The 72,089-nt window shown below is 42.0% G+C and overlaps 2 protein-coding genes and 2 long non-coding RNA genes across 6 annotated transcripts; 3 read left to right on the forward strand and 1 right to left on the reverse strand.

Annotated features, from left to right (window-relative positions):
* Positions 1–12,206: 12,206 nt before the first annotated feature.
* On the forward strand, positions 12,207–34,809 carry LOC115189415 (uncharacterized). Of its 2 annotated transcripts, none has more exons than XM_029748028.1 (2): positions 12,207–13,036; positions 31,054–34,809. In XM_029748028.1, exons 1-2 carry the CDS (start codon positions 12,448–12,450, stop codon positions 32,580–32,582), a joined length of 2,118 nt encoding a protein of 705 aa, XP_029603888.1. In that variant the 5' UTR covers positions 12,207–12,447; the 3' UTR covers positions 32,583–34,809. The 2 variants fall into 2 exon arrangements, with proteins under 2 accessions (XP_029603888.1, XP_029603889.1); XM_029748029.1 differs by lacking the exon at positions 31,054–34,809 and adding an exon at positions 13,037–16,912 and having other exon boundaries at positions 12,209–12,937.
* A 3,262-nt stretch (positions 34,810–38,071) lies between these two features.
* On the forward strand, positions 38,072–38,855 carry LOC115189446 (uncharacterized). The gene is made up of 2 exons (XR_003876906.1): positions 38,072–38,433; positions 38,477–38,855. It is a non-coding gene; the product is annotated as an uncharacterized LOC115189446 (long non-coding RNA).
* Positions 38,856–51,289: 12,434 nt separating this feature from the next.
* Positions 51,290–52,350, reverse strand: LOC115189447 (uncharacterized). The gene is made up of 2 exons (XR_003876907.1): positions 52,311–52,350; positions 51,290–52,237 (listed from the first exon to the last, which is right to left on the reverse strand). It is a non-coding gene; the product is annotated as an uncharacterized LOC115189447 (long non-coding RNA).
* LOC115189419 (nacht, lrr and pyd domains-containing protein 1b-like) lies at positions 52,229–66,127 on the forward strand. Of its 2 annotated transcripts, XM_029748037.1 has the most exons (11): positions 52,229–52,869; positions 52,968–53,116; positions 57,338–57,381; positions 59,457–59,494; positions 61,506–61,570; positions 61,703–61,917; positions 62,106–62,365; positions 62,617–62,751; positions 64,929–65,061; positions 65,141–65,170; positions 65,753–66,127. In XM_029748037.1, exons 1-11 carry the CDS (start codon positions 52,867–52,869, stop codon positions 66,085–66,087), a joined length of 1,407 nt encoding a protein of 468 aa, XP_029603897.1. In that variant the 5' UTR covers positions 52,229–52,866; the 3' UTR covers positions 66,088–66,127. The 2 variants fall into 2 exon arrangements, with proteins under 2 accessions (XP_029603897.1, XP_029603898.1); XM_029748038.1 differs by having other exon boundaries at positions 52,229–53,116.
* The last annotated feature ends 5,962 nt before the right edge of the window (positions 66,128–72,089 follow it).

Consider the following 72,089-nt stretch of genomic DNA (forward strand, 5'->3'; position numbering starts at 1 on the left):
CTTAGGTCAACAGGACAGGAGTATATGACATCTGTAGGTAATCCAGGATCATTGAGGGTATCGAGATACATTTAAGGAGCTATGGAATAAGACAGCAGACGGAGAAGTCCTCCCCTGCTGAGACCTTGATGGGTTGGAAGTAGAGGAGGAGAGCATAAGCCAGGGAGAGAAGATTAAAGGGGCCCAGAAGAATTAGATAACAGTTAGTGAGTGGAGACCAGCATAGTTAAATTATAAACAGGTGAGGACAGAAATAATACTGGGACAGACAGAAAATACATAATAAGAATAGAATAGGAAGAGAATTTAGTTTGGATCGCTTAACTTTAGGATATTAATTCACGGAGAGACTATCGGCTCCATAGGCATGTATTTTAGTTTTGATTTTAAGTTATGTTTGGTAAAATTCGCTAGGAAAGATATAATTTTGTTGAAAGTAGTTGTTAAATCTTAAAGCAATAAGACACTTGACAGAGAATTGTTACAGGGTAGCTAAGGATGAATGCCCCAGGGAGAATTGGACATGTGGAAAATGAAAGGGGCAATCCTACAAGAGAAGGGCGGACATAAGGATAATTTACTAACCTTACCAAAGACACTGTCTAGATATGCAGGAAAATTGATACATGGCTTGAGCCATGTATAAATAGGGGAGTATGGTAGAGCAGGCGATAGAACAGGTTAGGATAATTACTTAAACAAGAACATATTACTTAAACAAAAAAATGTTTTTTTGTAGAATATCCATTCCAACGTTTGGAAACGGACATATTGAACTATTCTGAATTGAGGGGAAGAAGTGGTGTTTAACAATAACAGATAAGTAAAATGGGTAGAGGCGTTCCACTTACTTGGTGGACATGATTATGGTAAAAAAAAGCAATGAGGGTCAAGATTTATCCCGGGAGTTGGTTTACTGGGATCTATCTCTTTAAATGATGGATACAGTTTAGCTAATCAGGTAGAGCCTATAGAATGCCAGAGTTAGAGATCCAGAACAGGTAGACATAGAAGTTGAAGATATACTAGCAGAGCACATGAGAAGACTGTTTGTTAACCAAACCCGTATGTCCAAGATTTTGTGTCCAATCAAGGTGAATTACAGGAGAAGGTGATTCACTCAGTACAAACCAGGAGACTGGGTGTGGATCCAGTCTCTGATGAGAAAAGACTGGAAGCAGCCCGTTGGGAAGGCCCATACCAGGTTCTGTTAAACCACTGCCTTTGCCATTAGAAAAGCTGAGAGAGTCACTGGGGTCCACGTTACCCACTGCAAGGAGGTATGTACACATATGAGCACTGCTGATTCACACAGAGGTTAGGAGAAGACCATACCATCAGGGTCCGGGGGTCACCTCCTTAAACGAGATTTCCTATCCCGACCGTTCTCACTGTGTGTGCTCCTAGAGGTGTGAGTATGGGGTGTGTACCTAGCAGAACACTAAGGGCAGGAGAGGGGTTGCGGTTGTTTGGGAAGAGTAGAGACTCTGAGCTGCATCATAGTCTAATCTTTCTGAGACATTCAGATCCACCACCTTCCGGTACTAATCAACGATACCGTTGTCATTGAGAAGAAGTAAAAGATAAACTATATATACACTGATGAGTAACTACAGAATAAGGAGTCAAAGAAGATCAAAGATGTAGGATTTAAGGTAACATAAACAACTTCCTGGAAAGCAGACAACTGTACAGGAATTGGGGTGGGTCAGATTGAAGTACTCAGCCAACACACCTAGGTTCACCTTAACTCCTGATGAGCACCAGTGTTATAGATACAGAATGGCACCGAGAACTTAGAAGATTTTAATGGCTGAAAGGTAATAGTTAATGTGACTGACTTAGGTTTGAAAGATGAATAGAACATGTTTAACCTCACAGCACCTATAACTGATGTAGGGTGGGCTAGTACCAGCAAAGGACGCATACGACAGAAATTACCACAAAGGGTGGTTAGGAGCTTGCGCCCTGGGGTTATTGGTCCAACCAAGTCAAGTTAGTCATCAGAGGCCAGTTAGGAGGCTGAAGTAGGCACAGGAGGAGTTTTGACCAGGATGGGTAGCTTTGTCTAGAATGATGCTATTGGCATCCACAGGGAAGTTCAAGATGAATACAAAGCTATGAATCAAATATGTGAAGGCTTTAACCTACATTATTATGGTAGTTGACAATAAATAAAATGTGGATTGGATTAATGACATCATTGGATTAATGACATCATTGGATTAATGACATCTTTTTAATCAACAGAGATTCATGAATGAAAACGGGGATGCAGTAAAGAGGTTCTCTGACCAATTATCCGCCACCTCCCTCATGACCTGGTAAAATAGACTGACTCTCGATATGTTATTGGCAGAAAAGGGGGGTATGTAGAAGGATTAGGTTCAGCGCTACACGTACATTCCTGATAACACAGCTCATGTTTGGGAAATGGAAAAGTGTAGTTATGGGCTGCTTTCACCTGTATGAGTGTGTTTGTGTTCTGTGGTTATTGTTTGGTCCCGTGTGCGAGAGGTCTCATTTCCAGGGTTCTGGAGAGATCGATAACGGAGCAGATGGGCAACCGGAATGATGCCTTTGATGGAAGTGACCCCAGAGGACACTGAATCCAGCTCTGGGCAATGATCCTTGGTTTGCTGTTAAGGAAGTGATTGAATAAAGCTTATCCAAAATGTTCTCATATGTATTGAATGTAGCGGCAGGTGGATGTGAAGGTTTTTAAGTTCTGGGACAAAGTGTCTGTCCCATACATGTTAGGTGTAGCCACTGTTGCAAGAAGGTCTTCTTTTTATACGTGTTGAATAATATGTTCTGAATATATTCTGTGTACGATTTGTCTTTCCTGATGTGAAGGTTTGAAGTTCCTGGGCTGGTAGTCAACCTAGTACAGGTTAGGTGTAGCCGGAAGGACTTGAGGGTTTTTTAAACTAATCATTTAATCATTAAATCGAACATTTACAATTGTGTTGAGTGACACCCTAGGGGGTGTCAAAAGGGGAATCTCAAAATTTCCCTGAAATTTTAAGAACTTATGTATTCACACCTATCAGGTGTGAAAAGGGGATTGTTAGTGTTTGACCAACTATTTGTTAGCATAACCTATATAAATAACAGAGCAGCTATGCTATAATATTAAGTATATAAACTATAATTGAATACTGCTATATGTTAAGAGGAAGTGGCTCATGTGATGGTGGGTCATGTGGACAGAATACTGATGCTTTAAAACGGGTTTTGCAAGAGCTTTTTGCTGAACAACAGCAATAACAGGATATGGGTGAAATGTATATGCAGGGGGTGTTAAGGGTTTTAGAGAACTGTGCATCTGTGCAGTCACAGATGAGACATCCGCACAGAGACAACAGCTACGCCAGGAAACAGGCTGCGTCTAGAGGTTGGGACCAACCTGCACGCCAACTAAGGCTGGAATAAGTCTAAAACCATATTCTAGCCTCTACTATGACAGCCCTCAGGGAGAGGGAACTAGTCTTCCAGTATTGAGGAGAACTTGTGATGTCATAACCAGTTCTCTGTCTGCCCTGCGTGGTGTTACAGGGAGCCCGTATATGCGAACCACATATTTACCATTCAAGTGTTTGCATTAATTAAAGTACAAAGAAATCAGAATTACTATTTGCTGACTATTATGTTCTGATACAAGATTCGAATTGACGCGACCTGACAGGATAAAAAAAAAATATCCAAATAATCTATATATTCATAACGTAAAATAAATAATAATGAAATACAGGACTATCGCTCTATGGTTGTTGCAAAATAGCGTGTGTGTCGCCTACGTGTATAAATTCATGTCTTTTCGCACGATTTGAACCACACAAAAATGCACAAAAACGCACGAAATCTGCTGTAATACATTTTGTACATATCGCGAATTGAATGTGAGGTTGGGCTGAAAGGAATCGGAGATGGGCGTTATTGAGCGTGAGGGAAGTAACTTTTACATATGGAACGTACTCCCATACTGTATGTGTAAAAAGCAGAGCCGATGCTCAGGAAAGGCAGTTGTTCCGCGGACCGGCTCGGCTTTGCTACTCTGTATTAAAGTCTATATTGAATTCACAAAGTTCTTGCAAGAGTATTGTATTCTTAAGACAATTTTCCACGACATCATCCCTACTGCCTTTGATCTGGAGGATCACTAAACAGAGAACATCCCCGGTCAACCCTACTGCCTTTGATCTGGAGGAGTCACTAAACAGAGAACATCCCCGGTCGTCCCTACTGCCTCTGATCTGGAGGACTCACTAAACGAGAACATCCCCGGTTGTCCCTACTGCCTCTGATCTGGAGGACTCACTAAACAGAGAACATCCCTGGTCATCCCTATTGCCTCTGATCTGGAGGACTCACTAAACAGAGAACATCCCTGGTCAACCCTACTGCCTCTGATCTGGAGGACTCACTAAACAGAGAACATCCCGGTCAACCCTACTGCCTCTGATCTGGAGGACTCACTAAACAGAGAACATCCCTGGTCAACCCTACTGCCTCTGATCTGGAGGACTCACTAAACAGAGAACATCCCGGTCAACCCTACTGCCTCTGATCTGGAGGACTCACTAAACAGAGAACATCCCTGGTCAACCCTACTGCCTCTGATATGGAGGACTCGCTAAACAGAGAACATCCCTGGTCAACCCTATTGCCTCTGATCTGGAGGACTCACTAAACAGAGAACATCCCCGGTCAACCCTACTGCCTCTGATCTGGTGGACTCACTAAACACAAATGCTTCATCTGTAAATGATGTTTGAGTGTGCCCCTGGCTAGGGTCCAAAGTATAGACTACACAGTTGTTTCAGGACACATTTAATCGCCTTCGTGTTACTGTTCACTAATGACAGCCTTCCAGATGAGCTAAATGCCTTCTATGCTCACGTTGAGGCTAGCAACACTGAACCATTTATGAGAGCACCAGCTGTTCCGGATGACTGTGTGATCACAGTCTGCGTAACTGATGTAACACCTTTTTTTAACAGGTTTACAACATTTACAAAGCCGCGGGGCCAGATGGATTACCAGGATGCGTACTTAGAGGCATGTGCAGACCAGAGTCTTCACTGACATGTATCAACCTCTCCCTGACCCAGTCTGTAATACCTACATGTTAACCTCTCCCTGACCCAGTCTGTAATACCTACATGTTTTAACCTCTCCCTGACCCAGTCTGTAATACCTACATGTTTAACCTCTCCCTGACCCAGTCTGTAATACCTACATGTTTAACCTCTCCCTTACCCAGTCTGTAATACCTACATGTTAACCTCTCCCTGACCCGAGGCAGTAGTACCCACATGTTTCAAAAGACCACCAGAAGAAGGTAGGAGTCTGCCAAGAATGTCAAGGTAACCTGTCTCAATGACTATTGCCCTGTAGCACTCAGCATCTGTAGCCATTAAATGCATTGAAAGGCTGGTCTTGGCTCACATCAACACCATTATCCCAGAGATCCTAGACCCACCCAATTCACATACTTCCCCAACCAGATCCCAGATTACGCAATCTCTATTGCACTTCAAGTTCCTCGGTGTCCACATCACTGAGGAATTATCATGGTCCAACACACCAACATAGTCGTCAACAACAACAACGCGACGTCACCCTCAGGAGGCGGAAAAAAGATTCCGCATTGGTCTACAGGTTCTACAGCTGCACCATCGAGAGCATCCTGACCGGCTGCATCACCGCCTGGTGTAGGAGCAACGATAGCTTAGCTTGAGTCTGTATTGTAGACACCTATCGCTCTAATGGTTGAATGTACAGACAACAGAAACAAAACTGTGTGTGTGTGTTGTGTCAGAGACTTTGACCTATAGTCTATATTATATATATATATATATATATATATATATATATATATATACACACACACACACACACACACACACATACATACATACATACATACATACATACATACATACATACATACACACACACACACACACCACACACAACACACATACATACATACATACATACACACACACACACACACTGTTTGTTTCTGTTGACATTCAACCATAGAATTCAAAATGTGTAGAAGGTTCCTTGTATAGTACAAGGTCCCTAGATTCAATCAGTGCTGCTTTACACCGACGATAAACAACAGCAGATTATTGTTTTTTTTGTTTAGGTTGAACGTCGACGGTGTTACTGCGTTGGAGCGGTCAAATCGCCAAGCGTCTCCTATGGCGGACAACAGTCTCACTCGTAAAAAAAGAAGAAATCCCTTGCAGACTTTTTTTTACCAGTTGGAAACCCTGTGTGTTTTTTATTCTACAACTCTATTAGGCTGATAGAAATGTAATGATTTACAATTTGAGAGTTATGATTTCTACTATATAGACTACACTTCCTCGTTCTGAACTTCTAACGAGGGTGGGGTGTGGCTTCATGACATGACCACAAGAGCAGACACCGACTTGACGGCTCCAACGCAGTACATCTCCGACGTTGTCTAAAGACAAAACATGAGAGGATAGATAGTAAGGTAAGAAATGGTATCACAAGGTAGGAGCATATGTCAATTATAACTTTGTACTTTTGTACCGATGCTATTTAAAGTGACATAACCTCATTCTGTTTGTCTTTAGATGAGTTCATCACTGACACACCCGTTCAACAAGTAAGTAAAACATGAGAGTTACAGTGCATTCAGAAGGTATTCAGACCTCTTGACTTTTTCCACTTTTTTTTTTTTTTTTACGTTACAGCCTTGTTCTAAAATTGATTAATATTTTTTTTCCCCCTCATCAATCTACACACAAACCCCATAATGACATCACAATACCCCATAATGACATCACAATACCCATGATGACATCACAATACCCCATAATGACATCACAACACCCCATAATGGACATCACAATACCCCATAATGACATCACAATACCACCACGATGACATCACAATACCCCATAATGACAAAACAAAAACAGGTCTTTAGACATTGATACAAATTTATAAAGAACTAAAAACTAGTATTCAGACCCTTTACTCAGTACTTTGTTGAAGCACCTTTGGCAGCGACTACAGCATCGAGTCTTCTTGGGTAAGACGCTACAAGCTTGGCACACCTGTATTTAGGGAGTTTCCCCCATTCTTCTCTACAGATCCTCTTAAGCTCTGTCAGGTTGGATGGGGAGCGTCGCTGCACAGCTATTTTCAGGTCTCTCCAGAGATGTAGATCGGGTTCAAGTCCGGACTCTGGCTGGGCCCTCTCATAGACATTCAGAGACTTGTCCCGAAGCCACTCCTGTGTGGCTTCGGTCTGGCCATCTCTACCATAAAGGCCTGATTGGTGGAGTGCTGCAGAGATGGTGGTCCTTCTGGAAGGTTCTCCCATCTCCACAGAGGAACTCTGAAGCTCTGTCAGAGTGACCATCGGGTTCTTGGTCACCTCCTTGACCAAGGCCCTTCTCCAACGATGGCTCAGTTTGGCCCGGACGCCAGCTCTAAGAGTCTTGGTGGTTCCAACTTCTTCCATTTTAGAATGATGAAGGCCACTTGGTTCTTGGGGACCTTCAATGCTGCAGACATTTTTTGGTACCTGTGGGAGAAAGGTAGACGTGCTGAAGGAAGAAAAAACATAGGTACATTAGCTAAGGGGAAGAGAGATTAACATCTGACCTTAAGTAATGATAACGAGGACGTTGGGGACCACGTGAGGGCCAGGCAACCTAAAGTACAGAGTCCAGACAATGTGTAGCCAGTGGATGAACCTATGTTAAGTAAACACGACCGGGTGCACTTAGAGAGAAACACACGAAGAGGATAACAGGAACAACCAAACGTAAACATGCAATGCATGCATTATTTTTATATCCACGTGAGGTGATTTTAGCCACCATTATGTTAGAAATAAGAGCAGATATGGCCGTTATCCATAGGGTTGAAAGATAATGGTGGCAGAAAGCATAGGAGCTTTACTTCATTAACATAAAGGATGGACCTATGTATTATAGGTGCATAAAAGCAGAGCCGGGGCCTGAGAAAGTCAGTTGTTTCCGCGGACCGGCTCGGCTTTGCTACTTTGTATTAAAGTCTATATTGAATTACAAGTTCTTGTAAGAGTGTTACTTTTAAGACAATTTTCCACGACATACCCTTCCCAGATCTATGCCTCGACACAATCGCTCTGGAAGACAGTAGTTTGTAGAACACTTCAACTGCTGTGGGAGAAAGGAAAATGTGCTGAGGGAAGGAAAAACAGAGATACATTAACAAGGGGAGGAGAAGATAAATATCTAACCTTAAGTAAAGATAACAAGGACGTGGGGACCACGTAAGGGCCAGGCAGCCTAACTACAGAGCCATGGCAAAGTGCAGTCAGGTGGATGAACCTATGTTAAGTACACACGGCCCGGGTACACTTAGAGAGAAACACACGAGAGAGGATAACAGGACAAACAACCAAGAGTAAACATGCGATGCATTATTTTTATATCCACGTGAGAAGATTTTGGCCACCATTATGTTAGAAATAAGAGCAGATATGGGCGTTATCCTCAGATATGGGCGTTATCCATAGGGTTGAAAGATAATGGTGGCAGAAAGCATAGGGAGCTTTACTTCATTAACATAAAGGATGGACCTATGTATTATATGTGCATAAAAGCAGGGCCGGAGCCTGAGAAAGTCAGTGTTCCTCGACCGGCTCGGCTTTGCCTACTTTGTATTAAAGTCTATATTGAATTTACAAGTTCTTGTAAGAGTGTTACTTTTAAGACAATTTTCCACGACATGATCTGGAGGACTCACTAAACAGAGAACATCCCTGGTCATCCCTACTGCCTCTGATCTGGAGGACTCACTAAACAGAGAACATCCCTGGTCATTGTGGGAGATAATGTAATATAAATAGGTATAGTTGCTATGCTGAAGTAGCCAGAACATAAGTACATTGGCCATAGGAAGAGAACATGAAACCAGTGCCATTGTGTGGGAGCAAAACCATGACTCTGATTCCATTTCCATTATTAGTGTAACCGATGTGAAATGGCTAGCTAGTTAGCGTGGTGTGAGCCGCTAATAGCGTTTCAATCGGTGACGTCACTCGCTCTGCGACCTGAAGTGGTCGCAGAGCGCGGCTTTTGTGGCGCGATGGGTAACGACGCTTCGTGGTGTGTCAGTTGTTGATGTGTGCAGAGGGTCCCTGGTTCGAGCCCGGGGTTGTGGCGAGGACAGGGACATTAGCAGCATTTACGCTGTCCACTTTGAAGAGCTGAGACAGAATGGAACATATAGGACCAGGCCCTGCTATCATTATAATCGAATCAGATATGAGCGTTATTCTCAGACTAGAAGATAATGGTAAAGAACGGTCAAGGGAAGCTATTTTCATATAGAGGGAAGGGACTCTATACGTTAAGCAAAGACAGAATCCTATAAAGGCAGGACTCTGTAATATGAGAATTTAGTATTTTCCATGGAAGGGCTCGGCTCTGTTACTCTGTATTAAAGTCTATATTGAATTCACAAAATTCTTGCAAGAGTATTATGTTCTGTCGGTCGCGTCAACTCGAATCTGGTATCAGAACATAATAGTCAGCACATAGTAACTTCTGATTTCTTTGTACTTTAATTAATGCAAACACTTGAATGGTAAATATGTGGTTCGTATATACGGGCTCCCTGTAACACCACGCAGGGCAGACAGAGAACTGGTGTGACATTACAAGTTCTTCCTTAAATACTGGACAGACTTAGTTCCCTCTCCCTGAGGGCCTGTCATAGTAGAGGCTAGAATATGGTTTAGACTTACTCCAGCCTATCGTTGGCGTGAAGGTTGGTCCCAACCTCTAGACGCACTCCTGTTTCCTGGTGTAGCTGTTGTCTCTGGCGGATGTCTCATCTTGTGGCTGCACAATGCACAGTTCTCTAAAACCCTTAACACCCCCCTGCATATACATTTCACCCATATCCTGTTATTGCTGTTGTTCAGCAAAAAGCTCTTGCAAAACCCCGTTTTAAAGCATCAGTATTCTGTCCACATGACCCACCATCACATGAGCCACTTCCTCTAACATACAGCAGTACTCAATTATCTATAGTTTATATACTCATTATTATAGCATCTGTGTTATATTATAAAGGATATGCACTCAAATTGTTGGTCAAACCCTAACAGTTCTTAAGACAATTTTCCACGACAATTGTTATTCTGGAAAGGGTAACATGCCAAAGTGTACATTAAGCAGACCGAACAAGCAGGAATAGCCAAGGTCACGAGTACATTTACAACAGCTAACATTCCAATGTCAGAACGACATAGGAAGGAGGACGGAGGCAAGGGGACCTAAAGGGGCTGAAACCTGAACATACAATGCATTTCTTTGTGTGTAACATGAAGAGGTCCTGCCACCATTATAACCTAAAAAGGAATCAGAGATGGGCGTTACTGGGCGTGAACAAGCGTTACTGGGCGTGAGGGAAGTAACTTTTACATATGGAACGTACTCCCATACTGTATGTGTATAAAAGCAGAGCCGATGCTCAGGAAAGGCAGTTGATCCATGGACCTTTGCTACTCTGTATTAAAGTCTATATTGAATTCACAAAGTTCTTGCAAGAGTATATATTCTTAAGACAATTTTCCACGACATATTTGGCGAACTTGCCAGGAGATCTAAGGGACCTCGGGACAGTGTCGTTCTTGGCTGGTGACGGTTTCTCTGGACATCTCACAAACGGGTGGCCACCCAACTATAAACAGGTAAGCTTGTTCTTACTATAGTTTGAAATGTTTGTGTAGATTGCTTCAGGGATTCTGTCTCAGCGGAGGGGACGTCACGTAGGTCTCTCTTTAAAAACTCCTAAAAACCCAGAAATACTAAGAGCTTTTGAATTCAATAGAACTGCATGCATGCATGAATTTTTGGGGGGTTGTTAAATGTAATTAAATATGTACATTTGTGAGGGCTAAAAAAAGTGTGGTAAACTGTGAACTTTGCTGGTGTCGGGTGTTTAGCGGAGGGGGCTTTGCGCCTGCGCTGATCGGACCGTTCTAACGGACCTACGTGTGTGGTTTGGTTGTGTGGGGTTATCCTGTCTGATTCCGCTTGGCCGAGCTCGACTGTTTCAGGATCTGTTTTGGGATGTGCGTAAACACACCCCAATCAACCTGATCAGGCGGACCGAGTTGGGTGTGTGTGATTCGGGCTACCCCTCCCCCCCTGAGCCATTCATCTGGAGACCTTGTGTGGCCCGTTTGGTGCGTTTGTTCGCTCTCTCTGGCTAGACTGCCTGCCTGGTGTGGGGCTGCTGCTGTCTGTCCACGTGGGCAAAACTAATAAATAAGTAAATTCACAATATCGCCCCAAGATGGGGGTCGGTCTGGTTGAATAGTTAGAGAGCAGGAAAACGTCGACCCGATTAGGTTCACCACCTACAGATAAAACGCTCCGTCTAGCTAACGGGGTCGGTACATCTGAATGAGTGAAAAAATAAAGGCCTTGAATGAGTGAAAGTTTCTCTGGAGTGGGAGTGAAACAGGGCAGGGAGAAATAAAGATTGTGTGTGTGTGTGTGTCGGTCGGTCCGGAGGAGGAATGCGCAAGCCTTTCTAGAGCATGCTGGGAAGAAAAAAATAAATGAAAGGATATTGATTAAAAGGTAGAACATTTACATAATAAATGTGTTAAATAACTATTCTGGAATGCATAGAACTTGTTGAATAAAGTATTAAATAAGCCACATATAGTATATACTGGTGTGTGAAGTTGAGAGATAAAACATAGGCATAAGATATACTATATGGTAAAAAAAATATAAAACTCAGGCTATTTAGAATAAATAGTAACAACAAATACATAGAGAACAGCATCATGGTATAGGTCTATAGAACCTACTAGAGATATTACTGCACCATAAAGGACAGTATGGGGGAAGCAGTGGCCAACTAAACACTTTGAAGCTGCAGGACCCTTAGAGAGCTGCATCCTGGGAAAGGACAAGAAGGGTCCGATTACAATAACTAGGAGAGAGAGAGAGAGAGGAGAGAGAGAGAGAGAGAGAGAGAGAGAGAGAGAGAGGAGAGAGAGAGAGAGAGAGAGAGAGAGAGAGAGAGAGAGAGGAGAGAGAGAGAGAGAGAGAGAGAGGAGAGAGAGAGAGAGAGAGAGAGAGAGAGAGAGAGAGAGAGAGAGAGAGAGAGAGAGAGAGAGAGAGAGAGAGAGAGAGAGAGAGAGAGAGAGAGAGAGAGAGAGAGAGAGAGAGAGAGAGAGAGAGAGAGAGGGGGGTCTGGTAAAATAGGAACTAGGACTGAGAATAGATAGAGTGAAACAGGAGGAAAACAATAAGGATAGGATAAAGTGAGTGAATAAATATAAATGAGAAGGATAGACTAGAATTAAAACAAAAGGAACAAAAATATCAAGGAGGATTTAACAAGTTAAGGCCAAACTATAGACCATCATTAAAAATGAATAGGACACCGGTAGAGATTTTGGGGACTAGATACCCCCTAAGTAAAAAAGAAATAATAAAAACGTCTATAAAATGGGAAAAACGCACCAGAAAATTAAACACCAAATGGCCCGCGGTGGGAACGTTGGATGTCTCTGTGTGTGAGGAAATGGAAACGCTGATAAAAAACTATAAACCCGAGGACAAGAAACAAAAAAGGACGAATAAACGAGAAAGAGAAAACGAAATACTAAAAATGTTTAAGGAAGAAAGAGCGGGTTTGTTACAAAGCATGAAGACGGCAAGAGAAGAACTAAAGAAGAACGATAACACAAGCAAAGAGAAAACGGAGTCGGGGGGACCAGCCCCCCCGCCGTATTCCAATGGACAGTTTCCCATGATAACTGGACACATGGAAATTAAAGGGGTAGTGGTGGTGACAGAAGAAAGGGAAGGGATCACCACACCTGGAGCAATGTGTGCACCTTCACATTCAACAGAAAGAGGCAAGGAAATAACTCCGAAGCCTATAGGAACGAAAGAAGAAGGTTTGAATCGCTATAGTGGCCTGAGGAAAGCCCTAACAGCAATGGAAACAGAAATAGGAGAAAGGGAGACGTCAGAGCTGCAAACAAGAAGAGCGAAAGACCAAACGGAGGGGAACTCCAGGAAAAGCCAAAACACACTAGCAGAACGGGCATCGGGTAATAGTCCGAGCGAGGAAGAGGAGGAAGAGGAAGAGGATGATACATCCTGTAGGGGACAAATAGAGAGAGAAGGACAAATAGTGGCACAAAGAATAGAAGAGAAACTGGGACGGTCAAAATCAACACACGGAGAAAACGTAAGATTGCAAGAAAGACAGGATGAGGCCTTGGCCCGTAGTATGAATGAGAGCCTGAGAAATGAGCCTGCAGGGAAATATTGCAGGGCTCGTAGGGAAGGGTCTAGGAAAGAATCGGGTTATTATGAAAAACAGCGGCAGATCCTGATAAAAGGAGAGCAAGGACACTATATACCAGGGGCTGCACAGGGTCTGGAGGGGTTGGTTTTCCGCTTGCCAGATCTCCATGAGGGAGCAGGGAAGTGGATCAGAACCTTTGAAGAATACACCATGGGGAAATTGCTGGCGGTGGGTGACATAAAGGCATTGCTAGCGAGGGTGACGAGCGTGCAGAAAATGAGAGAAATCATGCAGGATGGTGCGATCAACGGCACAGATTGGGAGGTGACGAAGGATGAACTGATGTTCGACAGGTATAGACCTGCCGTCTGGCGTGCATTAAGGGCAGCATACCCAACGAAGGTTGACCTCAACGCTCTGAGAGGTGAAGCTATTGGAGCTACAGAAAACCCGGCCACGTACTTACATGGACATTTGGAAAGATGGAGAATGGAAACACAACAAGATCCAGAAGGAAATGAACTAATGACAGCAATGTTCCGAACTTCTGTGATGGAAGCCATGCCCCAGCCGGTAAGGAACCGACTGGAGGATGTGGTGGGGCTTACTTCAAAACCTTACAAAGAGTTCTGTGACTATGTGATTCATGCCGTGGAAAAACACAGGAAGGACGAACAGAGACAGATTGAACAAGGAAAAGACATTCAGAGAAGGCTGGCCCAGTTGCAGCTGGACGAATTAACCAACAAAGGAAAGAAGAAAGTCCATGCCTCAGTAACCACCCCTGTGCCCGAGATAGGAACAATGTCTGCCGTTTCCCCAGGAGGGCCGCAACCGTCAACCCCCAGGCGGGCCCAAATGCCTACCGTACTGCTAGTAGTAAATGTATACACACAGCCCCCTAATTGGAATGGTGGAAATAAACAACAGAAAAATACACAGGCAGATCAGAGAAAGGGACCCAGGAACCTTAGGGGGGCACCTGGTGTCTGTTGGGGTTGCCACCAATCAGGACACTCCAGACGAGAATGCCCTACGAACCCCTGGCAGGATCGGACTGGAGGAAACACAAATAACAGGCGACCACCAACAAACAACAATCCAGGTGGCTGGCAGCCGCATACAAACGGGAATCGGAGCGGTTGGAGCCCAAATGGTGGATGGCCGGGCAACCAAAGCCAACCTTCGGGCCCTGTGAACCCATGGTCAGGGCCTAACCAAACATACTAGAGATGCCCAGAGAATCCTACAGGGGAGGGTCAGTTCCCAGTGATAACCACAAGAGCTGACCAAGAACCTATGCTGCAGGTTCAAATAGAGAACAGAGGCACACCCATGATGATAGATACTGGAGCCACTTACACATGTGTAAATCCAAATTACGCCTCTCATCTCCCCATGTCCGGTAAATATGCCAAAACAATAGGATTCTCGGGAAATACGCAGCTAATTCCAATGACTGCTCCAATTCGTCTGACTGCTGATGGTAAATCAGCCACAATTCCAATATTAGTATCGGATCAAACACCTGTTAATCTGCTAGGAAGGGATGCTCTATGCAAAGTGGGAATGCAAATTAAATGTTCTCCCGAGGGGGTAATAATAGAAAGAATAGGACTACAATTACCAGTGATAGCTACAGGAGAAACAGCTAACGTATATTGGTCAGGAGGCATTGAGGCAGATATAGACAGAACTGTAAGCAGATGGGGCAGATTCATTCGAGCCCAAATACCTAAAGCAGCGAGAGCAAAATCTGAATATCACTGCACAATGCAATATGACCCTCATCAGGATCCCGTGTTAGAGCAACTATGGACTATTGGGGGTAAAATGCTAGGAAAGACACCAATGATGTCTCAGTATGTCATCATTGGAAAACAGGGAGCGGCCATGGACGTGATGGACGGAGACGGATCTGAATTTGTGCAAAAATGGTTCAACGTCTCCGACTCTGTCCCTCACGTCACATCGCTGCTAAATCAGGAGTTCACATCCAGGGATCTAGGACCCTATGATGAAGAAAGCTAACAGAAAGAGATGGGATAAAACAGACAATCCATTGATTTTTCCCCCATTCAGAAGATAAGGCATTTATCAAGATAATAAACACTACAATGATGATTGGTGATCCGAGGGAAATAGAGGTCAGCGCAGGCCAACAGGTAGTGTTGGGTGAAGGAATGGGATTTGATCAGTGAACTTAGAGAAGAAATGGAAAACATCATACCACCAGAGGTATGGTGACAACATGATACAGATGTCGGGCTAGTAAAATCAGCAAGTCCTGTGAACATCAAAGTAAAACCGGATGCTAAACCCCCATGGATCAGCCCGGTATCCTATGAAGCCTGAAGCCGAAGAAGGGATAAGTTCAACAATTGAAGGATTACTCAGCAGAGGGGTATTGATAGAAATGCCAAGCATTTGCAATACACCTCTGCTACCTGTTCTTAAAGCCGATGGTAAAAAAATGGAGGTTTACGACTTAAGAGCTGTCAACGATATTGCACAGGATTGCCCTGCGGAAGTTCCAAACTCTCACACGCTGTTGACTAATGTTCCCCATGATGCCAAATACTTTACCGTGATTGACTTGTGTGGAGCATTTTTTAGTGTACCCCTGGCGGAAGATTGCATGTATTTATTTGCATTTAGATTGTTAGGGTTTGACCAACTAAAAAAAACACATCGAATAAAATATAATTTAAGATTCATACGAATACTCCTTCTAAAAATTCTAGAGTGGGAAAAAGGAGCAGAATAACTACGATAGTAATTTAACAAACACCTTAAAGGAGGTGCAGGAATTAACGGGAGATGAGCGATACATGGAGTTTTAAATGATATAAAATAAATATTTATTTTCGGTCCAAGGTGGAGAAGGAAGTATGAATTTGATGGAAGTTTGGATGGGTTAAAGTCGGGACTAATGGTAAGAAAGATGCATAAGGTATGTGGAGCCGAAAGAGAGATACAGTTGGAACATTGGTTTTAATCTTGCGATAGAGGAAAGGCAGAACGCTGTTTGAAAAGAGGTCATATTTTATTCCTATGAGTATGTGGCTGGAAGCGGTTCTGGTCTGAATAATGGAATCGTAAAAGTTCTGTGATACATTCTGGTTATTGGTTCGTGGTATTGATTGTTTAGTAACACCAGTGAATTGAACATTGCATGGAAAAATATCAAGTCAGTAAAGTGAATTGCAGGTGGAGTTAATTTTATTTTTACAGGGACGGTGCACATTAAACACAGTTGTGTGTATAATGGCAGGGTATTCCTAGCAAACAGAATGGGCCGGTTTCAGACAAACTGAAGGGGCTTTAAGCAATCTTGGGTCAAATTAGTCAAATAGTATGTTAAAATATGGGGTTTCATAGATTGTAAGTAAAATATTTTATCCAAGGGTAGTGTATGTTCAATTAAAGTACACAGAACCGTCGAGGAAGTTTAAAACAAATGATTAATGATTTGAGGAAGTACAGGGGAGTTATTATTAGGTTTTGTTTGAAGTGAACTTTTGGGTTTTTGAATCGGTGTAGTATGAGGAAACGCTGACCAAGTGGTTATTTTATGGAAAAAGGAGCGCTTAGCTGTCTTTGGAAAAAATCCTAGGGACAGGATATCTTAAAGGGGTATACACACATGGCATTTTGGAAGTTTTGGTTTCTGAGTTTTAATTAAGCACGTGAAATTCTTTTGATAGGGAATGTTCTGGGAACCTGGGATACAAAATGTAGATAAAGTTCTTAGCCTTTATTTGTCTAATGTAGTAAGAAATACGGTGACTTTTCCTTTTGTGGTCTGATCAGCCGCAATGAAAAGCCATTTGGATGGTGAATTTAAGGTAATTTGTGATACTGACTTTAAGGAAATTTGTAGAACTGATAATTATGATGGAGTTAAAGTTCTTAGACACAATTGATAATTTGAACCAATGAGAAGACAGAATGACGATACCCTGTACAATAAGATTTCTTTGTGGAGTAGTTCAGATTAGTCATTTTGACCTGATTATGTTATGTGAATATCGTTTGATAATTAGGGGTACTTTTTACATTATCTAGATAAGTTTATTTTCCCTTAGGAAGTCAGCTGTGGTTGTATTCAGTGGAAGAGATTTAACACAACAAGGCTGTGGAATTAATATAATAGTAATATTATATTTTGTTGTTGAATAAGTTTAATAATGGTAGACTTAGGTCAACAGGACAGGAGTATATGACATCTGTAGGTAATCCAGGATCATTGAGGGTATCGAGATACATTTAAGGAGCTATGGAATAAGACAGCAGACGGAGAAGTCCTCCCCTGCTGAGACCTTGATGGGTTGGAAGTAGGAGGAGGAGAGCATAAGCCAGGGAGAGAAGATTAAAGGGGCCCAGAAGAATTAGATAACAGTTAGTGAGTGGAGACCAGCATAGTTAAATTATAAACAGGTGAGGACAGAAATAATACTGGGACAGACAGAAAATACATAATAAGAATAGAAGATAGGAAGAGAATTTAGTTTGGATCGCTTAACTTTAGGATATTAATTCACGGAGAGACTATCGGCTCCATAGGCATGTATTTTAGTTTTGATTTTAAGTTATGTTTGGTAAAATTCGCTAGGAAAAGATATGATAATTTTGTTGAAAGTAGTTGTTAAATCTTAAAGCAGATAAGACACTTGACAGAGAATTGTTACAGGGTAGCTAAGGATGAATGCCCCAGGGAGAATTGGACATGTGGAAAATGAAAGGGGGCAATCCTACAAGAGAAGGGCGGACATAAGGATAATTTACTAACCTTACCAAAGACACTGTCTAGATATGCAGGAAAATTGATACATGGCTTGAGCCATGTATAAATAGGGGGAGTATGGTAGAGCAGGCGATAGAACAGGTTAGGATAATTACTTAAACAAGAACATATTACTTAAACAAAAAAATGTTTTTTTGTAGAATATCCATTCCAACGTTTGGAAACGGACATATTGAACTATTCTGAATTGAGGGGAAGAAGTGGTGTTTAACAATAACAGATAAGTAAAATGGGTAGAAGCGTTCCTAACTTACTTGCTGGACATGATTATGGTAAAAAAAACAATGAGGTCAAGATATTATCCCTGGAGTTGGTTTACTGGGATCTATCTCTTTAAATGATGGATGACAGTTTAGCTAATCAGGTAGAGCCTATAGAATGCCAGAGTTAGAGATACCAGAACAGGTAGACATAGAAGTTGAAGATATACTAGCAGAGCACATGAGAAGACTGTTTGTTAACCAAACCCGTATGTCCAAGATTTTGTGTCCAACAGGTGAATTACAGGAGAAGGTGATTCACTCAGTACAACCAGGAGACTGGGTGTGGATCCAGTCTCTGAGGAGAAAAGACTGGAAGCAGCCCCGTTGGGAAGGCCCATACCAGGTTCTGTTAAACCACTGCCTTTGCCATTAGAAAAGCTGAGAGAGTCACTTGGGTCCACGTTACCCACTGCAAGGAGGTATGTACACATATGAACACTGCTGATCACACACAGAGTTAGGAGAAGAACCGATACCAACAGAGCCCGGGGGTTACCTCCTTAACGAAGATTTCCTATCCCGACCGTTCATCACTGTGTGTGCTCCTAGAGGTGTGAGTATGGGGCGGTACCTAGCAGACCGACTAAGGGCAGGAGAGGGTTGGCGGTTTTTGGGAGGAGTAGAGACTCTGAGCTGCATCATAGTCTAATCTTTCTGATACATTCAGATCCACCACCTTCCGGTACTAATCAAACGATACCGTTGTCATTGAGAAGAAGTAAAAGATAAACTATATAATACACTGATGAGTAACTTACAGAATAAGGAGTCAAAGAAGATCAGAAGATGTAGGATTTAAGGTAAACATTAAACAACTTCCTGGGAAAGCAGACAACTGTACAGGGACTGGGGTGGGCCAGATTGAAGTACTCAGCCAACCCACCTCGGTTCACCTTAACTCCTGATGAGTACCAGTGTTATAGATACAAGAATGGCACCGAGAACTTAGAGGATTTTAATAGCTGGAAAGTAATTGTTAATGTGACTGACTTAGGTTTGAAAGATGAATAGAACATGTTTAACCTCACAGCACCTATAACTGATGTAGGGTGGGCTAGTACCAGCAAAGGACGCATACAACAGAAATTACCACAAAGGGTGGTTAGGACCTTGCGCCCTGGGGTTATTGGTCCAACCAGTTCGAGTTAGTCATCAGAGGCCAGTTATAGGAGGCTGAAGTAGGCACAGGAGGAGTTTTGACCAGGATGGGAGTAGCTTTGTCTAGAATGATGCTATTGGCATCCACAGGGAAGTTCCAGATGAATACAAAGCTATGAATCAAATATGTGAAGGCTTTAACACTACATTATTATGGTAGTTGACAATAAATAAAAATGTGGATTGGATTAATGACATCATTGGATTAATGACATCTTTTATAATCAACAGAGATTCATGAATGAAAACGGGGATGCAGTAAAGAGGTTCTCTGACCAATTATCCGCCACCTCCCTCATGACCTGGTAAAATAGACTGACTCTCGATATGTTATTGGCAGAAAAGGGCGGGGTATGTAGAAGGATTAGGTTCAGCGCTACACGTACATTCCTGATAACACAGCTCATGTTTGGGAAATGGAAAAGTGTTGTTATGGGCTGCTTTCACCTGTATGAGTGTGTTTGTGTTCTGTGGTTGTTGTTTGGTCCCGTGTGCGAGAGGTCTCATTTCCAGGGTTCTGGAGAGATCGATAACGGAGCAGATGGGCAACCGGAATGATGCCTTTGATGGAAGTGACCCCAGAGGACACTGAATCCAGCTCTGGGCAATGATCCTTGGTTTGCTGTTAAGGAAGTGGTTGAATAAAGCTTATCCAAAACGTTCTTATATGTGTTGAATGTAGTGGCAGGTGGATGTGAAGGTTTTAAGTTCTGGGACAAAGTGTCTGTCCCATACATGTTAGGTGTAGCCACTGCCGCAAGAAGGTCTTCTTTTTATACGTGTTGAATAATATGTTCTGAATATATTCTGTGTACGATTTGTCTTTCCTGATGTGAGGGTTTGAAGTTCCTGGGTGGCTGGTAGTCAACCTAGTACAAGTGAGGTGTAGCCGGAAGGACTTGAGGGTTTTTTAAACTAATCATTTAATCATTAAATCGAAAATTTACAATTGTGTTGAGTGACACCCTAGGGGGTGTCAAAAGGGGGAATCTCAAAATTTCCCTGAAATTTTAAGAACTTATGTATTCACACCTATCAGGTGTGAAAAGGGGGATTGTTAGTGTTTGACCAACTATTTGTTAGCATAACCTATATAAAATAACAGAGCAGCTATGCTATAATAATGAGTATATAAACTATAGATAATTGAGTACTGCTATATGTTAAGAGGAAGTGGCTCATGTGAATGTGGGTCATGTGGACAGAATGCTGATGCTTTAAAACAGGGTTTTGCAAGAGCTTTTTGCTAAACAACAGCAATAACAGGATATGGGTGAAATGTATATGCAGGGGGGTGTTAAGGGTTTTAGAGAACTGTGCATTGTGCAGTCACAAGATGAGACATCCGCCAGAGACAACAGCTACGCCAGGAAGCTGGAGTGCGTCTAGAGGTTGGGACCAACCTGCACGCCAACGATAGGCTGGAATAAGTCTAAACCATATTCTAGCCTCTACTATGACAGGCCCTCAGGGAGAGGGAACTAAGTCTGTCCAGTATTTAAGGAAGAACTTGTGATGTCATACCAGTTCTCTGTCTGCCCTGCGTGGTGTTACAGGGAGCCCGTATATACGAGCCACATATTTACGATTCAAGTGTTTGCATTAATTAAAGTACAAAGAAATCAGAAGTTACTATGTGCTGATTATTATGTTCTGATACCAGATTTGAATTGACGCGACCTGACTGGATTAAAAAAAAATACAAAATAATCTATATATTCATAACGTAAAATAAATAAATGATGAAATACAGGCTATCGCGTCTATGGTTGTTGCAAATGCTTGTGTGTCGCCTACTGGTTAAATTCATGTCTTTTCGCACGATTTGAACCACACAAAAAATGCACAAAAACGCACGAAATCTGCTGTAATACATTTTGTACATATATGCGCGAATTGAATGTGAGGTTGGGCTGAAAGGAATCAGAGAAGGGCGTTATTGGGCGTGAACAAGCAAAGAACTAGGGATGAAAGATAATGGTGACAGAAGGACTGAGGGAAGTAACTTTTACATATGGAACGTACTCCCATACTGTATGTGTATAAAAGCAGAGCCGATGCTCAGGAAAGGCAGTTGTTCCATGGACCGGCTCGGCTTTGCTACTCTGTATTAAAGTCTATATTGAATTCACAGGTTAGGGTTAGGGTTAGGGTTAGGGTATTGAATTCACAAAGTTCTTGCAAGAGTATTATATTCTTAAGACAATTTTCCACGACATCATCCCTACTGCCTTTGATCTGGAGGAGTCACTAAACAGAGAACATCCCCGGTCAACCCTACTGCCTTTGATCTGGAGGAGTCACTAAACAGAGAACATCCCCGGTCGTCCCTACTGCCTCTGATCTGGAGGACTCACTAAACAGAGAACATCCCCGGTTGTCCCTACTGCCTCTGATCTGGAGGACTCACTAAACAGAGAACATCCCTGGTCATCCCTATTGCCTCTGATCTGGAGGACTCACTAAACAGAGAACATCCCTGGTCAACCCTACTGCCTCTGATCTGGAGGACTCACTAAACAGAGAACATCCCGGTCAACCCTACTGCCTCTGATCTGGAGGACTCACTAAACAGAGAACATCCCTGGTCAACCCTACTGCCTCTGATCTGGAGGACTCACTAAACAGAGAACATCCCGGTCAACCCTACTGCCTCTGATCTGGAGGACTCACTAAACAGAGAACATCCCTGGTCAACCCTACTGCCTCTGATATGGAGGACTCGCTAAACAGAGAACATCCCTGGTCAACCCTATTGCCTCTGATCTGGAGGACTCACTAAACAGAGAACATCCCCGGTCAACCCTACTGCCTCTGATCTGGTGGACTCACTAAACACAAATGCTTCATCTGTAAATGATGTTTGAGTGTGCCCCTGGCTAGGGTCCAAAGTATAGACTACACAGTTGTTTCAGGACACATTTAATCGCCTTCGTGTTACTGTTCACTAATGACAGCCTTCCAGATGAGCTAAATGCCTTCTATGCTCACGTTGAGGCTAGCAACACTGAACCATTTATGAGAGCACCAGCTGTTCCGGATGACTGTGTGATCACAGTCTGCGTAACTGATGTAACACCTTTTTTTAACAGGTTTACAACATTTACAAAGCCGCGGGGCCAGATGGATTACCAGGATGCGTACTTAGAGCATGTGCAGACCAGAGACTTCACTGACATGTATCAACCTCTCCCTGACCCAGTCTGTAATACCTACATGTTTAACCTCTCCCTGACCCAGTCTGTAATACCTACATGTTTTAACCTCTCCCTGACCCAGTCTGTAATACCTACATGTTTAACCTCTCCCTGACCCAGTCTGTAATACCTACATGTTTAACCTCTCCCTTACCCAGTCTGTAATACCTACATGTTTAACCTCTCCCTGACCGAGGCAGTAGTACCCACATGTTTCAAAAAGACCACCAGAAGAAGGTAGGAGTCTGCCAAGAATGTCAAGGTAACCTGTCTCAATGACTATTGCCCTGTAGCACTCGCATCTGTAGCCATTAAATGCATTGAAAGGCTGGTCTTGGCTCACATCAACACCATTATCCCAGAGATCCTAGACCCACTCCAATTCACATACTTCCCCAACCAGATCCACAGATTACGCAATCTCTATTGCACTTCAAGTTCCTCGGTGTCCACATCACTGAGGAATTATCATGGTCCAACGCACACCAACACAGTCGTCAACAACAACAACGCGACTTCACCCTCAGGAGGCGGAAAAAGATTCCGCATTGGGTCTACAGGTTCTACAGCTGCACCATCGAGAGCATCCTGACCGGCTGCATCACCGCCTGGTGTAGGAGCAACGATAGCTTAGCTTGAGTCTGTATTGTAGACACCTATCGCTCTATGGTTGAATGTACAGACAACAGAAACAAAACTGTGTGTGTGTGTGTGTCAGAGACTTTGACCTATAGTCTATATATATATATATATATATATATATATATATATATATATATATATATATATATATATATATATATATACACACACACACACACACACACACATACATACATACATACATACATACATACATACATACATACATACATACATACATACATACACACACACACACACACACACACACACACACACACATACATACATACATACATACACACACACACACACACACACACTGTTTGTTTCTGTTGACATTCAACCATAGAATTCAAAATGTGTAGAAGGTTCCTTGTATAGTACAAGGTCCCTAGATTCAATCAGTGCTGCTTTACACCGACGATAAACAACAGCAGATTATTGTTTTTTTGTTTAGGTTGAACGTCGACGGTGTTACTGCGTTGGAGCGGTCAAATCGCCAAGCGTCTCCTATGGCGGACAACAGTCTCACTCGTAAAAAAAGAAGAAATCCCTTGCAGACTTTTTTTTACCAGTTGGAAACCCTGTGTGTTTTTTATTCTACAACTCTATTAGGCTGATAGAAATGTAATGATTTACAATTTGAGAGTTATGATTTCTACTATATAGACTACACTTCCTCGTTCTGAACTTCTAACGAGGGTGGGGTGTGGCTTCATGACATGACCACAAGAGCAGACACCGACTTGACGGCTCCAACGCAGTACATCTCCGACGTTGTCTAAAGACAAAACATGAGAGGATAGATAGTAAGGTAAGAAATGGTATCACAAGGTAGGAGCATATGTCAATTATAACTTTGTACTTTTGTACCAGATGCTATTTAAAGTGACATAACCTCATTCTGTTTGTCTTTTAGATGAGTTCATCACTGACACCCGTTCAACAAGTAAGTAAACATGAGAGTTACAGTGCATTCAGAAGGTATTCAGACCTCTTGACTTTTTCCACTTTTTTTTTTTTTTTTTTACGTTACAGCCTTGTTCTAAAATTGATTAAATATTTTTTTTCCCCCTCATCAATCTACACACAACCCCATAATGACATCACAATACCCCATAATGACATCACAATACCCCATGATGACATCACAATACCCCATAATGACATCACAACACCCCATAATGACATCACAATACCCCATAATGACATCACAATACCCCACGATGACATCACAATACCCCATAATGACAAAACAAAAACAGGTCTTTAGACATTGATACAAATTTATAAAGAAACTAAAAACTAGTATTCAGACCTTTTTATTCAGTGCTTTGTTGAAGCACCTTTGGCAGCGATTACAGCCTCAAGTCTTCTTGGGTATGACGCTACAAGCTTGGCACACCTGTATTTGGGGAGTTTACCCCATTCTTCTCTACAGATCCTCTCAAGCTCTGTCAGGTTGGATGGGGAGTGTCGCTGCACAGCCATTTTCAGGTCTCTCCAGAGATGTTAGATCGGGTTCAAGTCCGGACTCTGGCTGGGCCTCTCATAGACATTCAGAGACTTGTCCCGAAGCCACTCCTGTGTGGCTTCTGTCTGGCCACTCTACCATAAAGGCCTGATTGGTGGAGTGCTGCAGAGATGGTGGTCCTTCTGGAAGGTTCTCCCATCTCCACAGAGGAACTCTGAAGCTCTGTCAGAGTGACCATCGGGTTCTTGGTCACCTCCTTGACCAAGGCCCTTCTCCAACGATGGCTCAGTTTGGCCCGGACGCCAGCTCTAAGAGTCTTGGTGGTTCCAAACTTCTTCCATTTTAGAATGATGAAGGCCACTTGGTTCTTGGGGACCTTCAATGCTGCAGACATTTTTTGGTACCTGTGGGAGAAAGGTAGACGTGCTGAAGGAAGAAAAAACATAGGTACATTAGCTAAGGGGAAGAAGAGATTAACATCTGACCTTAAGTAATGATAACGAGGACGTTGGGGACCACGTGAGGGCCAGGCAACCTAAAGTACAGAGTCCAGACAATGTGTAGCCAGGTGGATGAACCTATGTTAAGTAAACAAGGCCCGGGTGCACTTAGAGAGAAACACACGAGAGAGGATAACAGGAACACAACCAAACGTAAACATGCAATGCATGCATTATTTTTTATATCCACGTGAGGAGATTTTAGCCACCATTATGTTAGAAATAAGAGCAGATATGGCCGTTATCCATAGGGTTGAAAGATAATGGTGGCAGAAAGCATAGGGAGCTTTACTTCATTAACATAAAGGATGGACCTATGTATTATATGTGCATAAAAGCAGAGCCGGGGCCTAAGGAAGGGAGTTGTTGTCCGCGGACCGGCTCGGCTTTGCTACTTTGTATTAAAGTCCATATTGAATTCACAAGTTCTTGTAAGAGTGTTACTTTTAAGACAATTTTCCACGACATACCCTTCCCCAGATCTATGCCTCGACACAATCGCTCTGGAAGACAGTAGTTTGTAGAACACTTCAACTGCTGTGGGAGAAAGGAAAATGTGCTGAGGGAAGGAAAAACAGAGATACATTAACAAGGGGAGGAGAAGATAAATATCTAACCTTAAGTAAAGATAACGAGGACGTTGGGGACCACGTGAGGGCCAGGCAGCCTAACTACAGAGCCATGGCAAAGTGCAGTCAGGTGGATGAACCTATGTTAAGTACACACGGCCCGGGTACACTTAGAAAAAATACGGCCCGGGTGCACTTAGAGAGAAACACACGAGAGAGGATAACAGGACAAACAACCAAGAGTAAGCATGCGATGCATTATTTTTATATCCACGTGAGGAGAATTTGGCCACCATTATGTTAGAAACAAGAGCAGATATGGGCGTTATCCTCAGATATGGGCGTTATCCATGGGGTTGAAAGATAATGGTGGCAGAAAGCATAGGGAGCTTTACTTCATTAACATAAAGGATGGACCTATGTATTGTATGTGTATAAAAGCAGAGCCGGAGCCTGAGAAAGTCAGTTGTTCCGCGGACCGGCTCAGCTTTACTACTCTGTATTAAAGTCTATATTGAATTTACAAGTTCTTGTAAGAGTGTTACTTTTAAGACAATTTTCCACGACATGATCTGGAGGACTCACTAAACAGAGAACATCCCTGGTCATCCCTACTGCCTCTGATCTGGAGGATTCACTAAACAGAGAACATCCCTGGTCATCCCTACTGCCTCTGATCTGGAGGACTCACTAAACAGAGAACATTAACTGGTCCTCCCTACTGCCTCTCATCTGGAAGAGTCACTAAACAGAGAACATCCCTGGTCATCCCTACTGCCTCTGATCTGGAGGACTCACTAAACAGAGAACATCCCTGGTCATCCCTACTGCCTCTGATCTGGAGGACTCACTAAACAGAGAACATCCCTGGTCATCCCTACTGCCTCTGATCTGGAGGACTCACTAAACAGAGAACATCCCTGGTCATCCCTACTGTCTCTGATCTGGAGGACTCACTAATCAGAGAACATCCCTGATCATCCCTACTGCCTCTGATCTGGAGGACTCACTAAACAGAGAACATCCCTGGTCATCTCTACTGCCTCTGATCTGGAGGACTCACTAAACAGAGAACATCCCTGGTCATTGTGGGAGATAATGTAATATAAATAGGTATAGTTGCTATGCTGAAGTAGCCAGAACATAAGTACATTGGCCATAGGAAGAGAACATGAAACCCAGTGCCATTGTGTGGGAGCAAAACACATGACTCTGATTCCATTTCCATTATTAGTGTAACCGATTTGAAATGGCTAGCTAGTTAGCGGTGGTGAGCGCTAATAGCGTTTCAATCGGTGACGTCACTCGCTCTGCGACCTGAAGTGGTCGCAGAGCGCGGCTTTTGTGGCGCGATGGGTAACGATGCTTCGTGGGGTGTCAGTTGTTGATGTGTGCAGAGGGTCCCTGGTTCGAGCCCGGGTTGTGGCGAGGACAGGGACATTAGCAGCATTTACGCTGTCCACTTTGAAGAGCTGAGACAGAATGGAACATATAGGACCAGGCCCTGCTATCATTATAATCGAATCAGATATGAGCGTTATTCTCAGACTAGAAGATAATGGTGAAGAACGGTCAAGGGAAGCTATTTTCATATAGAGGGAGGGGACTCTATACGTTAAGCAAAGACAGAATCCTATAAAGGCAGGACTCTGTAATATGAGAATTTAGTATTTTCCATGGAAGGGCTCGGCTCTGTTACTCTGTATTAAAGTCTATATTGAATTCACAAAATTCTTGCAAGAGTATTATGTTCTGTCAGGTCGCGTCAATTAGAATCTGGTATCAGAACATAATAATCAGCACATAGTAACTTCTGATTTCTTTGTACTTTAATTAAAGCAAACACTTGAATGGTAAATATGTGGCTCGTAAATACGGGCTCCCTGTAACACCACGCAGGGCAGACAGAGAACTGGTATGACATCACAAGTTCTTCCTTAAATACTGGACAGACTTAGTTCCCTCTCCCTGAGGGCCTGTCATAGTAGAGGCTAGAATATGGTTTAGACTTACTCCAGCCTATCGTTGGCGTGCAGGTTGGTCCCAACCTCTAGACGCACTCCAGCTTCATGGCGGATGTCTCATCTTGTGACTGCACAATGCACAGTTCTCTAAAACCCTTAACACCCCCCTGCATATACATTTCACCCATATCCTGTTATTGCTGTTGTTCAGCAAAAAGCTCTTGCAAAACCCTGTTTTAAAGCATCAGTATTCTGTCCACATGACCCACCATCACATGAGCCACTTCCTCTTAACATATAGCAGTACTCAATTATCTATAGTTTATATACTTATTATTATAGCATCTGTGTTATATTATAAAGGATATGCACTCAAATTGTTGGTCAAACCCTAACAGTTCTTAAGACAATTTTCCACGACAATTGTTATTCTGGAAAGGGTAACATGCCAAAGTGTACATTAAGCAGACCGAACAAGCAGGAATAGCCAAGGCCACGAGTACATTTACAACAGCTAACATTCCAATGTCAGAACGACATAGGAAGGAGGAAGGAGGCAAGGGGACCTAAAGGGGCTGAAACCTGAACATACAATGCATTTCTTTGTGTGTAACATGACGAGGTCCTGCCACCATTATAACCTAAAAAGGAATCAGAGATGGGCGTTACTGGGCGTGAACAAGCGTTACTGGGCGTGAGGGAAGTAACTTTTACATATGGAACGTACTCCCATACTGTATGTGTATAAAAGCAGAGCCGATGCTCAGGAAAGGCAGTTGATCCATGGACCTTTGCTACTCTGTATTAAAGTCTATATTGAATTCACAAAGTTCTTGCAAGAGTATTATATTCTTAAGACAATTTTCCACGACATATTTGGCGAACTTGCCAGGAGATCTAAGGGACCTCGGGACAGTGTCGTTCTTGGCTGGTGACGGTTTCTCTGGACAATCTCACAAACGGGTGGCCACCCAACTATAAACAGGTAAGCTTGTTCTTACTATAGTTTGAAATGTTTGTGTAGATTGCTTCAGGGATTCTGTCTCAGCGGAGGGGACGTCACGTAGGTCTCTCTTTAAAAACTCCTAAAAACCCAGAAATACTAAGAGCTTTTGAATTCAATAGAACTGCATGCATGCATGAATTTTTGGGGGGTTGTTAAATGTAATTAAATATGTACATTTGTGAGGGCTAAAAAAAGTGTGGTAAACTGTGAACTTTGCTGGTGTCGGGTGTTTAGCGGAGGGGGCTTTGCGCCTGCGCTGATCGGACCGTTCTAACGGACCTACGTGTGTGGTTTGGTTGTGTGGGGTTATCCCGTCTGATTCCGCTTGGCCGAGCTCGACTGTTTCAGGATCTGTTTTGGGATGTGCGTAAACACACCCCAATCAACCTGATCAGGCGGACCGAGTTGGGTGTGTGTGATTCGGGCTACCCCTCCCCCCCTGAGCCATTCATCTGGAGACCTTGTGTGGCCCGTTTGGTGCGTTTGTTCGCTCTCTCTGGCTAGACTGCCTGGCCTGGTGTGGGGCTGCTGCTGTCTGTCCACGTGGGCAAAACTAATAAATAAGTAAATTCACAATATCGCCCCAAGATGGGGGTCGGTCTGGTTGAATAGTTAGAGAGCAGGAAAACGTCGACCCGATTAGGTTCACCACCTACAGATAAAACGCTCCGTCTAGCTAACGGGGTCGGTACATCTGAATGAGTGAAAAATAAAGGCCTTGAATGAGTGAAAGTTTCTCTGGAGTGGGAGTGAAACAGGGCAGGGAGAAATAAAGATTGTGTGTGTGTGTGTGTCGGTCGGTCCGGAGGAGGAATGCGCAAGCCTTTCTAGAGCATGCTGGGAAGAAAAAAATAAATGAAAGGATATTGATTAAAAGGTAGAACATTTACATAATAAATGTGTTAAATAACTATTCTGGAATGCATAGAACTTGTTGAATAAAGTATTAAATAAGCCACATATAGTATATACTGGTGTGTGAAGTTGAGAGATAAAACATAGGCATAAGATATACTATATGGTAAAAAAATATAAAACTCAGGCTATTTAGAATAAATAGTAACAACAAATACATAGAGAACAGCATCATGGTATAGGTCTATAGAACCTACTAGAGATATTACTGCACCATAAAGGACAGTATGGGGGAAGCAGTGGCCAACTAAACACTTTGAAGCTGCAGGACCCTTAGAGAGCTGCATCCTGGGAAAGGACAAGAAGGGTCAGATTACAATAACTAGGAGAGAGAGAGAGAGAGAGAGAGAGAGAGAGAGAGAGAGAGAGAGAGAGAGAGAGAGAGAGAGAGAGAGAGAGAGAGGGAGAGAGAGAGAGAGAGAGAGAGAGAGAGAGAGAGAGAGAGAGAGAGAGAGAGAGAGAGAGAGAGAGAGAGAGAGAGAGAGAGAGAGAGAGAGAGAGAGAGAGAGAGAGAGAGAGAGAGAGAGAGAGAGAGAGAGAGAGGGGGGTCTGGTAAAATAGGAACTAGGACTGAGAATAGATAGAGTGAAACAGGAGGAAAACAATAAGGATAGGATAAAGTGAGTGAATAAATATAAATGAGAAGGATAGACTAGAATTAAAACAAAAGGAACAGAAATATCAAGGAGGATTTAACAAGTTAAGGCCAAACTATAGACCATCATTAAAAATGAACAGGACACCGGTAGAGATTTTGGGGACTAGATACCCCCTAAGTAAAAAAGAAATAATAAAAACGTCTATAAAATGGGAAAAACGCACCAGAAAATTAAACACCAAATGGCCCGCGGTGGGAACGTTGGATGTCTCTGTGTGTGAGGAAATGGAAACGCTGATAAAAAACTATAAACCCGAGGACAAGAAACAAAAAAGGACGAATAAACGAGAAAGAGAAAACGAAATACTAAAAATGTTTCAGGAAGAAAGAGTGGGTTTGTTACAAAGCATGAAGACGGCAAGAGAAGAACTAAAGAAGAACGATAACACAAGCAAAGAGAAAACGGAGTCGGGGGGACCAGCCCCCCCGCCGTATTCCAATGGACAGTTTCCCATGATAACTGGACACATGGAAATAAATGGGGTAGTGGAGGTGACAGAAGAAAGGGAAGGGATCACCTCACCTGGAGCAATGTGTGCACCTTCACATTCAACAGAAAGAGGAGAAAGGGAGACGTCAGAGCTGCAAACAAGAAGAGCGAAAGACCAAACGGAGGGGAACTCCAGGAAAAGCCAAAACACACTAGCAGAACGGGCATCGGGTAATAGTCCGAGCGAGGAAGAGGAGGAAGAGGAAGAGGATGATACATCCTGTAGGGGACAAATAGAGAGAGAAGGACAAATAGTGGCACAAAGAATAGAAGAGAAACTGGGACGGTCAAAATCAACACACGGAGAAAACGTAAGATTGCAAGAAAGACAGGATGAGGCCTTGGCCCGTAGTATGAATGAGAGCCTGAGAAATGAGCCTGCAGGGAAATATTGCAGGGCTCGTAGGGAAGGGTCTAGGAAAGAATCGGGTTATTATGAAAAACAGCGGCAGATCCTGATAAAAGGAGAGCAAGGACACTATATACCATGGGCTGCACAGGACATGGAGGGGTTGGTTTTCCGCTTGCCAGATCTCCATGAGGGAGCAGGGAAGTGGATCAGAACCTTTGAAGAATACACCATGGGGAAATTGCTGGCGGTGGGTGACATAAAGGCATTGCTAGCGAGGGTGACGAGCGTGCAGAAAATGAGAGAAATCATGCAGGATGGTGCGATCAACGGCACAGATTGGGAGGTGATGAAGGATGGACTGATGTTCGACAGGTATAGACCTGCCGTCTGGCGTGCAATAAGGACAGCATACCCAACGAAGGTTGACCTCAACGCTCTGAGAGGTGAAGCTATTGGAGCTACAGAAAACCCGGCCACGTACTTACATGGACATTTGGAAAGATGGAGAATGGAAACACAACAAGATCCAGAAGGAAATGAACTATTGACAGCAATGTTCCGAACTTCTGTGATGGAAGCCATGCCCCAGCCGGTAAGGAGCCGACTGGAGGATGTGGTGGGGCTTACTTCAAAACCTTACAAAGAGTTCTGTGACTATGTGATTCATGCCGTGGAAAAACACAGGAAGGACGAACAGAGACAGATTGAACAAGGAAAAGACATTCAGAGAAGGCTGGCCCAGTTGCAGTTGGATGAAGTAACCAACAAAGGAAAGAAGAAAGTCCATGCCTCAGTAACCACCCCTGTGCCCGAGATAGGAACAATGTCTGCTGTTTCCCCAGGAGGGCCGCAACCGTCAACCCCCAGGCGGGCCCAAATGCCTACCTTACTGCTAGTAGTAAATGTATACACACAGCCCCCTAATTGGAATGGTGGAAATAAACAACAGAAAAATACACAGGCAGATCAGAGAAAGGGACCCAGGAACCTTAGGGGGGCACCTGGTGTCTGTTGGGGTTGCCACCAATCAGGACACTCCAGACGAGAATGCCCTACGAACCCCTGGCAGGATCGGACTGGAGGAAACACAAATAACAGGCGACCACCAACAAACAACAATCCAGGTGGCTGGCAGCCGCATACAAACGGGAACCGGAGCGGTTGGAGCCCAAATGGTGGATGGCCGGGCAACCAAAGCCAACCTTCGGGCCCTGTGAACCCATGGTCAGGGCCTAACCAAACATACTAGAGATGCCCAGAGAATCCTACAGGGGAGGGTCAGTTCCCAGTGATAACCACAAGAGCTGACCAAGAACCTATGCTGCAGGTTCAAATAGAGAACAGAGGCACACCCATGATGATAGATACTGGAGCCACTTACACATGTGTAAATCCAAATTACGCCTCTCATCTCCCCATGTCCGGTAAATATGCCAAAACAATAGGATTCTCGGGAAATACGCAGCTAATTCCAATGACTGCTCCAATTCGTCTGACTGCTGATGGTAAATCAGCCACAATTCCAATATTAGTATCGGATCAAACACCTGTTAATCTGCTAGGAAGGGATGCTCTATGCAAAGTGGGAATGCAAATTAAATGTTCTCCCGAGGGGGTAATAATAGAAAGAATAGGACTACAATTACCAGTGATAGCTACAGGAGAAACAGCTAACGTATATTGGTCAGGAGGCATTGAGGCAGATATAGACAGAACTGTAAGCAGATGGGGCAGATTCATTCGAGCCCAAATACCTAAAGCAGCGAGAGCAAAATCTGAATATCACTGCACAATGCAATATGACCCTCATCAGGATCCCGTGTTAGAGCAACTATGGACTATGGGGGGTAAAATGCTAGGAAAGACACCAATGATGTCTCAGTGTGTCATCATTTGGAAACAGGGAGCGGCCGTGGACGTGATGGACGGAGACGGATCTGAATTTGTGCAAAAATGGTTCAACGTCTCCGACTCTGTCCCTCACGTCACATCGCTGCTAAATCAGGAGTTCACATCCAGGGATCTAGGACCCTATGATGAAGAAAGCAAGAGAAAGAGATGGGATAAAACAGACAATCCATTGATTTTTCCCCCATTCAGAAGATAAGGCATTTATCAAGATAATAAACACTACAATGATGATTGGTGATCCGAGGGAAATAGAGGTCAGCGCAGGCCAACAGGTAGTGTTGGGTGAAGGAATGGGATTTGATCAGTGAACTTAAAGAAGAAATGGAAAACATCATACCACCAGAGGTATGGTGACAACATGATACAGATGTTGGTCTAGTAAAATCAGCAAGTCCTGTGAACATCAAAGTAAAACCGGATGCTAAACCCCCATGGATCAGCCCGGTATCCTCTGAAGCCTGAAGCCGAAGAAGGGATAAGTTCAACAATTGAAGGATTACTCAGCAGAGGGGTATTGATAGAAATGCCAAGCGTTTGCAATACACCTCTGCTACCTGTTCTTAAAGCCGATGGTAAAAAAATGGAGGTTCACGACTTAAGAGCTGTCAACGATATTGCACAGGATTGCCCTGCGGAAGTTCCAAACTCTCACACGCTGTTGACTAATGTTCCCCATGATGCCAAATACTTTACCGTGATTGACTTGTGTGGAGCATTTTTTAGTGTACCCCTGGCGGAAGATTGCAGGTATTTATTTGCATTTAGATTGTTAGGGTTTGACCAACTAAAAAAAAACACATAGAATAAAATATAATTTAAGATTCATACGAATACTCCTTCTAAAAATTCTAGAGTGGGAAAAAGGAGCAGAATAACTACGATAGTAATTTAACAAACACCTTAAAGGAGGTGCAGGAATTAACGGGAGATGAGCGATACATGGAGTTTTAAATGATATAAAATAAATATTTATTTCGGTCCAAGGTGGAGAAGGAAGTATGAATTTGATGGAAGTTTGGATGGGTTAAAGTCGGGACTAATGGTCAGAAAGATGCATAAGGTATGTGGAGCCGAAAGAGAGATACAGTTGGAACATTGGTTTTAATCTTGCGATAGAGGAAAGGCAGAACGCTGTTTGAAAAGAGGTCATATTTTATTCCTATGAGTATGTGGCTGGAAGCGGTTCTGGTCTGAATAATGGAATCGTATAAGTTCTGTGATACATTCTGGTTATTGGTTCGTGGTATTGATTGTTTAGTAACACCAGTGAATTGAACATTGCATGGAAAAATATCAAGTCAGTAAAGTGAATTGCAGGTGGAGTTAATTTTATTTTTACAGGGACGGTGCACATTAAACACAGTTGTGTATAATGGCAGGGTATTCCTAGCAAACAGAATGGGCCTGTTTGCAGACAAACTGAAAGGGGTTTTAAGCAATCTTGGGTCAAATTAGTCAAATAGTACGTTAAAATATGGGGGTTTCATAGATTGTAAGTAAAATATTTTATCCAAGGGTAGTGTATGTTCAATTAAAGTACACAGAACCGTCGAGGAAGTTTAAAACAAATGATTAATGATTTGAGGAAGTACAGGGGAGTTATTATTAGGTTTTGTTTGAAGTGAACTTTTGGGTTTTTGAATCGGTGTAGTATGAGGAAACGCTGACCAAGTGGGTATTTTATGGAAAATGGAGCGCTTAGCTGTCTTTGGAAAAAATCCTAGGGACAGGATATCTTAAAGGGGTATACACACATGGCATTTTGGAAGTTTTGGTTTCTGAGTTTTAATTAAGCACGTGAAATTCTTTTGATAGGGAATGTTCTGGGAAACTGGGATACAAAATGTAGATAAAGTTCTTAGCCTTTATTTGTCTAATGTAGTAAGAAATACGGTGACTTTTCCTTTTGTGGTCTGATCAGCCGCAATGAAAAGCCATTTGGATGGTGAATTTAAGGTCATTTGTGATACTGACTTTAAGGAAATTTGTAGAACTGATAATTACGATGGAGTTAAAGTTCTTAGACACAATTGATAATTTGAACCAATGAGAAGACAGAATGACGATACCCTGTACAATAAGATTTCTTTGTGGAGTAGTTCAGATTAGTCATTTTGACCTGATTATGTTATGTGAATATCGTTTGATAATTAGGGGTACTTTTTACATTATCTAGATAAGTTTATTTTCCCTTAGGAAGTCAGCTGTGGTTGTATTCAGTGGAAGAGATTTAACACAACAAGGCTGTGGAATTAATATAATAGTAATATTATATTTTGTTGTTGAATAAGTTTAATAATGGTAGACTTAGGTCAACAGGACAGGAGTATATGACATCAGTAGGTAATCCAGGATCATTGAGGGTATCGAGATAAATTTAAGGAGCTATGGAATAAGACAGCAGACGGAGAAGTCCTCCCCTGCTGAGACCTTGATGGGTTGGAAGTAGCAGGAGGAGAGCATAAGCAAGGGAGAGAAGATTAAAGGGGCCCAGAATAATTAGATAACAGTTAGTGAGTGGAGACCAGCATAGTTAAATTATAAACAGGTGAGGACAGAAATAATACTGGGACAGACAGAAAATACATAATAAGAATAGAAGATAGGAAGAGAATTTAGTTTGGATCGCTTAACTTTAGGATATTAATTCACGGAGAGACTATCGGCTCCATAGGCATGTATTTTAGTTTTGATTTTAAGTTATGTTTGGTAAAATTCGCTAGGAAAAGATATGATAATTTTGTTGAAAGTAGTTGTTAAATCTTAAAGCAGATAAGACACTTGACAGAGAATTGTTACAGGGTAGCTAAGGATGAATGCCCCAGGGAGAATTGGACATGTGGAAAATGAAAGGGGGCAATCCTACAAGAGAAGGGCGGACATAAGGATAATTTACTAACCTTACCAAAGACACTGTCTAGATATGCAGCAAAATTGATACATGGCTTGAGCCATGTATAAATAGGGGGAGTATGGTAGAGCAGGCGATAGAACAGGTTAGGATAATTACTTAAACAAGAACATATTACTTAAACAAAAAAATGTTTTTTTGTAGAATATCCATTCCAACGTTTGGAAACGGACATATTGAACTATTCCGGATTGAGGGGAAGAAGTGGTGTTTAACAATAACAGATAAGTAAAATGGGTAGAAGCGTTCCCAACTTACTTGGTGGACATGATTATGGTAAAAAAAACAATGAGGTCAAGATATTATCCCTGGAGTTGGTTTACTGGGATCTATCTCTTTAAATGATGGATGACAGTTTAGCTAATCAGGTAGAGCCTATAGAATGCCAGAGTTAGAGATACCAGAACAGGTAGACATAGAAGTTGAAGATATACTAGCAGAGCACATGAGAAGACTGTTTGTTAACCAAACCCGTATGTCCAAGATTTTGTGTCCAACAGGTGAATTACAGGAGAAGGTGATTCACTCAGTACAACCAGGAGACTGGGTGTGGATCCAGTCTCTGAGGAGAAAAGACTGGAAGCAGCCCCGTTGGGAAGGCCCATACCAGGTTCTGTTAAACCACTGCCTTTGCCATTAGAAAAGCTAAGAGAGTCACTTGGGTCCACGTTATCCACTGCAAGAAGGTATGTACACATATGAGCACTGCTGATCAAACACAGAGTTAGGAGAAGAACCGAGTACCAACAGGGTCCGGGGGTTACCTCCTTAACGAAGATTCCCTATCCCGACCGTTCATCACTGTGTGTGCTCCTAGAGGTGTGAGTATGGGGTGGTACCTAGCAGAACGACTAAGGGCAGGAGAGGGTTGGCGGTTTTTGGGAAGAGTAGAGACTCTGAGCTGCATCATAGTCTAATCTTTCTGATACATTCAGATCCACCACCTTCTGGTACTAATCAAACGATACCGTTGTCATTGAGAAGAAGTAAAAGATAAACTATATAATACAATGATGAGTAACTTACAGAATAAGGAGTCAAAGAAGATCAAGATGTAGGATTTAAGGTAAACATTAAACAACTTCCTGGGGAAGCAGACAACTTTACAGGGACTGGGTGGGTCAGATTGAAGTACTCGGCCAACCCACCTCAGTTCACCTTAACTCCTGATGAGTGTTATAGATACAAGAATGGCACCGAGAACTTGGATGATTTTAATGACTGAAAGGTAATAGTTAATGTGACTGACTTAGGTTTGAAAGATGAATAGAACATGTTTAACCTCACAGCACCTATAACTGATGTAGGGTGGGCTAGTACCAGCAAAGGACGCATACAACAGAAATTACCACGAAGGGTGGTTAGGAGCTTGCGCCCCGGGGTTATAGGTCCAACCAAGTCAAATTAGTCATCAGAGGCCAGTTATAGGAGGCTAAAGGAGGCACAGGAGGAGTTTTGACCAGGATGGGAGTAGCTTTGTCTAGATGGATGCTATTGGCATCCACAGGGAAGTTCCAGATGAATACAAAGCTATGAATCAAATATGTGAAGGCTTTACCACTAGATTATTTTGGTGGTTGACAATAAATAAAAATGTGGATTGAATTAATGACATCTTTTATAATCAACAGAGATTCATGAATGAAAACGGGGATGCAGTAAAGAGGTTCTCTGACCAATTATCCGCCACCTCCCTCATGACCTGGTAAAATAGACTGACTCTCGATACGTTATTGGCAGAAGAGGATGGTGTAGGTAGAATGATTAGGTTCATTACTGTACGTACATTCCTGATAACACAGCTCATGTTTGGGAAATGGAAAAGTGTTGTTATGGGCTGCTTTCACCTGTATGAGTTTGTTTGTGATGTGTGGTTGTTGTTTGGTCCCGTGTGCGAGAGGTCTCATTTCCAGGGTTCTGGAGAGATTGATAACGGAGCAGATGGGCAACCGGAATGATGCCTTTGATGGAAGTGACCCCAGAGGACACTGAATCCAGCTCTGGGCAATGATCCTTGGTTTGCTGTTAAGGAAGTGGTTGAATAAAGCTTATCCAAAATGTTCTTATATGTGTTGAATGTAGCGGCAGGTGGATGTGGAGGTTTTAAGTTCTGGGACAAAGAGTCTGTCCCACACATGTTAGGTGTAGCCACTGTTGCAAGAAGGTCTTCTTTTTATACGTGTTGAATAATATGTTCTGAATATATTCTGTGTACTATTTGTCTTTCCTGATGTGAAGGTTTGAAGTTCCTGGGTGGCTGGTAGTCAACCTAGTACAGGTGAGGTGTAGCCACTGGGTGGCTGGTAGTCAACCTAGTACAGGTGAGGTGTAGCCGGAAGGACTTGAGGGTTTTTTAAACTAATCATTTAATCATTAAATCGAACATTTACAATTGTGTTGAGTGTGTCAAAAGGGGGAATCTCAAAATTTCCCTGAAATTTTAAGAACTTATGTATTCACACCTATCAGGTGTGAAAAGGGGGATTGTTAGTGTTTGACCAACTATTTGTTAGCATAACCTATATAAAATAACAGAGCAGCTATGCTATAATATTAAGTATATAAACTATAATTGAGTACTGCTATATGTTAGAGGAAGTGGCTCATGTGCTGGTGGGTCATGTGGACAGAATGCTGATGCTTTAAAACAGGGTTTTGCAAGAGCTTTTTGCTAAACAACAGCAATAACAGGATATGGGTGAAATGTATATGCAGGGGGGGTGTTAAGGGTTTTAGAGAACTGTGCATTGTGCAGTCACAAGATGAGACATCCGCCAGAGACAACAGCTACACCAGGAAACAGGAGTGCGTCTAGAGGTTGGGACCAACCTGCACGCCAACGATAGGCTGGAATAAGTCTAAACTATATTCTAGCCTCTACTATGACAGGCCCTCAGGGAGAGGGAACTAAGTCTGTCCAGTATTTAAGGAAGAACTTGTGATGTCATACCAGTTCTCTGTCTGCCCTGCGTGGTGTTACAGGGAGCCCGTATATACGAGCCACATATTTACCATTCAAGTGTTTGCATTAATTAAAGTACAAAGAAATCAGAAGTTACTATGTGCTGATTATTATGTTCTGATACCAGATTCGAATTGACGCGACCTGACAGGATTAAAAAAAAATACAAAATAATCTATATATTCATAACGTAAAATAAATAAATGATGAAATACAGGCTATCGCGTCTATGGTTGTTGCAAATGCTTGTGTGTCGCCTACTGGTTAAATTCATGTCTTTTCGCACGATTTGAACCACACAAAAAACGCACGAAATCTGCTGTAATACATTTTGTACATATATGCGCGAATTGAATGTGAGGTTGGGCTGAAAGGAATCAGAGAAGGGCGTTATTGGGCGTGAACAAGCAAAGAACTAGGGATGAAAGGTAATGGTGACAGAAGGACTGAGGGAAGTAACTTTTACATATGGAACGTACTCCCATACTGTATGTGTATAAAAGCAGAGCCGATGCTCAGGAAAGGCAGTTGTTCCATGGACCGGCTCGGCTTTGCTACTCTGTATTAAAGTCTATATTGAATTCACAGGTTAGGGTTAGGGTTAGGGTTAGGGTTAGGGTATTGAATTCACAAAGTTCTTGCAAGAGTATTATATTCTTAAGACAATTTTCCACGACATCATCCCTACTGCCTTTGATCTGGAGGAGTCACTAAACAGAGAACATCCCCGGTCGTCCCTACTGCCTCTGATCTGGAGGACTCACTAAACAGAGAACATCCCCGGTCGTCCCTACTGCCTCTGATCTGGAGGACTCACTAAACAGAGAACATCCCTGGTCATCCCTACTGCCTCTGATCTGGAGGACTCACTAAACAGAGAACATCCCTGGTCATCCCTACTGCCTCTGATCTGGAGGACTCACTAAACAGAGAACATCCCTGGTCAACCCTACTGCCTCTGATCTGGAGGACTCACTAAACAGAGAACATCCCCGGTCAACCCTACTGCCTCTGATCTGGAGGACTCACTAAACAGAGAACATCTCTGTTCATCCCTACTGCCTCTGATCTGGAGGACTCACTAAACAGAGAACATCTCCGTTCATCCCTACTGCCTCTGATCTGGAGGACTCACTAAACAGAGAACATCCCCGGTCAACCCTACTGCCTCTGATCTGGTGGACTCACTAAACACAAATGCTTCATCTGTAAATGATGTTTGAGTGTGCCCCTGGCTAGGGTCCAAAGTATAGACTACACAGTTGTTACAGGACACATTTAATCGCCTTCGTGTTACTGTTCACTAATGACAGCCTTCCAGATGAGCTAAATGCCTTCTATGCTCACGTTGAGGCTAGCAACACTGAACCATTTATGAGAGCACCAGCTGTTCCGGATGACTGTGTGATCACACTCTGCGTAACTGATGTAACACCTTTTTAAACAGGTTTACAACATTTACAAAGCCGCGGGGCCAGATGGATTACCAGGATGCGTACTTAGAGCATGTGCAGACCAGAGTCTTCACTGACATGTATCAACCTCTCCTTGACCCAGTCTGTAATACCTACATGTTTCAACCTGACCCAGTCTGTAATACCTACATGTTTAACCTCTCCCTGACCCAGTCTGTAATACCTACATGTTTAACCTCTCCCTGAACCAGTCTGTAATACCTACATGTTTAACCTCTCCCTGACCCAGTCTGGAATACCTACAGGTATCAACCTGACCCAGTCTGTAATACCTACATGTTTAACCTCTCCCTGACCGAGGCAGTAGTACCCACATGTTTCAAAAAGACCACCAGAAGAAGGTAGGAGTCTGCCAAGAATGTCAAGGTAACCTGTCTCAATGACTATTGCCCTGTAACACTCGCATCTGTAGCCATTAAATGCATTGAAAGGCTGGTCTTGGCTCACATCAACACCATTATCCCAGAAATCCTAGACCCACTCCAATTCACATACTTCCCCAACCAGATCCACAGATTATGCAAACTCTATTGCACTTCAAGTTCCTCGGTGTCCACATCACTGAGGAATTATCATGGTCCAACGCACACCAACACAGTCGTCAACAACAACAACAACGCGACTTCACCCTCAGGAGGCGGAAAAAGATTCTGCATTGGGCCTACAGGTTCTACAGCTGCACCATCGAGAGCATCCTGACCGGCTGCATCACCGCCTGGTGTAGGAGCAACGATAGCTTAGCTTGAGTCTGTATTGTAGACACCTATCGCTCTATGGTTGAATGTACAGACAACAGAAACAAAACTGTGTGTGTGTGTGTGTCAGAGACTTTGACCTATAGTCTATATATATATATATATATATATATATATATATATATATATATATATATATACACACACACACACACACATACATACATACATACATACATACATACATACATACACACACACACACACACACACACACACACACACATACATACATACATACATACACACACACACACACACACACACACACACACACTGTTTGTTTCTGTTGACATTCAACCATAGAATTCAAAATGTGTAGAAGGTTCCTTGTATAGTACAAGGTCCCTAGATTCAATCAGTGCTGCTTTACACCGACGATAAACAACAGCAGATTATTGTTTTTTTGTTTAGGTTGAACGTCGACGGTGTTACTGCGTTGGAGCGGTCAAATCGCCAAGCGTCTCCTATGGCGGACAACAGTCTCACTCGTAAAAAAAGAAGAAATCCCTTGCAGACTTTTTTTTACCTGTTGGAACCCTGTGTGTTTTTTATTCTACAACTCTATTAAGCTGATAAAAATGTAATGATTTACAATTTGAGAGTTATGATTTCTACTATATAGACTACACTTCCTCGTTCTGAACTTCTAACGAGGGTGGGGTGTGGCTTCATGACATGACCACAAGAGCAGACACCGACTTGACGGCTCCAACGCAGTACATCTCCGACGTTGTCTAAAGACAAAACATGAGAGGATAGATAGTAAGGTAAGAAATGGTATCACAAGGTAGGAGCATATGTCAATTATAACTTTGTACTTTTGTACCAGATGCTATTTAAAGTGACATAACCTCATTCTGTTTGTCTTTTAGATGAGTTCATCACTGACACCCGTTCAACAAGTAAGTAAACATGAGAGTTACAGTGCATTCAGAAGGTATTCAGACCTCTTGACTTTTTCCACTTTTTTTTTTTTTTTTTTACGTTACAGCCTTGTTCTAAAATTGATTAAATATTTTTTTTCCCCCTCATAAATCTACACACAACCCCATAATGACATCACAATACCCCATAATGACATCACAATACCCCATGATGACATCACAATACCCCATAATGACATCACAACACCCCATAATGACATCACAATACCCCATAATGACATCACAATACCCCACGATGACATCACAATACCCCATAATGACAAAACAAAAACAGGTCTTTAGACATTGATACAAATTTATAAAGAAACTAAAAACTAGTATTCAGACCTTTTTATTCAGTGCTTTGTTGAAGCACCTTTGGCAGCGATTACAGCCTCAAGTCTTCTTGGGTATGACGCTACAAGCTTGGCACACCTGTATTTGGGGAGTTTCCCCCATTCTTCTCTACAGATCCTCTCAAGCTCTGTCAGGTTGGATGGGGAGTGTCGCTGCACAGCCATTTTCAGGTCTCTCCAGAGATGTTAGATCGGGTTCAAGTCCGGACTCTGGCTGGGCCTCTCATAGACATTCAGAGACTTGTCCCGAAGCCACTCCTGTGTGGCTTCTGTCTGGCCACTCTACCATAAAGGCCTGATTGGTGGAGTGCTGCAGAGATGGTGGTCCTTCTGGAAGGTTCTCCCATCTCCACAGAGGAACTCTGAAGCTCTGTCAGAGTGACCATCGGGTTCTTGGTCACCTCCTTGACCAAGGCCCTTCTCCAACGATGGCTCAGTTTGGCCCGGACGCCAGCTCTAAGAGTCTTGGTGGTTCCAAACTTCTTCCATTTTAGAATGATGAAGGCCACTTGGTTCTTGGGGACCTTCAATGCTGCAGACATTTTTTGGTACCTGTGGGAGAAAGGTAGATGTGCTGAAGGAAGAAAAAACATAGGTACATTAGCTAAGGGGAAGAAGAGATTAACATCTGACCTTAAGTAATGATAACGAGGACGTTGGGGACCACGTGAGGGCCAGGCAACCTAAAGTACAGAGTCCAGACAATGTGTAGCCAGGTGGATGAACCTATGTTAAGTAAACACGACCGGGTGCACTTAGAGAGAAACACACGAGAAGGGAAAAACAGGAAAAACAACCCAGAGTAAACATGCAACGCATGCATTATTTTTTATATCCACGTGAGGAGATTTTAGCCACCATTATGTTAGAAATAAGAGCAGATATGGGCGTTATCCATAGGGTTGAAAGATAATGGTGGCAGAAAGCATAGGGAGCTTTACTTCATTAACATAAAGGATGGACCTATGTATTATATGTGCATAAAAGCAGAGCCGGGGCCTAAGGAAGGGAGTTGTTGTCCGCGGACCGGCTCGGCTTTGCTACTCTGTATTAAAGTCCATATTGAATTCACAAGTTCTTGTAAGAGTGTTACTTTTAAGACAATTTTCCACGACATACCCTTCCCCAGATCTGTGCCTCGACACAATCGCTCTGGAAGACAGTAGTTTGTAGAACACTTCAACTGCTGTGGGAGAAAGGAAAATGTGCTGAGGGAAGGAAAAACAGAGATACATTAACAAGGGGAGGAGAAGATAAATATCTAACCTTAAGTAAAGATAACGAGGACGTTGGGGACCACGTGAGGGCCAGGCAGCCTAACTACAGAGCCATGGCAAAGTGCAGTCAGGTGGATGAACCTATGTTAAGTACACACGGCCCGGAGAGAGGATAACAGGACAAACAACCCAGAGTAAACATGCGATGCATTATTTTTATATCCACGTGAGGAGAATTTGGCCACCATTATGTTAGAAATAAGAGCAGATGTGGGCGTTATCCTCAGATATGGGCGTTATCCTCAGATATGGGCGTTATCCATAGGGTTGAAAGATAATGGTGGCAGAAAGCATAGGGAGCTTTACTTCATTAACATAAATGATGGACCTATGTATTGTATGTGCATAAAAGCAGAGCCGGGGCCTGAGAAAGTCAGTTGTTTCCGCGGACCGGCTCGGCTTTGCTACTTTGTATTAAAGTCTATATTGAATTTACAAGTTCTTGTAAGAGTGTTACTTTTAAGACAATTTTCCACGACATACCCTTCCCCAGATCTATGCCTCGACACAATCGCTCTGGAAGACAGTAGTTTGTAGAACACTTCAACTGCGTCCCAAATAGTACACTGTTCCCTTTATAGTACACTGTCTCTGTCCCGTCCGTGCGTGCGTGCGTGCGTGCGTCCGTCCGTCCGTCCGTCCGTGCACGGGTCTGTATGTCTCTGTATGTGTGTGTCTGTCGGTCTGCGTCTGTGTGTCTGTATGTCTCTGTATGTCTGTCGGTCTGTATGTCTGTCGGTCTGTATGTCTGTCGGTCTGCGTCTGTGTGTCTTCACAGTGTTCGTTGTCTCTTACTCCACCGTCTTCCTGCCTACCTGTCCAGACTGTTATCTGACCCAGACTATAACCACCATCCAGACTGTTATCTGACCCAGACTATAACCACCATCCAGACTGTTATCTGACCCAGACTATAACCACCATCCAGACTGTTATCTGACCCAGACTATAACCACCATCCAGACTGTTATCTGACCCAGACTATAACCACCATCCAGACTGTTATCTGACCCAGACTATAACCACCATCCAGACTGTTATCTGACCCAGACTATAACCACCATCCAGACTGTTATCTGACCCAGTCTATAACCACCATCCAGACTGTTATCTGACCTGCCCAGGGACTACAGTTGAAAACTAGCTAGCTGGCTAAATCTGGCACATTTACAGAAATGTTGATTGACGTGCAGAATCCCTGTCAAATACATTTTCAATAAATAAAATGAAAAGACATGGAATGCATTTATTGGTCTATCGTTGATAAGTGTGATTAGTTTAATGTAACTTTTACATTTTAGTCATTTAGCAGATGCTCTTATCCAGAGCGACTTACAGTAGTGAATGCATACATTTCATATTTTTTTTCTCCACACTGGCCCCCCGTGGGAATCGAACCCACAACCCTGGCGTTGCAAACACCATGCTCTACCAACTGAGCCACACGGGACCTGCTGGTCATCTATGAATGTTTGAACATCTTAAAGAACAATCTGGTCTGAAATGGCCTTGTACTCTTATCTCCACCCGGCACAGCCAGAAGAGGACTGGCCACCCCTCAGAGCCTGGTTCCTCTCTAGGTTTCTAATCTCCACCAGGCACAGCCAGAAGAGGACTGGTCCACCTCTCAGAGCCTGGTTCCTCTCTAGGTTTCTAATCTCCACCCCTCAGAGTCTGGTTCCTCTCTAGGTTTCTAATCTCCACCCAGCACAGCCAGAAGAGGACAGGTCCACCTCTCAGAGCCTGGTTCCTCTCTAGGTTTATAATCTCCACCCAGCACAGCCAGAAGAGGACTAGCCCACCTCTCAGAGCCTGGTTCCTCTCTAGGTTTCTAATCTCCACCCGGTACAGCCAGAAGAGGACTGGCCCACCTCTCAGAGCCTGGTTCCTCTCTAGGTTTCTAATCTCCACCCCTCAGAGTCTGGTTCCTCTCTAGGTTTCTAATCTCCTCCAGGCACAGCCAGAAGAGGACTGGCCCACCCCTCAGAGCCTGGTTCCTCTCTAGGTTCCTCATCTCCACCAGGCACAGCCAGAAGAGGACTGGCCCACCTCTCAGAGCCTGGTTCCTCTCTAGGTTTCTAATCTCCACCCCTCAGAGCCTGGTTCCTCTCTAGGTTTCTAATCTCCACCCCTCAGAGCCTGGTTCCTCTCTAGGTTTCTAATCTCCACCCAGCACAGCCAGAAGAGAACTGGCCCACCCCTCAGAGCCTGGTTCCTCTCTAGGTTTCTAATCTCCACCCAGCACAGCCAGAAGAGGACTGGCCCACCCCTCAGAGCCTGGTTCCTCTCTAGGTTTCTAATCTCCACCCAGCACAGCCAGAAGAGGACAAGCCCACCTCTCAGAGCCTGGTTCCTCTCTAGGTTTCTTCCTAGGTTCCTGCCTTTCTAGGGAGATTTCCTAGCCACCATGCTTCTACATCTGCATTGCTTGCTGTTTGGGGTTTTAGGCTGGGTTTCTGTACAGCACTTTGTGACATCTGTTGATGTAAAAAGGGCTTTATAAATACATGTAATTGATTTATTGATTGACCACAACAACACAGATATGACCGTTTGGCATCTTTCTGCCAAACATTGTTGTTGTCCCACTGCCCTCTCCTGGTAGCACTGCAAAACATCACTCAATGATCTCATAAAATAAAACATTAAAAAAAAACTATTCTTACCAGATAGAATATGAAGTTGTGGGCTGAATACCTGCATTAAGTGTATGAAGACTTTACATGACATAAATATAAACATATAATATAAATCTATACCTGTTGAACCCGCCCACTGTGTTGAAACAGGAAGTACATTTATACGGAAATAGAGGAAGAAATGGACACTGTCGGTCAAAGAAAAATGTTTCGGAGGTTTGTACTGTAGCGTTATTTTACAATTTAATATAGAAAAGTTAGACTATTCAAGAGAGAGGTGATTTAGGTGGTAAAACATCCGCAGAATTATAAAGTTATACAATACTGATTTCAACTTTCAAGAATGATCGTTTTAGGCTTATGCTGATTCCTATATTGATTAACCTAATCAATATGACGTTTTGTTTTTGTCTATGAGATGTGGTATTATTATTATAGGCGATTGACAGCACATTATAATAATTACACATAATCCAGTCGAAATTGTTCTTTCGCTTTCCAGGAAGAAGACGAACATTGTAATTCTTAGTAAAGCTGTCGCTAAAGAAACTCGTCCGTTTCGTCAAGTAAAACTATGTAAACGATGGCTAAATCAAAGTTTATGTTGGGAAAATTCTTTCTGGTGACGCAGATCAGAAAGGCGGTGGTCCGTTTTGGGTCGTTGTTGGTGCGCCGCACCGGTGCGCATTGTTAAAGTACATGTTGAATCGTTGTCGTCACACCTTTTCTCTGAATTCAAGTCTCGGTGCACCGGGCGTGAATCCAATCGGTGAATGGGTTAATTTACTCAACGTTACGAGGAAGGACCAACCTGAATTGTCCAATAGAAACTCTCGTTGTCGTTCTGAAACGTTTTGGGAACGGTTTCTCCTTTTAGGCTACTACTAAACCAGAACAAGAAACGAAAGTGTGTGTGTGTGTGTGTGTGTGTGTGTGTGTGTGTGTGTGTGTGTATACTGTTCTCTTAAAGGGTTAGGAATAAATAGCTGTCAGCTATTTTAACGGTCTGTAACGTCTACTTGGTAAAACGTTTATAATGTCTACTACCATATTTCAATGTGAAGTCTTTGTCAGTTGTGTGTGTTGACCCCAGGTAGACTGGTTGTTGTTAAGGAGTCAGCTAATGGGGATCCTTTTTAAATCAAACAGATTGGGTCTTAATTGTTTGTGACCATGGACTGTAAAATAAGAAAAGTCTCTCATGAAGTCAACCAAGTTAAAGTGATGTGCATCAAAAGGAAAATGAACTACCGGTAGTTAAATATAATATAATATAATATAATATAATATACTATAATATAATATAGGGCTAAATGAACTACCGGTAGTTAAATATATAATATAATATAATATAATATAATATAATATAATATAATATAGGGCTAAATGAACTACCGGTAGTTTAATATAATATAATATAATATAATATAATATAGGGCTAAATGAACTACCGGTAGTTTAATATAATATAATATAGGGCTAAATGAACTACCGGTAGTTTAATATAATATAATATAGGGCTAAATGAACTACCGGTAGTTAAATATAATATAATATATTATAATATAGGGCTAAATGAACTACCGGTAGTTAAATATAATATAATATAATATAATATAATATAATATAGGGCTAAATGAACTACCGGTAGTTTAATATAATATAATATAATATAGGGCTAAATGAACTACCGGTAGTTTAATATAATATAATATAATATAATATAATATAATATAGGGCTAAATGAACTACCGGTAGTTTAATATAATATAATATAATATAGGGCTAAATGAACTACCGGTAGTTTAATATAATATAATATAATATAATATAGGGCTAAATGAACTACCGGTAGTTAAATATAATATAATATATTATAATATAATATAATATAATATAGGGCTAAATGAACTACCGGTAGTTAAATATAATATAATATAATATAATATAATATAATATAATATAGGGCTAAATGAACTACCAGTAGTTTAATATAATATAATATAATATAGGGCTAAATGAACTACCGGTAGTTAAATATAATATAATATAATATAATATAATATAATATACTATAATATAATATAGGGCTAAATGAACTACCGGTAGTTAAATATAATATAATATAATATAATATAGGGCTAAATGAACTACCGGTAGTTAAATATAATATAGGGCTAAATGAACTACCGGTAGATAAATATTAAATATAATATAGGGCTAAAGGAACTACCGGTAGTTAAATATAATATAGGGCTAAATGAACTACCGGTAGTTAAATATAATATAGGGCTAAATGAACTACCGGTAGTTAAATATAATATAGGGCTAAATGAACTACCGGTAGTTTAATATAATATAATATAATATAGGGCTAAATGAACTACCGGTAGTTAAATATAATATAATATAGGGCTAAATGAACTACCGGTAGTTAAATATAATATAGGGCTAAATGAACTACCGGTAGTTAAATATAATATAGGGCTAAATGAACTACCGGTAGTTAAATATAATATAGGGCTAAATGAACTACCGGTAGTTTAATATAATATAATATAGGGCTAAATGAAGTACCGGTAGATAAATATTAAATATAATATAGGGCTAAAGGAACTACCGGTAGTTAAATATAATATAGGGCTAAATGAACTACCGGTAGTTAAATATAATATAATATAATATAGGGCTAAATTAACTACCGGTAGTTAAATATAATATAATATAGGGCTAAATGAACTACCGGTAGTTTAATATAATATAATATAATATAATATAATATAGGGCTAAATGAACTACCGGTAGTTAAATATAATATAATATAATATAATATAGGGCTAAATGAACTACCGGTAGTTAAATATAATATAATATAATATAATATAATATAATATAATATAATATAATATAATATAATATAATATAGGGCTAAATGAACTACCGGTAGTTTAATATAATATAGGGCTAAATGAACTACCGGTAGTTTAATATAATATAATATAATATAATATAATATAATATAATATAATATAATATAGGGCTAAATGAACTACCAGTAGTTTAATATAATATAATATAATATAGGGCTAAATGAACTACCGGTAGTTAAATATAATATAATATAGGGCTAAATGAAGTACCGGTAGTTAAATATAATATAATATAGGGCTAAATGAACTACCGGTAGTTAAATATAATATAGGGCTAAATGAACTACCGGTAGTTAAATATAATATAGGGCTAAATGAACTACCGGTAGTTTAATATAATATAATATAGGGCTAAATGAAGTACCGGTAGATAAATATTAAATATAATATAGGGCTAAAGGAACTACCGGTAGTTAAATATAATATAGGGCTAAATGAACTACCGGTAGTTAAATATAATATAATATAGGGCTAAATGAACTACCGGTAGTTTAATATAATATAATATAATATAGGGCTGAATGAACTACCGGTAGTTAAATATAATATAGGGCTAAATGAACTACCGGTAGTTTAATATAGGGCTAAATGAACTACCAGTAGTTAAATATAATATAGGGCTAAATGAACTACTGGTAGTTAAATATAATATAGGGCTAAATGACCTACCGGTAGTTAAATATAATATAATATAGGGCTAAATGAACTACCGGTAGTTTAATATAATATAATATAGGGCTGAATGAACTACCGGTAGTTTAATATAATATAGGGCTAAATGAACTACCGGTAGTTTAATATAATATAGGGTTAAATGAACTACTGGTAGTTTAATATAATATAGGGCTAAATGAACTACCGGTAGTTATATATGAAATATAATATAGGGCTAAATTAACTACTGGTAGTTAAATATATTAAATATAATATAGGGTTGAATGAACTACCGGTAGTTTAATATAATATAGGGCTAAATGAACTACCGGTAGTTAAATATTAAATATAATATAGGGCTAAATGAACTACCGGTAGTTAAATATTAAATATAATATAGGGCTAAATGAACTACCGGTAGTTAAATATTAAATATAATATAGGGCTAAATGAAGTACCGGTAGTTAAATATTAAATATAGGGCTAAATGAAGTACCGGTAGTTAAATATAATATAATATATTATAGGGCTGAATGACGTGTTAAACCTTTAGATTGGGAGATTTCTGGTTAAACAGATCAGAAAGGCGGTTGTCCGTTCTGCTCACTTCAGGTGCACTCGATTTTAACTTGAGCCGATGTGTTCAATGATTGTCAGCACACACCATTCGTCTTTAATGCAAACCCCACCAGCCAGTGTGCAGGAGGAGATAATCTGATCGCACCTCGTGTGAACTCAAGCCGTGGGCCTTTTCAGTAAACAGAGCAAAACGGAGAGCGACCTACCTGAATTTGTCTAATAGAAACTCTAGTTTTTTGTTGCAGACCGTTTTTACTATGGTTTTCTACACTGTGCACTAATGAATACACCCCAGCTCAGGCTCAATCAAACGTACTCGCCTCACGTCCACCAGATGCATCAAACTCTTTGCGTTCCACAACGCTACGTTGGGGATGCCGCACTAGGCTGTGGTTTGTTCTGTGTACTGCATGAATTCATTATTTTAAACTTGTGCGTTGCTTTACCGTGCGGTGGTACACATGGAAGAACACACACACACTCCAACTAGCTAGCTTTTAGCGAGTTGAAAAGCAAAGCACGTGTGTCAACTATGGAAAATGCTGGCTAGACATCCAGCAAAACAAAACCTCATATACATCTGGTGGACGTCGGGCATTATGCTGCGTTCATAACCTGGCTAGACATCCAGCAAAACAAAACCTCATATACATCTGGTGGACATTATGCTGCGTTCATAACCTGGCTAGACATCCAGCAAAACAAAACCTCATTTACATCTGGTGGACATTATGCTGCATTCATAACCTGGCTAGACATCCAGCAAAACAAAACCTCATTTACATCTGATGGACGTCGGGCATTATGCTGCGTTCATAACCTGGCTAGACATCCAGCAAAACAAAACCTCATATACATCTGGTGGACGTCGGGCATTATGCTGCGTTCATAACCTGGCTAGACATCCAGCAAAACAAAACCTCATATACATCTGGTGGACGTCGGGCATTATGCTGCGTTCATAACCTGGCTAGACATCCAGCAAAACAAAACCTCATTTACATCTGGTGGACATTATGCTGCATTCATAACCTGGCTAAACATCCAGCAAAACAAAACCTCATTTACATCTGATGGACGTCGGGCATTATGCTGCGTTCATAACCTGGCTAGACATCCAGCAACACAAAACCTCATATACATCTGGTGGACGTCGGGCATTATGCTGCGTTCATAACCTGGCTAGACATCCAGCAAAACAAAACCTCATATACATCTGGTGGACGTCGGGCATTATGCTGCGTTCATAACCTGGCTAGACATCCAGCAAAACAAAACCTCATATACATCTGGTGGACATTATGCTGCATTCATAACCTGGCTAGACATCCAGCAAAACAAAACCTCATTTACATCTGGTGGACATTATGCTGCATTCATAACCTGGCTAGACATCCAGCAAAACAAAACCTCATTTACATCTGATGGACGTCGGGCATTATGCTGCGTTCATAACCTGGCTAGACATCCAGCAAAACAAAACCTCATATACATCTGGTGGACGTCGGGCATTATGCTGCGTTCATAACCTGGCTAGACATCCAGCAAAACAGAACCTCATATACATCTGGTGGACGTCGGGCATTATGCTGTGTTCATAACCAAGTGGGAAGGTGGTGATTACCAGTTGTGCTTGTAAATAAATAGTGTTCAAAAACAAATATTAATATATTGCTTTTTTTTTTTATAAATAGCGTGACATAACAACCAAGATGCCCAGCGCTTCAAGCCCCAGCCTCCTCCTCCAACATCCCCTCACTCTGTCAGTCTCATCTCGCGCCCAACACAGTCCAATGCATTTAAATATCTTGCCCCTTCCATAGCAAGCTGCTCTCTCTGCACCGATTGGTGAAGTCATTTAACGTAGAGCTAAATAAAAATACAAATAGAGTGATTTCAGAGGTTTAAAAAAGGAACGATATAAACAGTTACTTTTTTGGGGGGGTTTGAACCGGTTCAGAATGTAATTTTGCTGGTCTAAACAGTGGAAAAATGTATGGTTCTGTTAAGAACGAAACAAATGGAAAATAATTAAAGTTCCAACCCCTGGTTGTTACATTTTAACTGACAAATGCTGTTATCGAGGTCATTTCCTTTAGCAGGTGATGTCGTTGTGTGAACTCTGTGACCACGGACAGTGAACGTCTTGTCATTGTTAATGGTACTTCCAACAATGTTCAGAAATATTGACTGTTAATCTGTTATTTCATATTGTAGCTGAGTGAGCTGTGACTTACATCTAAAAACAAGTTTCTCTAGGGAGAGAGAGAGAAGGGGACCACTGCCTCTAAAATGAGTCTGTCTGGGGAGAGCGAGGAGAGAGGAATTGCCTCTAAGAGGAGGTATTCTGAGAGAGAGCGGGCCAATACCTCTATAAATAGTTTGCCTCAAGACACCAGTTCTACGAGGTAAGAGTTCAGTTGTAAATTTAATATATACAGTTGAAGTCGGAAGTTTACATACACCTTAGCCAAACACATTTAAACTCAGTTTTTCACAATTCCTGACATTTAATCCTAGTAAAAATTCCCTGTCTTAGGTCTGTTAGGATCACCACTTTATTTTAAGAATGTGAAATGTCAGAATAATAGTAGGGAGAATGATTTATTTCAGCTTTTATTTCTTTCACCACATTCCCAGTGGGTCAGAAGTTTACATACACTCAATTAGTATTTGGTAGCATTGCCTTTAAATTGTTTAACCTGGGTCAAACGTGTTGGGTAGCCTTCCACAAGCTTCCCACAATAAGTTGGGTGAATTTTGGCCCATTCCTCCTGACAGAACTGGTGTAACTGAGTCAGGTTTGTAGGCCTCCTTGCTCGCTCACACTTTTTCAGTTCTGCCCACAAATGTTCTATAGGATTGACGTCAGAGCTTTGTGATGGCCACTCCAATAACTTGACTTTGTTGTCCTTAAGCCATTTTGCCACAACTTTGGAAGTATGCGTGGGGTCATTGTCCATTTGGAAGACCCATTTGCGACCAAGCTTGAACTTCCTGACTGATGTCTTGAGATGTTGCTTCAATATATCCACAAAATTTCCCTCCCTCATGATGCCATCTATTTTGTAAAGTGCACTAGTCACTCCTGCAGCAAAGCACCTCCACAACATGATGCTGCCACTCCCGTGCTTCACAGTTGGGATGGTGTTCTTCGGCTTGCAAGCCTCCCCCTTTTTCCTCCAAACATAACAATGGTCATTATGGCCAAACAGCTATATTTTTGTTTCATCAGACCAGAGGACATTTCTCCAAAAAGTATGATCTTTGTCCCCATGTGCAGTTGCAAACCATAGTCTGGCTTTTTAATGGCGGTTTTGGAGCAGTGGCTTCTTCCTTGCTGAGCGGCCTTTCAGGTTATGTCGATATAGGACTCGTTTTACTGTGGATATAGATACTTTTGTACCGGTTTCCTCCAGCATCTTCAGAAGGTCGTTTGCTGTTGTTCTGGGATGATTTGCACTCTTTGCACCAAAGTACGTTCATCTCTAGGAGACAGAACGCGTCTCCTTCCTGAGCGGTATGACGGCTGCGTGGTCCCATGGTGCTTATACTTGTGTACTATTGTTTGTACAGATGAACGTGGTACCTTCAGGCGTTTGGAAATTGCTCCCAAGGGTGAACTAGACTTGTGGAGGTCTACAATTTTTTTTTCTGATGTCTTGGCTGATTTCTTTAGATTTTCCCATGATGTCAAGCAAGGAAGCACTGAGTTTGAAGGTAGGCCTTCAAATACATCCACAGGTACACCTCCAATGGACTCAAATTATGTAAATTAGCCTATCAGAGGCTTCTAAAGCCATGACATCATTTTCTGGAATTGTCCAAGCTGTTTAAAGGCACAGTCAACTTAGTGTATGTAAACTTCTGACCCACTGGAATTGTGATACAGTGAATTATAAGTGAAATAATCTGTCTGTAAACAAATGTTGGAAAAATGACTTGTGTCATGCACAAAGTAGATGTCCTAACCGACTTGACAAAGCTAGAGTTTGTTAACAAGAAATTTGTGGAGTGGTTGAAAAACTGTGTATGTAAACTTCCGACTTCAACTATATTTACACACACACACACACACACACACACACTTAAACAACTAATATAAGAGAAGTATTTCCAAAATACATAACAGGTAGGTAGGGCTGTGGCGGTCATGACATTTTGTCAGCAGGTGATTGTCAAGCAAATAACTGGTCGGTCTCACGGTAATTGACCGTTAATTAACATAAACACATTTAGCATCTCCTGGCTTCCACACCGCCTACAAGCCACTGATTCAGACCATTGGAACATCTACATTTTTTAAAAGTCTAATAAATCCATGTAATAAAGTCTACATCTTCACAATAAATCCATTATTTATTTTAGACAGGTCTAAAGAAACATGATATAATGAAAATGTAGAATATTTCAGAGGAACAGAATAGCATACTCTGAGTTGTCCTTATGTTAGGTCCTGATCTGACTAGGCCATATGGCTGTGGACTACACTAGTTCATTTAGCAGGTTCAGATCTGGCTAGGCCATATGGCTGTGGGCTACACTAGTTCATTTAGCAGGTCCTGATGTGGCTATGCCATATGGCTGTGGGCTACACTAGTTCATTTAGCAGGTCCTGATCTGGCTGTGCCATATGGCTGTGGACTACACTAGTTCATTTAGCAGGTCCTGATGTGGCTAGGCCATATGGCTGTGGGGCTACACTAGTTCATTTAGCAGGTCCTGATCTGACTAGGCCATATGGCTGTGGACGACACTAGTTCATTTAGCAGGTCCTGATCTGGCTAGGCCATATGGCTGTGGACTACACTAGTTCATTTAGCAGGTCTTGATCTGGCTAGGCCATATGGCTGTGGACTACACTAGTTCATTTAGCAGGTCCTGATCTGGCTAGGCCATATGGCTGTGGACTACACTAGTTCATTTAGCAGGTCCTGATCTGGCTAGGCCATATGGCTGTGGACTACACTAGTTCATTTAGCAGGTCCTGATCTGGCTAGGCCATATGGCTGTGGGCTACACTAGTTCATTTAGCAGGTCCTGATCTGACTAGGCCATATGGCTGTGGACTACACTAGTTCATTTAACAGGTCCTGATCTGGCTAGGCTATATGGCTGTGGACTACACTAGTTCATTTAGCAGGTCCTGATGTGGCTAGGCCATATGGCTGTGGACTACACTAGTTCATTTAGCAGGTCCTGATCTGACTAGGCCATATGGCTGTGGACTACACTAGTTCATTTAGCAGGTCCTGATCTGGCTAGGCCATATGGCTGTGGGCTACACTAGTTCATTTAGCAGGTTCTGATCTGGCTAGGCCATATGGCTGTGGACTACACTAGTTCATTTAGCAGGTCCTGATCTGACTAGGCCATATGGCTGTGGACTACACTAGTTCATTTAGCAGGTCCTGATCTGGCTAGGCCATATGGCTGTGGACTACACTAGTTCATTTAGCAGGTCCTGATCTGACTAGGCCATATGGCTGTGGACTACACTAGTTCATTTAGCAGACAAGATTTGCTTAGAATTCCGTTGGCATTATTTTATATTATAGAATGAAGAATACAATTGAAAATAGCTAAATAAAATATAGAAAGGATATTTCCCCAAAATAATTTGAGGGAGTGTTCACATGCGGCTATTCTGTGTTGAGCAGTTAACAAAGAAACAGGAAGTCCTATATGCTTAATTTACAGTTATTTATTCTACCTTAGTTGTGATACAAACGTTGGGCTGTATGTTTAGATTGTTAATACAGTCTAAGGCTGCATGATGCAACTCTAATGATGACTTGAAAAAAGTCTCATGAAAGGCATTTTTTTTGCACAAGCTGTACACACTTCATCAGTCTCTCATTCACAAATTAACAAGCACTTGATAATTCCTCGAATTCCCCGTTAATGCACCCTAAAAAAAATCGATGCTTTTTGCGGCCAGTGGCCGTTGTGCCCTTGGCTGAGTATTATAATTATAATTCCATTCTCCCGGCTGCGTGCAGAAGCACCTCTCACTCACGTCATGTGATCGGGTCTTTCTCACAGGCTACAAGGGAAGACCGACACATCGGGGACGCAGCTGCGCGTGTCCTTATCCAATTCCGAGGCGCATATTGAAGATATTGGATATTGTAGTGACACATCTAGCACTGACATGCAGTATATTAGACAGCTGTGTCACTACAGACCCGGGTTCGATCCCGGGCTTTATCACAACCGGCGGTGATTGGGAGTCCCATAGGGCGGCGCACAATTGGTTAGGGGAGGGTTAGGCCGGTGTAGGCCATCATTGTAAATAAGAATTTGTTCTGAACTGACTTGCCTAATTAAATGTCACCTGTAATGTCACCATCACTTTATGGAAGTTGACATAGTGGGTTATGTCACATTTAGGCAAAGCACCCTGCATAGGGAGCTGTTCTGTCACCCTTTATACACCCTTTGTATTGCTTATGACTGTATGTATACTATATAAAGCCTTTAAGTTGTATTTAGTTTATTCACAGTCTATCCTTCTGCTTTACCAACACCAGAGACCATGGTGGAGAGAGTTGTATCAAGCCTGGACCTGAGGACACCAGAGACCATGGTGGAGAGAGTTGGATCAAGCCTGGACCTGAGAACACCAGAGACCATGGTGGAGAGAGTTGTATCAAGTCTGGACCTGAGAAATGTGAGTGTTACCTGATTTAAATTGTTTTAAAATGAAAATAGTTTGAAAGCGTTCATTATAGTTGAGTCCCAGGCAAGGAACACAATCATAATCTATTTGGTCAAAACAAACTTAAAGGTAGAGTCAGCGATATGACGTAGATGCACAAAGTAAACAGCATAGTGGGTCAATTTCTACAACAACTAAGAGCGTTGGAGCACAAGGCTAAATTTCTCTGCTGTTTTGTTCCCGTGACTAACACGCTGTTAGAGAGTGAAGAGAACCCTTCCACATAGGCAGATACTGTGTGTGACTGTGTGAGAGAGAAGTAAAGCATCTTGCTCATCGCAATATCTGTGGTGCTGCTCGTACATCATCATTTAGCTGACTCTACCTTTAAGCTCTCATCCTAGGATCTACCAGAAATCAGACCCCCAACATCTACAAAACATGGACCAGAATGATGTTGTTTCCTGCTTCCACAAACATGAATTAATATAACACTGTCAGATTATGGTATGCTAATATGTTCCGTGATTCATCCAATGGCATTGAGGAGTATACCACCTCAGTCACCGGCTTCATCAATAAGTGCATTGAGGATGTCATCCCCACAGTTACTGTACGTACATACCCCAACCAGAAGCCATGGATTACAGGCAACATCCGCACCGAGCTAAAGGCTAGAGCTGCCGCTTTCAAGGAGCAGGACACTAATCCGGGAAGCTTATAAGAAAACCCGCTATGTCCTCAGACTAACCATTAAACAGGCAAAGTGTCAATACAGGACTAAGATTGAATCCTACTACACCGGCTCTGACGTTCGTCGTATGTGGCAGGGCTTGCAAACTATTACGGACTACATTTTACATTTACAAAGGGAAGCCCAGCTGCGAGCTGCCCAGTGATACAAGCCTACCAGACGAGCTGCATGCCTTTTATGCTCGCTTTGAGGCAAGCAACACTGAAGCATGCATGAGAGCACCAGCTGTTCCGGATGACTGTGATCACGCTCTCCGTAGCCGATGTGAGCAAGACCTTTAAACAGGTCAACATTCACAAGGCCGCGGTGCCAGACGGATTACCAGGGCGTGTACTCGGAGCATGTGCAGACCAACTGGCAAATGTCTGCACTGACATTTTCAACCTCTCTCTGATCGAGTCTGTAATACCCACATGTTTCAAGTTGACCATCATTGTCCCTGTGCCCAAGAAGGCGAAGGTAACCTGCCTGAATGACTACCGCCCCTTAGCACTCACGTCGGTAGCCATGAAGTGCTTTGAAAGGCTGGTCATGGCTCACATCAACACCATCATCCCGGAAACCCTAGACCCACTCCAATTCGCATACTGCCCCAACAGATCCACAGATGACGCAATCTCTATTGCACTCCACACTGCCCTTTCCCACCTGGACAAAAGGAACACCTATGTGAGAATGCTGTTCATTGATTACAGCTCAGCGTTCAACACCATAGTGCCCTCAAAGCTCATCACTAAGCTACGGACCCTGGGACTGAACACCCCCCTCTGCACCTGGATCCTGGACTTCCTGACGGCTGCCCGCAGGTGGTAAGGGTAGGCAACAACACATCTGCCACGCTGATCCTCAGCACCAGTTACCCTCAGGGGTACGTGCTTATTGCCTTCCTGTACTCCCTGCTCACCCATGACTGTGTGGCCAAGCACGACTCCAACACCATCATTAAGTTTGCTGATGACACAACAGTGGTAGGCCTGATCTGAGACAATGATGAGACAGCCTATAGGGAGGAGGTCAAAGACCTGTCAGTGTGGTGCCAGGCCAACAACCTCTCCCTCAATGTGAGAAAGACAAAGGAGATGATTGTGGACTACAGGAAAAAGAGGACCGAGCACGCCCCCATTCTCATCGACGGGGCTGTAGTGGAGCAGGTTGAGAGCTTCAAGTTCCTTGGTGTCTACATCACCAACAAACTATCATGGTCAAAACACACCAAGACAGTTGTGAAGACTTGCTCACTTATATTCATTTTTATTACAAGTCAATTTAATAATTATTAATTCATTATTACATGAGATTGTCCATTTTAAATAACAAATACTTTTGACTTCAGGGATTCCTCAGAGCTGTAAGACTTGTGACCATGTTGAGGTAAGTCATAATGTCAATTCTTACTTTTACATACCTGCAGGAGTCAGGCACAGTCTCAAAGCCAGGTGTGTGTACTGACCAACCATTCATACTGGGATATAGACAGTCCTGTGTTCTGCTTTAGTAATATAAACACAGTCTCAAAGCCAGGTGTGTACTGACCAACCATTCATACTGGGATATAGACAGTCCTGTGTTCTGCTTTAGTAATATAAACACAGTCTCAAAGCCAGGTGTGTACTGACCAACCATTCATACTGGGATATAGACAATCCTGTGTTCTGCTTGTCGTCATGCAGGATTTTAGCTGTTGTCATATTTTGTCATTAGACAGTTTAATTGATAAATCACCAGCATTCCATGTAACATTGAATAAGTACATTAGATTAGTTACTTTGGTTAATGGGCCAGTTTCCCAGACAGATTAAGTCTAGTCCTGGACCTTAACCTGTTACATCTAGGGGGCAGTAATTTCACGGCTGGATAAAAAACGTACCCGATTTAATCTGATTATTAGTCCTGCCCAGAAACTGGAATATGCATATAATTATTAGCTTTGGAGAGAAAACACTCCAAAGTTTCTGAAACTGTTTGAATGGTGTCTGTGAGTATAACAGAACTCCTATGGCAGGCAAAAACCTGAGATGCTTCTGTTCAGGAAGTACCCTGTCTGAACATTTCTTGCCCTTCTTTATTATCTCTGTCGTTTACAAAGGATCTCTGCTCTTACGTGACAATTCTCACGTCAACAATGGAGTCTCACAGCCCGGGAAAAACAGGAATGATGTCATTCAAAGCCCTGGCTGAAGCACACGAGAGCAAATGCTGAGTGGTCAGTCAATGGACTAAGCCTTAGGCGCGTGACACGCCCCGCCCCCGGCTTTTGGTTTTTTCCTCAGTTTACAGACAGGCAGATTCCCGGTCGGAATATTATCGCTTCTCTACGAGATAAATTGCATAAATATTGGTTTTAAACAGCGGTTGACATGCTTCGAAGTACGGTAATGGAATATTTCGAAATTTTTTGTCATATTTTGCGTCATGCTCGTGGCCGAGATTTAGCGTTGGGATAGTGTCTAGAACGCACGAACAAAACGTCGCTGTTTGGATATAACGATGGATTATTTGGGACCAAACCTACATTTGTTATTGAAGTAGAAGTCCTGGCAGTGTATTCTGATGAAGAACAAGCAAGGTAAGAACATTTTTCTTATAGGAAATGTGATTTTGGTGAAGGCTACACTGGGTGGGTGTCTAAATAGCTAGCCCTGTAACGCCGGGCTATGTACTTACATTATTGCAAAATGTGCTTCATCCGAAAAGCTATTTTAAAATCGGACATATCGAGTGCATAGAGGAGTTCTGTATCTATAATTCTTAAAATAATTGTTATGCTTTTTGTGAACGTTTATCGTGAGTAATTTAGTAAAATCACCGGAAGTGTTCGGTGGGAATGCTAGTTCTGAACGTCACATGCTAATGTAAAAAGCTGGTTTTTGATATAAATATGAACTTGATTGAACAGACATGCATGTATTGTATAACACAATGTCCTAGGTGTGTCATCTGATGAAGATCATCAAAGGTTAGTGCTGCATTTAGATATGGTTTGGGTTTATGTGACATGATATGCTAGCTTGAAAAATGGCTGTGTGATTATTCCTGGCTGGGTACTCTGCTGACATAATCTAATGTTTTGCTTTCGCTGTAAAGCCTTTTTGAAATCGGACAGTTTGGTTAGATAAAGGAGAGTCTTGTCTTTAAATAGCTGTAACATAGTCATATGTTTGAAAAGTGTAAGTTTTCGGATTTAGAGGAGTTTGAATTTCGCGCCCCGCCCATCATTGGATATTGGAGCAGACGTTCCGCTAGCGGAACGTGTAGATGTAAGAAGTTAAAGAACTTTCTATTGAAACTTCCATTGAGAATGCTTTTTAGTCCAGCACTAGACTCAATCTGTGTCCAGGAAACAGGCCCCATATGTATTACTGACATGCTTGTCCTTGTTCAGGACTCCACACACTGGCTTCAGATTGAACCCTTGACTTCCACTGTCCAGGGAGTGACAATGTTCAGGTAAAATAACTACTTTTAATATTTCATTCCACCTGCTAGTGTATTTCCCCATTACCTTTGGGAATAGTCTTCTAATCCAACCTCTCCATTTGACTATTGACCCTCTCTACCATATCTTGTTGTTGCCCTCAGGCACAGGACACCCAAAGGGAGTTATGAGTGCACAGTGTCTGGGCTCCGCTGGCTGTGTGAGAGAGATGTCATTCTGAAGTATCACTTCAGGAACTGGGAACCCTACAGTCAACTTCTGAAAGACATGCAGTACACACAAGGTGGTCCATTGCTGGACATCACTATGGAGTTAGGTGAACTGGAGGAAGTTCATCTGCCACACTTTGTCTGTTTAGGTAAAACCATATAGAAATAATATTCAGAAAGACATTTCCATGTAACTGAGTTTCACTTCCTGAATGAATGAATGAACTATTCTGGGAGTTTGAGTTTACTGTGATCTGGTTCTGCATATTCTTTGTGTCTTAGTTGGATGAATAATACAATATTTGTCTTTCTGTCTCCTTTTTATTGTGTTGTTCAGGGACCAACCCTTCCCTGAGGAATGAGATGAAGATTCTTCATGTAGAGGAACATGGAGTGTCTTTAGAGGAAGTGCATGAGGTCACCAGATTCCATGCTAAGATTCTCCATCCCAAATTCTCATCGGCCTCTGTTGTACTGAAATATATCGCCTGTTGGAACGTAGATGTCCACTGTGACGTGATCCTCTATTTGGCAGTAAAAAGGTCAACAGTCATTTCAAGGCTGTACCTGCTCCTCAGAAACTCCACTCAGAAAGAGGTGAGGCACTTTCACTGAAGTGACAACAGTATGTTGAAACTTACTGAAGGAAAGCTGATAGTTTGTTGAAAATCTCTAGATTACAAAGACAACATGCAGCTCTGTGAGAAATCTATTTCTGTTGGAACATTCATTAATACAGTGTAATACAATATAAACTATGACCAACATTTGTTTCTCAGTGAGCTGCAAGTTGTGTGAATTATGGGACTACATTGTTCTGACTGACTACTACATTGCTCATTTTGTAGGCTGTTCAGGAACGGGAGAAAGGTCAGCTGTCCCAAGGATATTCAGAATTTCTCCTGTCAAGTCCAAATGGGTCCTTAAAGCTGAACAATTGGTTTGCACTGAAGAATCCCCTCTCCACTTCCATCAATCCAGAGGTACAGTTTTTGCAGGCTGAGGACATGAATCTGTCATATTGTATATGTCATGACTATCATTAATGTGATGACTGTTATTTATTGAATCAATTAATTGTTACCCGATTTAAAAAAAAAAGATGTTTAATTAATTAACCAATTAACTTGATTAAATAATCAATTAACTCATTAGGAACTTGGGGCACCACGGAAGAAGTTGTTTCACGAGTTACCATCTATCATTCCCTAACCCCTAACCCCTAACCCAACCCCGACCCCGACCCTGACCCCGACCCCTAACCCAACCCCTAACCCAAGCCCTAACCCAACCCCTAACCCTAGCCCTAACCCTAGCCCTAACCCTAACCCTAACCCTAGCCCCAGCCCTAACCCCAGCCCTAGCCCTAACCCTAGCCCTAACCCTAGCCCTAGCCCTAACCCTAGCCCTAGCCCCAACCCCCAACCCCTAACCCCTAACCCTACCCCTAACCCCTAACCCTACCCCTAACCCCTAACCCCAACCCCACCCCCTAACCCTAACCCCTAACCCTGACCCCTAACCCTGACCCCTAACCCTAACCCCTAACCCTGACCCCTAACCCTGACCCTAACCCCTAACCCTAGTTACCATCTCCTGAATTAAACTCAAGAAGAGATATATATATATACACACACACACACACACACACACACACACACACACACACACACACACACACACACACACACACACATCTCTTGATTAGTCACTTATCAATCATTACCTCATATCAGTCTCATTCTGAACGTCGCAGACCTCTTGAATCTGCAAGAACCCAAGCCTTTTCTGATCATTCAGTACTTCACCTAATTTATTTATTTATTTATTTATTTATTTACTAACTAACTAAATAATAACACACAGAATACACATACACACTTACATGAGATGAAAAGTCCCTAGTGGACTGAAACGATATGACGGCTTGTTGCACAATGGAAAGGGGATGGAGAAAAATAGAGGGAGAGATACAGAGAGTCAACACTTGGATACATTTGGAAACTAGTAGTCAGTAATCAGAGTACTTAGCACTCCAAGCAATGTAATGTAATGCAATGTTTATACGTATTTAGGCGTAGATGTCTTTGTTTGTTGTCTCTCTGTTTTAACCAATCAACTCTTCTATGGGGACAGGGTAGTTGTAGTTCACGCTTCGACGTAATGCTCAGCTTGTCCACCAGAGGTCACAATGTCCTTCTTAGTTGTAGAGCTTCTCTGGTAGTGGAGGTGTTCAAATAGAGCAGACCTGAGATGCACCAGTGATTGTCTGAGATGGGATTTCTTCCTTCCCACCTTGTGTCTTTTAGTCAAAGTTCTAAGACTACTTTTACATGTTACAGCTGCAGACTGAATGTTTCTGGACTCGTAGTGGAGGTTATCTTCTCACCTCGTGTTGGTTTTTCAGTGTTTCCAACCATTTTCGTAACATTCAGCTGTCCATCTGCTGGTCCCATATGTTAATTATTAGTGATTCCTTTTAAGCACTCTGGCCAAAGGGGCGGTTCCATCACAATGACACAGTCTTCTGACCTCATTTGGGGGCGTCGCTTAGTTTTATGTGCAACGGACATGTAAAACTATGATCTCCTTAGAAAACTAAAATCACATTCCTATCTTAACAAAAATAGTTTCATCGTTCTTCATATTTCCTACACAACGTAAACGATGTAAACCTGACATGCACAGTGTGAAAGCTCTTCAAGTTACAGTACTTTCATTATACAGTTTTTATTGACATCACAAAATAATAAAACAATATGACATGATTATTCTTTAGATCCCCACCACATTTCTATAGTTTAAATATTGTTCCAATATGAACTTTTTTGACATTTTTATAGTTTTGGCGGAAAAAGTTTCCTGGAAGACAAAGGCATTCCTTTGGTTGGTACTGAAGAGCAAGAGGGAGATTTCCCTCCTGTTTAATTTATGACCGGGTGTTAAGGTGTCATAACCAGCCTTCCTCTGGGAAAGAGGTCTGGCTATCTGTCAGCCATTTGCCAAGCTGATCTGAGGCCTTGGATCCTCAGCCAGGAGAGTCATGACAATATGAATAACTGGAATATAATTATATTTCACCCTTTCTCTCTCTCTCTCTCTCTCTCTCTCTCTCTCTCTGTCTGTTGTCGCAATCGTTGCACCATATGGCCTTCTACAGAAGATTCAGCTGTTACCTGCAGACACCACACCAAGCTGTTGTAAGATGATAATGGGAAACACAGGGGTTGACATTGAGATGGAGTTAATCGGGGATGACAAGAGGACAGTATGGAGAGATATGCTACGAACAGGTAGGAGAATATGTCAATAATAACTTATTTTCTGACTGATGCTATTTAGAGTGATATAACCTATTTTTGTTTCTTTCAGATGAATACATCACTGAAACCCATTCAACTAGTAAGTAAACATGAGAGAAACAAACCAATGACTTGAGGGTCAGTCAACATGGTTTACTGTAGGACCTGGACTAGTCCTGATTAGAAAAGACTGTCTTCAAGAACAATGACATCTCCCCCAGGACTTTATGTAGATTAGCCTGGTTCTGAATGACCCAATGACATCTCCTCCAGGACTTGATGTAGATTAGCTTGGTTCTGAATGCCCCAATGACATCTCCTCCAGGACCTGATGTAGATTAGCCTGGTTCTGAATGACCCAATGACATCTCCACCAGGACTTGATGTAGATTAGCTTGGTTCTGAATGCCCCAATGACATCTCCTCCATGACTTGATGTAAATTAGCCTGCTTCTGAATGCCCCAGCCTCTTTTTCTACGTCTGCGAAACTGAATATGAATGAAACCTTAGTGGTGTGATGTGTTCATTGATGCAGGTCGTTATTGTTCGAGAATAGGTTCTCAATGCAAAGATTCAATAATGCAATTTAGACTTTTGTCGGTCACTTTGAAAGAAGTCTGCTTCTAAATGACTGAAATGTAAATGTACAAATGTAGTTATTTTGTAACCTGACTCTCTCAGGTGCTGTGTTGGGGGCAGGCCGTCCGGCTGAGAGCAGTCTGACTGGTTCCGCAGAGCAGCAGCTGCGTTCTATACGGACAGAGTTTGTGAAACAAGTGTCAAGACCTGTCCTGGATGTTCTGCTGGACGGACTCCTGCAACACACAGTCATCAACCAGGAGGAAATGGAGTCAGTGAAGGTGATAGCTGAGAGGACAGAGAAGGCACGTGACATCATCGACATGGTGTTGAGAAAAGGAACTGAGTCATGTTCCAAGATGATCAACCTTCTTGGGGAGCTGGACCCCTGTCTTTGTTCACTGCTTCAGATCAACAGTGTTGGGGTACCAACCTAATGGTAGAATGGATAGTAACAGTGTTGGAGTACCAACCTAATGGTAGAATGGATAGTAACAGTGTTGGGGTACCAACCTAATGGTAGAATGGATAGTAACAGTGTTGGGGTACCAACCTAATGGTAGAATGGATAGTAACAGTGTTGGGGTACCAACCTAATGGTAGAATGGATAGTAACAGTGTTGGAGTACCAACCTAATGGTAGAATGGATAGTATCAGTGTTGGGGGTACCAACCTAATGGTAGAATGGATAGTAACAGTGTTGGAGTACCAACCTAATGGTAGAATGGATAGTAACAGTGTTGGGGTACCAACCTAATGGTAGAATGGATAGTAACAGTGTTGGGGTACCAACCTAATGGTAGAATGGATAGTAACAGTGTTGGGGTACCAACCTAATGGTAGAATGGATAGTAACAGTGTTGGGGTACCAACCTAATGGTAGAATGGATAGTAACAGTGTTGGGGTACCAACCTAATGGTAGAATGGATAGTAACAGTGTTGGGGTACCATCCTAATGGTAGAATGGATAGTAACAGTGTTGGGGTACCAACCTAATGGTAGAATGGATAGTAACAGTGTTGGGGTACCAACCTAATGGTAGAATGGATAGTATCAGTGTTGGGGTACAAAATACAAAAATAACTGTACAAATGTTATGGAGACACAGTGTTGTGTAAAAACATTGCATATAATAATCTGAATCATTTGTACCGGGGAGACCTGATCCTAGATCAACCCTCATATTCAACACCATGGGGTGTATTCACTAGGAAACAGACCTGATCCTAGATCAACCCTCCTATTCAACACCATGGGGTGTATTCACTAGGAAACAGACCTGATCCTAGATCAACCCTCCTATTCAACACCATGGGGTGTATTCACTAGGAAACAGACCTGATCCTAGATCAACCCTCATATTCAACACCATGGGGTGTATTCACTAGGAAACAGACCTGATCCTAGATCAACCCTCCTATTCAACACCATGGGGTGTATTCACTAGGAAACAGACCTGATCCTAGATCAACCCTCCTATTCAACACCATGGGGTGTATTCACTAGGAAACAGACCTGATCCTAGATCAACCCTCCTATTCAACACCATGGGGTGTATTCACTAGGAAACAGACCTGATCCTAAATCAACCCTCCTATTCAACAGCATGGGGTGTATTCACTAGGAAACAGACCTGATCCTAGATCAACCCTCCTATTCAACCCCATGGGGTGTATTCACTAGGAAACAGACCTGATCCTAGATCAACCGTCCTATTCAACACCATGGGGTGTATTCACTAGGAAACAGACCTGATCCTAGATCAACCCTCCTACTCAACAGCATGGGGTGTATTCACTAGGAAACAGACCTGATCCTAGATCAACCCTCCTATTCAACACCATGGGGTGTATTCACTAGGAAACAGACCTGATCCTAGATCAACCCTCCTATTCAACACCATGGGGTGTATTCACTAGGAAACAGACCTGATCCTAGATCAACACTCCTATTCAACACCATGGGGTGTATTCACTAGGAAACAGACCTGATCCTAGATCAACCCTCCTATTCAACACCATGGGGTGTATTCACTAGGAAACAGACCTGATCCTAGATCAACCCTCCTATTCAACCCCATGGGGTGTATTCACTAGGAAACAGACCTGATCCTAGATCAACCCTCCTATTCAACACCATGGGGTGTATTCACTAGGAAACAGACCTGATCCTAGATCAACCCTCCTACTCAACAGCATGGGGTGTATTCACTAGGAAACAGACCTGATCCTAGATCAACCCTCCTATTCAACACCATGGGGTGTATTCACTAGGAAACAGACCTGATCCTAGATCAACCCTCCTATTCAACACCATGGGGTGTATTCACTAGGAAACAGACCTGATCCTAGATCAACCCTCCTATTCAACACCATGGGGTGTATTCACTAGGAAACAGACCTGATCCTAGATCAACACTCCTATTCAACACCATGGGGTGTATTCACTAGGAAACAGACCTGATCCTAGATCAACCCTCCTATTCAACACCATGGGGTGTATTCACTAGGAAACAGACCTGATCCTAAATCAACCCTCCTATTCAACCCCATGGGGTGTATTCACTAGGAAACAGGCCTGATCCTAGATCAACCCTCCTATTCAACACCATGGGGTGTATTCACTAGGAAACAGACCTGATCCTAGATCAACACTACCTGAATTTGTCCCAAAGAAACTACTTTTTTGTTGCAAAACGTTGTGCTACGGTGGGTGACTAATTAATACACTCCTGATCAAACTGGGATGTAAATCTTGGTCAAAAAAGCAACAACAATCCTCCACCACCCTCTTCAGAGGACAAATATCATAGTTTTATTTCAGCGTTTTTGCTACACATATATATATATACACACACATTTCCATGTGCCATATATTTTTTAATTGGGATGTGATGTTTTACAAAATGTTTGAACCTTTCTAATTGTATGGTATCCACAGATTGTGAGCTAAAGATGAAAACCTTTCCTGCGAGTATTATTATGTTATTGACTGACTGTGTCTTTCCAAATCGCCCCACACTGCTATTTGTAAGGTTGACTTTAAGCACATGTGATTTTTTTTAACCGTTCCTGAACCTATGACCAGAAACTAGCTACATCGGGGCAATACCAGAATAAATGATCTATTGATTCTGTCTCTTCACAACAAAATGTACAGAGCTGAGGTTGTTGTATTGTTGCCCTATATATATATATATATATATATATAGCTATATAGCATTTCTTGGTGGCAAGAAATTTATATAATCATTTAAATGAAAAACTGTTGAGTCAAGTGTAGTTTTTTTGTACCAGTTCATAAACCATATGCCATGGAATTGGTACATCGAAAATCTCCTCCCAGTTATTTTGCAACCTGAATGGCGCAGCTGTCAACATTTTTGTCCTCAGATGAAACTGGTATATTTTTCCATTTATGCCAGTTCCTTTCAGCCAATTTGTATCTTTTAATATATGGCAGGCAAACAAGTTCCCTACCGTCTCCCTTTTCCACTTGCCGCCTCCATTTTTGTGGTAGTGCTGCAATCAGTTGGTTGTAAATTTGGATTGAGCAGATATTCCCATATATTTTCGATAACTGCATATGTGACATCTCCATTTCTATTCATAATATCATAATAAATAAAATACAATTTTTTTAAACATTTTTCCATAAAGAAGGTATTTTTATTAATCAATATATTTGAGTATAACCATAACATTTGTTGTAATATTTTTTTCTATCTTCTACGGAGTATAAAACTGAAATTGTAACCAGCTTTGTATGGCTTGTTTTAGAAAGGGCGATACTTTAAACAAAATGTCATTTTCAATTAGTCAGAAATGAGACGTTGTAATCTGTATGAAGGAGAAAAAGCAATTTTTGAACAAAGGATGAGCTTTTCTTAATAATCTACTGGAAAACCATTTTGGGTTTAATTAAGTATAATTTATGTATGAGTGAAGCTTTTAGTGAGAGGTTTAAAGCTTTAATAATTAATAATTTTAGCCCCCCAAACTCATATTCATTATATAAATAGGCATGTTTAATTTTGTCTGGCTTAGCATTCCAAATAAAATTCAATACATTCTTCGAAGCAATTAGATATAGCTTTTGGTTCCTAAAATGGTTTTATAGTGCTCTTGTTTGAGTTTTAACATGATAAAGAGAAAGTATTCTGTTTCTGGGTAGTTTACTGTACACGCACCTGTTACATACACACCTGTTACATACACACCTGTTACATACACACAGCTGTTACATATACACCTGTTACATGGTCATTCATTCACACCTGTTATATTCACACCTGTTACATACACACCTGTTACACACACACCTGTTACATACACACCTGTTACATACACACCTGTTACGTGATCATTCATCCACACATCTGCTAGGATCATAACACACCTGTTTAGAAATACTAGACAAAGAATATAAAAGGGGTGACGAAGATCCAATCATGGACTGAGATTACAGTTGAAAACATAACTACACACACAGGAAATCTGCTTATGGCATTAAACTTGCTTTATATGTGAGGTAAACAATCAGAAAGCTAGTTGATGGCCGGTAAACCAATCAGAAAGCTAGTTGATGGCCGGTAAACCAATCAGAAAGCTAGTTGATGGCCAGTAAACCAATCAGAAAGCTAGTTGATGCCGTATGAACCTAAAGTGGTCTTGGTGATATCAACCCTCCTCCCAGAGAGCTACTGGGTCTGCAGGCTTTTACTTCAGCCCTGCTCTAACACACCTCATTCTGCCAGTCAAGGTTCTGATTAGACTGATTAGTAGAATCAGGTGTTAGAGCAGGGTCGGAGCAAAAGCCGGCACGGCCAGAAGTATCTCTCCAGGAGTAGGTTTGGCCGTCCCAAATGGCATCCTATTCCCTATACAGAGCCCTACGGGTCCTGGTCTAAAGTAGTGCACTACATAGGGAATAGGGCCCTGGTCTAAAGTAGCGCACTACATAGGGAATAGGGTGCCAAACAAAAACCAGAACAAGTAAACAAAACAACAGGGTGAAGAAAAAAAACTGTTCAGTTCCATTCTTTCTGCATCGCTGATCAGTCCTCCGCCTGTCGCTAAGCAACGGTCGCTAGGCTGACACTACAACCCAGCGCCATGGATACAGGAAACTGGCCCATGTCCAGGTGTAGCATACGGGTCCATACAAATAGGCTCTAATCCCAACTGGCACCCTGTTCCCTATGAAGTGCACTACTTTAGACCAGAGCTGTGGGGGAAGCAGTACATTATATAAGGAGAAGGGTGCCATTTGAGGGTGTGACCATAGACTACAGTCAGAGTTTGTGTGATTGTCTCTGGTTTAGAGGTGACAGTCTAGTGTGCAGAGATGAGGGGGAGAGGGGAGTCTAGAGCTGTGTTCGAATACCCATACTAACATACTGTATACTACATATTTAATGAGTATATACTACATACTATTAGTTCATTTTAGTATACTGTATACTACATATTTAATGAATATATAGTACATACTATTAGTTCATTTTAGTATACTGTATACTACATACTTAATTAGAATATACTACATACTATTAGTTCATTTTAGTATACTGTCTCAGCCTCCAGTATTTATGATGCAGTAGTTTATGTGTCGGGGGCTAGGGTCAGTCTGTTACATCTGGAGTATTTCTCTTTTTTTTCCGGTGTCCTATGTGAATTTAAATATACTCTCTCTAATTCTCTGTTTCTCTCTTTCTTTTTCTTTCTCGGAGGACCTGAGCCCTAGGACCATGCCTCAGGACTACCTGGCATGATGACTTCTTGCTGTCCCCAGTCCACCTGGCCGTGCTGCTGCTCCAGTGTCCAACTGTTCTGCCTGCGGCTATGGAACCCTGACCTGTTCATCGGACGTGCTACCTGTCCCAGACCTGCGTTCCCAGACCTGCTGGAACCCTGACCTGTTTACCGGACGTGCATCCTGTCCCAGACCTGCTGTCCCAGACCCGCTGGAACCCTGACCTGTTCACCGGACGTGCTACCTGTCCCAGACCTGCTGTTTTCAATTCTCTAGAGACAGCAGGAGCGGTAGAGATACTCTCAAAGATCGGCAATGAAAAAAGCCAAATGACACTTACTCTGGAGTTTCTGACTTGTTGCAGCCTCGACAACTACTATGATTATTATTATTTGACCATGCTGGTCATTTATGAACATTTGAACATCTTGGCCATGCTCTGTCATAATCTCCACCCCGGCACAGCCAGAAGAGGACTGGCCACCCCTCATAGGTTTTGGTCTTTCTAGGGAGTTTTTCCTAGCCACCATGCTTCTACACCTGCATTGCTTGCTGTTTGGGGTTTTAGGCTGGGTTTCTGTACAGCACTTTGAGAATATCAGCTGATGTAAGAAGGGCTATATAAATACATTTGATTTTATATACTACATACTATTAGTTAATTTTAGTATACTGTATACTAC

Source organism: Salmo trutta, unplaced genomic scaffold, assembly GCF_901001165.1.
Source record: "Salmo trutta unplaced genomic scaffold, fSalTru1.1, whole genome shotgun sequence".
Classification (NCBI taxonomy): Eukaryota; Metazoa; Chordata; class Actinopteri; order Salmoniformes; family Salmonidae; genus Salmo; species Salmo trutta.

Coding starts and splice junctions, on each gene's coding strand:
- LOC115189419 (XM_029748037.1), top strand. Junction 57,382..59,456: donor CAAGTCTGGACCTGAGAAAT/GTGAGTGTTACC, acceptor TTTTGACTTCAG/GGATTCCTCAGAGCTGTAAG. Junction 65,171..65,752: donor CACTGAAACCCATTCAACTA/GTAAGTAAACAT, acceptor TGACTCTCTCAG/GTGCTGTGTTGGGGGCAGGC.
- LOC115189415 (XM_029748028.1), top strand. CDS start 12,448: ATGAATAGGACACCGGTAGAGATTTTGGGGACTAGATACCCCCTAAGT. Junction 13,037..31,053: donor AGCAATGGAAACAGAAATAG/GAGAAAGGGAGA, acceptor CAACAGAAAGAG/GAGAAAGGGAGACGTCAGAG.